Genomic DNA, 72,089 nt, shown 5'->3' with positions numbered 1-72,089 from the left:
GACTTCTTAACTCCGCTGAAATGTCCAACAGTACCGTAGCCGTTTGATTTTGACCCTCTTGTTTCTTTGCTGCTACTTCTTCTTGCTGTTGTTGCTGTTGTTTTTTTCTAACCTCTTCTTGTTGCTGTTGCTGTTGCTGTAGGAGAAAAGCTTGTTCCGCTTCCTTTTGTCGTTGCATAAATTTCTCCAATTCTTCTTTCTGTCTCTGTCTAAAATTCTCCACTTGCGGTAATGAAGAAGGTAACGAAGGTTCCGGAACAAATTCTTGCGAGGTAAGAAAATCCACAAAATCCCAATGTACGTCTTCTGAAAGTAAGTCCGGGTTCCCTTGGGCAGTCTCCCCTGCTGGTGCACCCCAATGGATCGTTTTCTGAGTTTCCGTCATGTTGAATCACTGTCGCATAGATTGACTGCACACAAGCGCTAGCGAATCTATATAGACCAACTGACGTCACAGACTACTCTCTTCGGATTGGATGCGGGCTGACTGAATTTTGTAACGCGTGTTTGGATTGGTGAATGAACTCAATCCGTTTCAATCCTGCCTCTACCTATAAATAAGCGCAGTTCAGTGCATTGATTCACCTGTTCTCGTCGCTTCAAGATGTGGACCGATGTACAATCTTCTACGCTTGTGTCTTCCATGATGTTCCGGACGGACATACCCATGTATGTCCGATCCAAGTGGGCCGTTGTCCACAGGACAAACACCAGCCTGTGGATACGTAGGATCTACGTAGAAAGACAAGGATGCCTGAAAAGAGTGCTGATTTACGGACCAACAGTGAGACGTAGCCTAAGGACAAAAAGAAGACCAATGTGGTACCATTTATGTTAATGAATACATTAACATAAACCCAAAGGCCCTTTTCAGGGCCAGCCATATTTCTCGAAAAGAGATAGCCTTTCCATTGCCTACCCCCTTTTTTTAAATTTAAATTTAAATTTAAATTTAAATTTAAAAAAACTTTTAAAAAAAATCAAAAAAAAAATCCCAAAAGCCCAAACTCTATTCCCCATGTTAATTTCCCTTGTCCCTAGACAGACCCAAACTCTATGTTAAATTCCCATTGTCCCTAAAGTGGCCCAGCGTTTTTCTCCATGTTAAATTTCCATTGTACGTATATTGTCCCACGATTTTTCTCCATGTTAAATCCCCTTGTACGTATATTGACCCACGATTTTTCGCCATGTTAAATTTCCATTGTACGTATATTGTCCCAGGGGTCTCCGTAATGCTAATTCCCATTGTGCGTATAGTATCCCACTTAACTACTTTTATATTTGATGGAGAAACTAGGTTATTTCTCATATGCACATGGACTATTGCGTTTATAGTTGCTTATGTATCATTTTGTAAAATAGAGCGCCCATCCCTGTTGAGGTTACAACACTTTACTTTACTATTTCTAAAGGAATAAAAGCTTGAATTTTTTAAGACGTTTATTGACCTAGGGTTAGTATCATATATTTTTCAGCATCCGCATCAAGTTGAAGTAAATTAGTTGAAACATAAAAAATTTCAAGCTTTTATTCCTGTATGAATAGTAATGTAAATTTTGGTAACCTCAACGGTTTTTCTGTTATTCTTTTATTTGTCGTTTGAAAAAGACTCATTTAGAGTCGAAAGCACTAAGTTTAGTTAGATACTAGTTTTGCACCGTTCGTTGTCAGTTTATAGCATTTATCTCAATCAACCGTCCCTGACACGCGCGACTCCTTATTGGATATAGTGCACTTGACTGGACTGTTATTCGCCATACGATTTTTTGTAATATATATATATATATATATATATATATATATATATATATATATATATATATATATATATATATATATATATATATATATATATATATATATATATATATATCGTCTCTTCCTTGATTCCAATTTAACTCGGTCTCTCCTTGTGGCCTCGACAATGTAAAAGCTGTTTCTTGCCTTCCCTTCCACTTCACCATTTCTGCTGCAGCTAATCGTAGTATATGGTCCACGTGACAATGCGGCCACGTGACACTGTTAGAATCCTGATGACAAGAATGAGGCTGTTGGTTCAATCCTTTCATGCTCACGTGTTAAGCACTTAATATAGGTTCCGTATGGAGACTATCTCAAGAAGACATATGTGATTCTAGATGAAAGACAACAATAAACGTACCGATAAAGTGGTAACTAATGGAACCGGCAGGAAATTTATACAAGATTTAAGGTTCTTCTGATTTCGCAATGAATGTATTTGTAACATATAATTAGGTTTTCATGGGAAGTATTCATGCAAGGAGGAAGTCAAGCGAAGACCTTAAAAAGCAATCGAGTCTGTAAATTGTTATACTTTTCTTTGTAGAAATAAATGCTCGCTCTTTATAAACTAACTTCTAGTAAAGATGTAAACAATTTATTTCAAAGCAATTGAATGTATACAAAGTTCATGTCTGTTGAAACAAATATGAATATGGATTTTAAATTCTAATTTCAAAATGGCAAACAGAAAAATAAGTTTTGGCAAATACTATTGGGCAATAAAAAGAGTTGTTGCGAATAATGAACAGAGTTATAAATAATGAAACATACGTCGAAAATGGATATTATTGTATATGGTAGAAAACGAACATGTATGCTTATTATACTTTGAATCTAATTTGTATATGCGCCTAACATGTTTCACGTATTTTGACACCAACAACTATACATTATTACCCAGAAGCAATATCGTACTTTTTTTTTAAAAAATCCTTTTTTTCTTAAATCGGAGATATTTTTAGTAAAATTGATATATTTAATTTCTTCACCGTACAAATTTCTCGAGCCTGCGATAGAAAATAAAACAATTTTAATATGTGTTGAAAAATGTATCAGTATTAGACTAATTCTTTATATTTCTTTACATTTACCTGTTTGTATTAGACTATATAACCTCGTAATACCATGCTTCACAATGATAACTTTCCTTTTACCTTGTAACTTTTGTCCAATGCTTTGGGAAGTGCGGAGATCTTTCATTGAGCTTCATTCAGTGGAAATGTCAGCACTTGGTATTTATTTTAGTCGTGTATCAAAAGTACTTACATTACACAGCTAAAGAAAAAATGAACCAAATATTGTAATAAATACAGAATGTTATAATGTTATATATTGAGGGACATACGTTACGCAACAATATAAAAGGTACGTCCACATTAGCCAGATGACTGGTTCCAATGTAGTCTGTATTGTCAAGATTTGTTAAACAGGATATAATAGACTAGATCGACTATCATCCGACTATTGTAGCATTTCAACAAGGTTGGAATTAAATATGATTTTACAGAGAAAATATTGAAACATATTGTATTTGAGTACGGTAGAATGATGACGTGCGTGGATTTGTTCCATTGTTCCAGTCCCTTTTTAAAGTACATGTACCTTTTGCTAATGGAGGTCTGTTAATACTAGATACATGAATGGTTTCTCCTATCTAATTTACACGGCTTATACCCATTTCTTTCTTGAATATTAATACAACTGTTTATTTGTCAAGACTGGATGCCCGCGCCTTGACATAAACGGGATTAAATGGATATTTGTCACTACTGTCCTATTGAACGCAAAGAGGCACTACAGTATTGTTTAATCTAACTAAAAGAAAGGTTATATTTGCTAAAGGTGGTGGCTCTCTTTAAGCTAAAAACTTTGGTCTTTTTCTTAATGATTAAACGTGAGAGGTTAAGAAGTAAAAATTTTCAATTTTTGTTAAACTATATTTGCTTTGCCCAAATAAAATACTTGGTTTCCTGCTCAGCCGGTTTCCACAACATGCTGCGCCAAGTGATGAAAATTCGCGCTTTGCACCTCAAATCGCTGTCGGTAACCTCTTGAAATCTATCCTTTCGGATAGGAAATGGGGGAGTGCTATCCAAATGAAAGGAAAGAAAAATGGTTTAAAATACCTGGGTAGAAAGTTCAGCAGGTGGAATGCGTTGAATCAGAAGTATCGTTAGAATTTACATGTAAAATACTAAATATTGCCAGAGAGTCTGCGAGTGCATATTTTCATGGACAAAGTGCCTTTGTTTGCATACACGTTTCAACATTTCAAATTGTATAACAATGGCGTAAAATGACGTGACGCACGGAAATAGAATTATATTTACATCTTTAGTGCATGTTTGGAGGACGATGCATACTTTGATCGGTTTTACATCTATGCGGTCAGTAGAAAATGTTTCGCTTTAAAATTCATGGGATTAGAGGGTCACAGTTATGGACACAATTTCCAGTGCAAAAACGATTAGGCGAATTATGATTAAAACATTATTTCTAAAGACAGAACATGACTTAATGACTTATATTGCTGGGAGTTTTCATCACCATCATCTTCAGAAAAACACGATATCAAATGGAGTGAAAGATGTTGGCAATTTTCATTATGTCTGTCCTCTGTAATTTGTCTTTCACCCGCCGCTTTCACTTGAACGAGCCCTATTTGACTTCCTTGAAATCATGTCAAATATCCAAAACTACAGAAGGATTAGTATATTTATCATACTTAAAACTTTGTATCATGACATGCTGTGCTTTTTGTTTTCAGAAATGTCATATGTTGCAAGCATCATCCTCTTCTCTTGCTGCTCTGCACATTATTATTATTATTGCTACGATTATTTTTACCTTATCAGTAATCTTTTTCTTATTATTCTCCTTCTTTTTCTTCTTATTATGATTAGTATGTATATTTATTTTAATTGTTTGTTTGTTAGTTTTGAACTGTTTTAAACAATTTCATTACATGTTTTTGTATTGTAACATTGTATGCTGGACTTGACCTTGTCTAAAACTGAATTCATTTCTGATTGATCTGATTGACTTTCTTAACTTCATTTTATGTAAACAACTAATACACAGCTAAATTATTCTCTATGTGTATGGGCTTAATATCAGGATTATTATTAATAGAAGAACTAACTGTAAGACTTGTAACACCTAATGACGACATGTAAGTCAGATGGATCGTGACCGAATATATCCAGTGTATTTTACTACACTAGTGGTATAAAATCAATATCTGTTGTCATTTAATAAATATGAACTTAAATGTCCTTGCTAATTTTATTTGAAATGTATGAACTCTTCGAGACCAAGGCTAGTATATGATTGTTATTATCCGACTCGTTTCATTTGAAAGGAACACTCGTATAAGATCCTATTATAAGTAACTTGTGCATGTTTCATATTTTAAATGTTCCGCAACAAAATGGAGATCTGAATTGCCATCTTTTTATGAACAGGTTAAACTTTGCATTGTAATACTGAAGTAGAGCATTATAGATGCAAGAAGCTTTGTTTTCATAATTCTGCTTGTTGGTCGGCTCATATGGATACCTTTAACTAATAGCAAAATTTAATGACATTTCACTTCAATTGTACACAGTCTCATTTCTAATGAAGAAATAAAGCCAATCAGATGTCAACTGAAATTTTTTGAAAATCAAATCCGTTTTGCATGTCGGGTCTACAACACATAAAGACAAATTAACGATCTCGAGGACAGAGAAGAAAATATGTACGTTGTTTCAAATACTGGTTATAGAATAGAAAAAGCCCAGGTCTGTATCGTCGTTGGTTGTAAGAAATATCCAGACCAAGTAGCAAAGCGATCCATAGTTAAAAAATATTGGATATTCATACAAGAAGTATGAATGAGCCGCCAATTTGTATTACATACCAAGACCTGATACACATCTGGATCATTAATTTGAATGATTAATTAAATATAAAGACTCGGTTCAGCCTGCTTAAAACTGGATAAGAATGATCAATATCGACATATTTCTACATTACTGAGGAGGTGAGATGAATGCATAGAAAGATATAATATTAAAATAACAAAGCACAAAAATTGCTATAAAGCCTTCTTTAACATTCAGTCAGAAAAACCTGGGCATTACGAATCCCATAATTAAGGCCATGTGAAAGTTGTCTTAATGAACAGGTGATCTTCATATAGAGTACAGGTAAATATACATCGATTATGTGCAAATGGCATATTTTTTTACTTATCCTTTATGCGAAGGGTTGTCTCTATACTTTTGTACAGATGGTCACTAATCAGGCTTGATTACCTTGAAGGCTTTTCTCTTTAATAAATGAAATTGCTTCGTGAAATCAATGTAAGATAAATTAAAGAAAATATTAGAAATCACAGTGAAAAAATATGTTTTTGGGGTCCCATGTAGCTCTTGGATTGCCTTTTCATAATAGTATACGTGGTTTTGTCAATTGGTTAGTGATCTTCGTACGTACACTTTCGCAGCTAAAAATGGATATGCCGTTCATCCATGCCCCTTAGAATATGTACACTAAGTTCCTAAACTTAAACAGCTGAACGAATTACACGTTTACTGCGAAAGTTTGCGATTAATACCTTTGATTTAAGCAAAGGAGTTTCAAATCAATGGACCATGTTCCAATATCAGGAGCCTCACCGATGGAAGACACAAGAAAATTTTAAAAAGTTGCATCCTTTAAGAACTGATTATTTTTTCCTGTGAATCTCTGTGCTAAAATTCAAGCAACTATGCCGGAGTTTCTTTTGAAGAAAACGTAGATGTACGAAAGGAACATTGTCTCCGCATTTGAACAATAACAATTTTGCACAATGTTAACAAACTGTTGAATTTTACTTTTACATATCCTGGCAGGCTATGATGAAAAATGACAGTTAATATCTGCTCAGTCTGCATCGACCTTCAGAAATGGGGTAAAACCTATTAGAAACTGCTTAAATTATGAATCCGTCTATTGCTGTAGCATTTTGTTTTTAATCCCCTCCCGAAAGGACAAGTTTACAAAGACTTTTCTAGATGTACCTGGTATAATTTTGTTTGTCTCAAAAGCTCTTTTGTCAAAGGAATAATTGGTAGTTTAAAGTTATTATAATGAAAAGGGTTTACAGCTGTATCCATCTTTAGATTACTTATATTTTTAATTGCTTTGTTTGTAATTATCTGAAACGTGCTTGCTTTTTTGACCGCAAAGAAAAGAAACAAAACAAGAAAGAATGATCATTCTTTTAGCATGCCACGTTGGGTGTATTGACCTGAATATGGTATAACGTGTTAGGATTCATCGTAGGTTTCATCGATACCATATTACTGTTATGCAGGGTATTATAGTACTGACTTAGTCACGAAAGAAAAACTTTTTTTTCTTCTTACGAAACATCACAGCTACTAACATCTTACGTCATTGTGTCCTTTATTTCTTCCTCTGCAGGCAAATGTACACTTCTACGAACAATCTGCCAATAAAGGTCATACTTTTGGCCATGAATAGGGTATATTACTACCTATTACTACCAGAGATGCGTGAGTCAGCTGGGGGTTGTGTCCTCACGTGTTTCACGTCTTCCTGCTAACAAAAAAATGAAGCCGGTGTGTTTCTTCATTTTATAATTGTTCGTGTTAATGTTTTAAAACGTTTGGCAGTTAAACCATTTGTCAGCATTTGATTTTCAGGTTTAGAGAGAGAGAGAGATTAGTAAAATCATTGAAATAGTGTGAAAATCAACGATTGTTGTTCTTCTGGCTTGAATTTTAGTGACACACTGAAGATATTTCCAGTGAATTTGCTACATTAGTGTACACAGAGATTAAGTAGTTCTGGTTATCTGCATGATCGATAATGCAAGTAAATATTGGTTCTGTCATATGCTTTTGATTTTACACTTATTTTTTACTTGAGTTGATTGTGTTTATCTAGATTCATACAAAGAACACTTTTAAATGTCATCATTTCATTTAATCTTTTATAGCATTTTCGTTCCTGGGGATATCAGTTGTCTTTGTTGCAAGTTTATCTTGTGCAATTTGTTAACCTTCAGAATAAAAGCTGAAATTATTTACTTCAATCCTAGATATCAGATTACAGCTCGAATTTCAACGTTAATAACTGGAAGGTGAAGTAAGCATTCCTTGGAAAATTTCTCATTTACAAAACTACTGATTTTACTATACATTTTGTATGATATAATTGTACCCATACTATTATCTCGTTAATTGTTAAAGAAAAACGGAGTACCAAAAGTAATTTACATAAACGTAACCATTCCATATGTTAATGCAGACATCACAAATTCAGGAATTTGCAGAATATTTGTGTGTTGAGTTCTGGGTTTTATTTCATCGAAAATTTCTCATTTCAACCAATCTAAACTTAAAAAATTTGATTCATTATTGTTGTTGTGAGTTTAACGCCATTTCGCTGCACGTGATACGCTGCACACGGCGGCATGTTTAACTGGTGGAGGAAGAACCCTGAAAAACACCGGTGAGAACCACCGACCCACGGGAAGATGCTGGCAAGCTTTCTCACATACCTACATCCGTCGAGCCCGAGACTCGAACCCACGCAAATAGAGATGAGATGGCAGTGACTGATGAATGCAGGTGCACTAGTCTAGTTATTTCTTAGTAAGTTGTACATATATTTTAACTTGCTTATGACATTACTTTACTTGCAACTTAAGTATATTGTATATTGGTCAGACTTATTGGGTATGTGCTTCAGTTTCTCAGGTCAAATCAATCATCATTCACCGCAGTTGCTTTTTTCTTGGCTCACTTACAATAAACTGATATAGATGAATATAACGTATCACATGTGACTCTGGGATTCCGTGATTTAAGTCAGAGCTTCAGCTAAAACAAATTTGACCATACGAGACTTACAAATTAAATGAAGAGTATTCAGTCCCTTTTCCACAAAATGGTAAACACAACTTAAATTGTTACTAATAACTGTTGACTGTGTACTTTAAATGCTTTCCTCAACACCGTTTGACCTTTGACAAGATTTCTTTCTTAATAATTATTTTCTTACTTTTAATTTCATTCTTATCTATAACATATATAATTCAGCTTTGTTTCTTTCTCCACTTGACTGAAATTGTTCTTATTTCTATCCACCTTTCCTTTACCAAATTGTTTACATTTCGTTTTATTCATGTTATTTATGTCACTTTAACTTTCCAATTTTACCTACAATTTTCAGCTTTCTCTATAATTTAACCTTGTACGCTTGATACACACACACACACACACACACACACACACATATATATATTATACGGGCATGTATTGCAAATTGTCCAAAGTAGACAGGGGCGCCCACAGTGTTATTTTCGGAGAGGGTAAGGCAAAGTGCCCACTCCCTTTGCCATTATGTGTGGGTACATGAAAGTATCTTCTAGCAGCAATTATTAATAAAGCTGGTTTCACTAAAGGAAGATATTTATTTAGGTGAAAATCTTTGTACCCTATATGATCTTTTGCTATGTACAAAAATATAAAATGTAGAATTCTAATCTTAATTGACTTTGAGAAAGGCCTTTGACTCTTTTGCATGACCTTTCACTGATAAAGTACAGGTCATTTTAAAACGTTGAAAGAGACTCCTAAAATGGGAAAACGCTTTTTACAAACATATTAAAGCATGCATTGTTGTAATTGGACAACGTTCATCGTCGTTTGTTATTAGGAGCGGTTGCAAACAAGGTGATCCATTCTCCCCCTTTATATTTTCTTGCGTGTGCATATACAAGATTAGAAAAAATACAATAATTACAGGACAACAAGAAAGTCATACAGAATACCTTATTTCACAGTATACAGATGACACTGTACTCACTCTTGGTGACTTTGAAATGTCACTGAAATCAGCGCTGGTTCTCGTCAATATTCTACATTTTCAGGCTTTTTCAAAAATATTGAAAACAATGCACTCTGGATTAGAAGTATAACAATTATCAATATTAAATAAAAATGAAAATATCATCTAGACTCATCTGAATTTATCTTGCTATGCATTAAATTTTCCTCCTAGCTAAACAATGCAATGAAATTAAACTATGTAAACAAAAACAGGGAAATTAAAGTTTACTTCTGTAGTGGTCAAACAGATCACTAACGTCTTGTTGGTAAAACTGGTGTTATTAACATGTTGGCATTACCAAAACTTACTCATCGGCTAATGAATTTACCAAATCCTCCCCATAGTGTACTCCAGGAACTGATAGTCTTTTTTTTCCAAATGTTGTGTGGGGCAAGAGACAACAGTAAACGAAAATCAATTATTATAGACATCATGAAGATTGCCTTAAAATGACTGACGTCACTACTTTTTGTTGATTATGTTAATATATCCTGGATCAGAAGCATAATTACTTTGGTGCCGAAATTTAAAAACATTTCATTTCTCTCCCAAACAGAGAAAATTATTTCCTATTTGAAATAGATTTATTTACAAGACCTAATACTGCCAGAAGAAGTTTTTGATAGATATATTTTCAGTTTATGCAAAATTGAATAGAGTTTACAGTTGAAATAAGAAGAACTACTTCAAACACAATTATAGACAAGTTGTAATATCATCATTAGATATTCTAGAGCAATGTGTAAACACGGGAATGAGAAAAGGAATCTACTTTATAAAATACTTTCCAGATTCCGATGGTTGGTAGAAAGGTTTCGTAATGACATTAGATTCTGTGTAAATTTCCTAGAATGACAGGGGCTTTAAAATGCCATAAACATGTACAGAAGTACATTCTGTGTAAATTTCCTAGAATGACAGGGGCTTTAAAATGCCATAAACATGTACAGAAGTACATTCTGTGTAAATTTCCTAGAATGACAGGGGCTTTAAAATGCCATAAACATGTACAGAAGTACATTCTGTGTAAATTTCCTAGAATGACAGGGGCTTTAAAATGCCATAAACATGTACAGAAGTACATTCTGTGTAAATTTCCTAGAATGACAGGGGCTTTAAAATGCCATAAACATGTACAGAAGTACATTCTGTGTAAATTTCCTAGAATGACAGGGGCTTTAAAATGCCATAAAATGTACAGAAGTACATTCGATGTCAGTATCAATCCTAAAATACAATACCCAGATATGCATCCATCTTTTTTTACTTATAATAATGGATAAAGTAAAGGTGTTAAAGAATTTATGAACTGTGAGTTGCAATTTTCAGCCTCAACTGTAATTGTAAAGTATAATATAGAATGTAATAGTTTGAATAAGAATGAATATAATAGAATGAACAGAATACCACTTTCTCCTTGCCTAACAAAATAATTATGTCTTTTACTTAAATGATTTCAAACTTAGATATAACAATAATTTTGGCTACAAATGATTAAAAAAATTGGATAAATTACTCCCAAATAATTTGTGCTGTCATTGTAAAACCTTAAAATAAGCTTTATTATTTCTTTTACCGGAGTGTCCAAAACCATAATCCATATTGACCAGGCTTATATGAATACAAGAAGCCATACAGTAAGATTATGAAAATACTATTAAAAAATAATAGATATAATGTGTATACAACCTTTCCAGTTGTAGTTATCTCCCCCAATCAAGAAACCTCTGATACGTGTATGTTAGCTATATTTTAATATGTTAAATTTAGATCCACTATCATGAATATTTCATATTTACATTGACTCATAAACTGTTAACGGCCGCAGAAGACTGGCAATGTAATGTGTCTGGGGGAAAGGATATACCATGTTTAGTATTCTTAGCCTCCATTAACGAGGACTTTCTGTTCACTAAAAAGAAAACCATGGCATCGTTTTTAGTTTCATTACCATCTTGCTTGTTTCGACAGCTCTGTGAAGTTTCAAGATGAGTATTTCTTCAAACTGTCCTTAATTATTATACGGATTAACTTGGATTTATTGAAGGATGATTGATTGTGACAAAACATACAGTTGTTGCCTAACTCTCAAAGGAATGGGCAGCCAATTATGACGTTAGTGTTATGACAGAATTTACGACATGTAATTGCGACATGGTTGTCTAAATAAAAAATAACAACTCTACACGCTTAAAGAATACAAGGTAAAAAAATAAATCAAATAAATGTATACGAAACTTATGGAAATTATTACGACTTGCCGTATATCGGCTCGACTATCGATTTGTTTCATGTAATACTTGTTATCTTTAAGAAAGAGATATAGCTAGAACATTAACTAGGAACTAGAAGTATAGAATACCATAAGCCAACTGAGTTCTAAATACTTATTTTTGAAACTGCAGGATATAATGTCTATGTGCTAATCTCCGTTTTGCACAGCCTAGGGCTATAAAATGAACAGCACATGTGAATTCTTTCTTTATGTTAGATTGTTATGCCTCTGGGAATTAAAATGCAAAAACAAGAGGTTTTGCAAAAAGTTAAATACTTTGACATTTCATTAGCAATGGTTAGTCCTTATGAACCGTTTCCATTTAAATTGACCATGGAACAAGGAGTCCTCTGGAGTTTTAGTTTACATTAAAATCATTGCCCGTTGAAATAATCGATGCTCATCAAACACACTCCAGTGCCATGATAGCATAAGTATGGTCATAATTAAACAACATATATCAATGTTTAAAGATAGGAAAATGGACTCTAATAATTTACTAATTGCTTATTTTCATGATGATACATTCAAACATCTCTGAAGATCCAAATCACCCGTTGTGGGAACTCGAAATAAAATTTTGACTTGATCGCTGTGACTAATTAAATTGTTGCCAACACATCCCAAGAGGTTTTAAGGTATACATTTTGAATCCAGATATATATAATATTCATTCTAGCTATTTCCCTCGTAGCGATTTTTCCGAAGTGTCAGGGCTAATTCAACATAGGCCATACATGTTACTGTCAATACATTAGAAGAAAATGCGGAGAGACATAAATTAATTATTTTCATTTCGTCGCAAAACCCTGGAAGCTTATATTCTAATCCAGTAATTTTATGGGTCTGGGCAATAGCCCAGAAATCCATAACGCATAAGCTTTGAGTCTTATTGTATACCAGACAAGAGTTGTTTGTTCACGTCTTTCTATTTTGTTTGCGTAATTAGCTTCATAGAATATTCCATCACTTTGTAGTTGCAAAATTTCCCATCTCACTTTTATCATTTGTCAAGTGTTTCTTTTAATCTTGTAATGCCATATTCTCTGGATTTTGGATTTGCAACTGTGGATGCTAGTCTTTTATCTGGAGAATGTATTAAGTCTCAAAAATGGTAATGGCCGTATAAACTCGTATATTTCATGTGGGCTTTTTCCGTATCAATACGCGCCATAACAACCAAATAATCCCCCATTTCTGATTCATTAAATATCCAAACACATTCCCTAGCAATATAAAAATCCACAAAGTAGATATTATTTTATGCTATTTATATTTTAACATATGTGTCTAGAGTGCCATTTCGTGCCCAGAGAACTGTTTCTAACTAATGGAGGTTAATTTTTGTATGGTCTTATTTTCGAGGTCGGCTTGATTTTGAAGTGTTAGAATACCCTGGTAGAGCCCATTTTAAGTTTTTCAGAAAATGGATTTTTGGAAATATCAGGTATTTCCAACTGTGGAATTGTGTCCTTTAAGATCAAACCTTTAACCCCTCCAGCCTTTGTCTTTATAAATTTTAGTTCTGCAGTTGTTGGATAAAACGAACCAGTGAGACCTTTCCCCGACTTATTTATTACCATATTGGTCAGTTCAATTCAGTGAGTATTTATAATCCAAGCAGAAAGGATGTAAAGCAGGCGTTAGTTGCCATTGGTAACACCTGATCTCAAAAAAACCAAATCAGACATTTCTCCAGCTTATTTCTTCGTTCAGTTCAGTCAGTATTATTCATCCAAGCTGACATGATTTGATGTAGGAGTTAGTTGTCATCGATGACCTCATTAAAACTACCTTTTGTAAATAATTATTACTCACAAAACGGAAACCAAAGTAGAATTTAATTTACTTTTATATCAGACGATAAAAACCTTCTAAACAGGAATTTTCCAAATAATAAACAATAACAGTTAAATTGAAAATGTGATATTAGGACTTTGTGGACTCGTAATAAAAGAAAAGAAAAAGAAACGATTAAATTATCTGATAAATGTAATATTTATTTTATTGACTGCAAGACTACAGATAATAGTTAATTTCCTTGACATGCCGGAAATATCTGGTCCCATTTGCTATGCTTTATTAAATTTGTGTTTTATATTAGATATTTGTGGAAAAAATAACGTGTTTATGATTTCATCTCCGCAGGCAGAGTTATTTGGAGTTGCCATTAAAATATCTAATTCTTTCGACAGTGTATTATGTGATAATTACGATACCGGTAACAGAGTTTCAGAAAAGTATTGCTTCGGCGCTCAACAGAATGTTTAAAAGCATAACATTTTGTTTGTTCTGGTGGACCAAAACAGACTGCTAGAGTGCTGAACAGAACTGAGGTTAGAAATAATTTATGATCTTGTGTGATTTAAATCTTGAATGAAAATTGATTTTCGTATTAAAATATTATATGTCATACAATAATGATATAATATAGAGATATTGTATCTGGTGAAATACATTAGGTGTAATCTTTTATCTGAAAAAAGTAGTTGATTGTTTGATATTAGTGTTTGTATTTCACATGCAGGCAATGATTGTCATCTATCAGTAGTAAAGTGTGGCACATGGGGCACGATATAATAAGAAAACAAGGGGAATTCAATAATGCGCCTCCATTTTGAAGTATGGATTTTGGGGTACAAGGAGAATTTCACATTATCCCATAACTTTAACACTTTCGCACGTGAACATATGCTGAACATACACTTTAACTGACCAGTACACCAACATATATACTTACCAACACCCATATATACAGACAAACCTCCACATCTACTGACCAACACCCACACATTCTGACCAAACTACATCTTACTGACCATCAAGCAGTTCGAATATCTTAAGTAGGATGTACAGTAACACCTAGAGTATACGGAAGGAAATCTCACATTTTACCTACATGCATAAAACCCTAAAAGTGGAGTGGAAGTAGGGAAAAAATAGTAATATTAACACACACACACACACACACAGATACACACACACACACACACACACACACACACATGCTGATAAACTTTGACGCAAATCAGGAAGAAAAAGGATGTGGTTTAAAATTTTAGCTGTGAGTACAAACGTCATGCACAGCATACAAAGATGCACACATGAAACCATAGCTGTTTAGAAATGACTGAGTAGTATCTCTGTATCTGAGAGTTCTGGATAAAAGGTCCGTTAGGGGTAGGGATAAAAAGAATGATTAACATTGACCACACCTCTCCTTTTTTCTTAGCCGCTTCTCCTGACCATCGTTCCACCTTCTTACAGAATTTTGAGACAACTTTCTCTCACCACATAGAGTTTTCTGACGCACAGGATCGCTTCTAACCTTTCCTTGATTGACCTTTTGGCTGTGAAGTAGATCAGAATATAGGAGATGGCTGTCTGGCTCTCAGCCCTCATCATCAGTCTGACTTCAGAACGATGACGCCCCTCTATATATACTATAGGATTGAATAGAAACTGATTAGCTGTTTCAACCAATCAGATCGCATTTTACATAATTCAGCCAGACGTGTTGTATACTACCCAATCACTTTCGATATGTGACGATAGTAGTGTCTTTGTTGTTATGCTAAGAAGAAGAAGAAGAAGACACTTTGTCAATTAATTAAAAGAAAAGGATAAGGGAAAGCAAAAGGTGGAGACGAAAACTTTGAGCAGTGAACAGAAGGAAAGGAGTGAAAACAGAACAATGAATCATTTACAGGATACTTCGCGGAGTCAAAACACCTGAGAGGAATGTATGAAGCCACTCTGGTGAACCTCAAGCGAAATGAATCTTCAGAATTCAAGAATTCTAAACCTTCCATGACTACATCGACTACCACTGATACGCCAATACCGTCAGGAAATACCACTGCAGCAGTGGAAAAGGTTTAACGCAGCAGAAATTGTTGTTGTCAAGTCCATATTTCTTTAGTAGAACTCAACAATCCTTTTTAGGATCACATAGGGCCACCTAGTTTTCTCTGCTCCGTTAAGGCAACTGACATCAATACGCAACAGTCAAAATTCAGAGAGACCTGTGTATAAATAGCAATCAGGATATCGACAAATGTGTTCTTTATTAACAATTGTCCTTTTTATTAGGTATCCGCTAAGACACATTTCATGTAGTATTATGAACTTATAAAAGGAGATTCGTCAAAGCGATAGTTGGAAATTCTAGTGTTCTTAATACAGGGATGGTATAAAGGATTTTATGCATGAATATATGTATATATGTATGTATGAATGTATGTATGTATATATGCATGCATGCATGTATGTATGTCTGTATGTATGTATGTATGTATGTATGTATGTATGTATGTATGTATGTATGTATGTATATATGCATGCATGCATGCATGTATGTGTATATGTATGTATGTATGTATGTATGTATGTATGCATGTGTGTGTGTACGTATGTATGTATGTACGTACGTACGCATGCATGCATGAATGTATGTATATATGTATGTATGTATGTATGTATGCATGTGTGTGTGTATGTATGTATGTATGTGTGTGTGTATGTATGTATGTGCGTACGTACGCATGCATGTATGTATGTATGTATGTATGTATGTATGTATACAATTTAAGATCTTTATCAGCTGTACGATCGTCTCGGGACACATGCCAGGCCGATTTTTACTACGTACAGATGGTCTTATGTTACGTGTCTAGGCTCGAATAAACAGCAACACAAGAAAGAGTGAAAACAACAAGCTTTGAAAAATTTAACAAGTTATTTATTTCCCTTGAAAAATACTGTAAAAATGAGAAGAAAAAAAGAACTTACGGTTTTAAGAATCAAATCCAAAATTAATCCAAGAATAATCCACGAATAAAATTATTGAAGTCCTAATAATAAAATGTTCTAATGATTGAACGTTCGAGTCCCGACGAAGAATCCAAGATGGAAGGCGATGACGTATGCTGTATCCTGTACTGTATTGAAGTTTACAGTTCCTTGTAAAAACACAAGAAATAATCCGGTGTTTGAATTAGTGAAATTTCTTTGTTCGCGAATTCAGCATGAACACTCAAAATATTTCCAGAGAAACGAATTAATCTTTTAGAACCCAAATAAACCTTAAAATGTAATTCCCAAAATGTTACAACAAAAGAAACACATTTATGTCCCAGTGTTTAGAAACCAACTAATAGATGACTCTCTAAGCATGACTATTAAAACTAAGTAATGCGCAATTTTTTAACTGTCTAATTGCGAAATAGAGTATCACGTGATCATGTTCACATATAAATAAAATCGCGTAACCCCAGTATGACCTTGATAAAAACCAATCATTTTACTCCGCCTTATTATTGCCACAATAAAAATAAATTTAAAAGCAACTTGTTCGCGTGACTGTTACTAATTTTGAATTATGGTCGGGAACCAGGTCAGACATATGTGTTTACAAAAATGAATAGTCAAGGTAAAACTATTTTCTGGAAAGAGTATCGAGTTTCTAATAAACAGAACTACATTGTTTTGACAATAATAAAATTAAAATATAAAAAGACTTTAAAACTTACAAACAATTACATAAGATATAACTTAAATCAAATATACAAAACACTTTCCCCATAAAGAAAAAGAAAGATTTATATGATAAAGCTTTCTTTTTTCCACAGACTAATTATACACGAGGTTAAAAAGAACTTATATTAAATTTCAAACTGTATACATGAAATAATATATTGTTATACATGGGAAAATGCGTCTGATATTAAATTATCTTTTCCCTTGATGCATGATGTCAATATCATATTCCTGTAACAGCAAACTCTATCTTAGTAGTCTTTGATTTTTACTTTTCATCTTGCGGATGAAAGTAAGGGCGTTGTGGTCACTAAACAATAATTGAAGAAGGAGCAGAACAAAAGCAAACTTCAAAATGTTGGAATGCCAATATCAAAGCCAAAATTTTCTTCTCGATTGTTGAATAGTTTCTTTGGTGCATATTTTATTTCTTAGAAAAATAGCACACGGGATGATCAATACCATTTTCATCTTCTTGAATCAAAATTGCTCCAACCCCAACATCACTTGCATAAATAGAACATTGAAGTGATTGGCTGAAATGTAGAGCTATAAGAACTGGTGCACATTAAAGCATGGCTTTAATTTGTCAAAGACCTCCTGACATTTTTCAGTCCAAAAGATCTTGTTTTTCTTACTCAATAAATTTGTTAGGGGTTCAGCAATTATTGAAAAATTGGAACAAAATTTCCGATAGTATCCAGCCATACCTAAAAATCGCATCAGTTGCCTTTGATTTACAGGCACAGGGGATTCAGAGATAGCCTTGACCTTAGCATCTATAGGTTTAATTTGTCCATGTTCCATAATATGTCTTAGAAAGGTTACACTAGCACGGCAGTTCTCACTTTTAATTAAGTTAATTGTCGAACTTTCATCTGTGAGTCTGTCAAAGAATTTCCGAATTGTTGCTAAATGTTCTTTCAAGGTGTCGTTGTAGATAATGACATCATCGATGTAAGCATCAGAATTGTCTAGACCAGAGGTAATCATATTCATGAGACGTTGAAATGTACTTGGCGACCCTTTCATCCCAAACGGCATTACTTTATATTGGTAAAGTCCATCTGGAGTCACGAATGCCGAGATTTCCTATGCTCTTTCCGTTAGTGGAATGTGCCAAAACCCTTTCAGAAGGTCAACTTTGGTGACGTACTTGGCATTCCCGATCTTTTCAATACAGTCGTCGATTCTTGGTAATGGAAATGGATCTGTTTTTGTCACAGTATTCACCTTCCTATAATCAGTGCACATACAGAAAGTTTTATCGTTCTTTGGAATAAGTATGCATGGTGAACTCTTTTACTGGGCTCTATAAAATCAGTCTCCAGCAAATACTGAATTTCTTTTTTCATGTATTCCTGTTTGAGACGGTTCATCTTGTACGGGTGTTGTTTGATAGGTTTGGAATTTACAATTTTCACGTCATGTAAAATTTTGTTTCTTCTTGTAGGAACATCTGGAAATAAGAGCTCATATTCAAATAATAACTGTTTCAATTCATTTCTTTGATGCTCTTGCAAATATGAAAGTTTCTGGTCCAGATTTTTCATAATTTCTGAATTGCGAAGATTTGTCACTCCAATATCAGTAGAATTCGACGATATTCCTTCACTTAAAATCTTCTCTGAGTGAGATAGGTACAACTAAATTAACTGCGTGCTTATCCTGGCTATCTCTTTCAGAATACTGGTACTCCTATAATTTATAGATCCCAGGAGCACTAATATTATTATTGAACTCATTCATTTTCTTCTTAATCTTGTAATGGCCGTAATATCTAATCTGAAGAAAATTTTAAAGAATGAGCAAGAGAGACAGAAACCCATTATTATCAGACTAAAAAATTCTCGCCATTGAAGTTCTGTCAAACCGTAATTTCACTTTTAACTTGAAATGCTGAATACAAATTCAAGCATAATAGGCTGGAAAGTTCCAGACCTAAAATCTGATCCTTGACCCGATTGGACAGATTTGGGAAGGCCAAATTAAGTAAAAACCTTTATCAAAGTTTTAATATTCCTCAAAGGGAATTGCCTCTGGAAACCTTGTTGACGTACACATAATGGTCAACAGGTATTGGTTACCTGACTTGGACTTAGGTAAGGGACCAACACAATCTACTAAATGGTTCGTCAAAGGCAGGAATATGTTGTAGATGAGTCTTAGGTATTTTCTTATTGGGTTTTCCTATCATTTGACAGGTATGACAAGATCTACAGTATTTACCAACATCACTTTTGAATTTTGGCCAACGTAACTGTGCCAAGCTCTTGTGATAAGTTTTATTAATCCCTAAATGACCAGCCAAAGGTGTTTCATGGGCCAGACTAAGTATTTCCTGTCTGTAAGGTTTTGGAACTACAATTTGATAGTTCACTGACCATTCATCATCACTCAGGAGGTCTCCATTTTCTCATAAGAATTCCATTTGTAATGAAATAACAGACAGGAACTTCAGTGGCTTCAGTTTCACTAATAACCTTTTGAAACAAACAGGAGATCTCAGGATCGTTTTCCTTTTCGACGACAAGTGATTGTCAGTTGTCACCCTTATTAAAAGAAAGAGAATGTGTTGTTAAAAGAGGATCACTTTGATCAGTACCATCTGACTGATCCAAACAAGAAGTGAAAGTGACCTCATAAAAACCTGACCATTACATGTGTCAGTTAAATGAATACTTTCCTTATCAACATCCTTCGCAAGAGCTTACTTTGTCATAGCTCTGGTAACTGCACTTGCTGGAAATAAATCAGGGAATTATTTTTCAATTGGATCGACGTTCTGATCCGAGCAAAGCTTTTCAGTTACAAGTGAATTAATTATAAGCTTGTCTCCAGATAAGTCGTTGCCGAGTAATAAATGAATGCCCTCAACGGGTAAACACACACTGTGCCGACTGTCACGGGTCCTGAGACTAAGTCTGATGACATATTTACACAATGGAGAGGAACATTAACAAAGCCGCACTCTACATCCCGGATAAGAACACTCTCGTTAGAAGAAGACTTCTCAGAAAAGGCAAAGTACCTCACAATAAAAGACTATGAGAAGCTCATGTTTCCCTTAAAATATTAATAGGGATAGAATTGGTTGAATTAACCTACATAACAGAGGGAACATCAGACCTGTTTTCTATAGCTCTAAGCATGCTGGTAGGGGGCATACTGAGAGGTAAAATAAAGACGGGCATGTCCAACAGTAAAATATCTCATGTACAATAGTTATACAATTTTTTATCTAAAAAGATATTATTATAGTGTTTGAACTAAATAATTATATTTGCAATCAGATGCAAAACATAATTTTAACAACAATTTAAATTGAAATATTTTCATATATATATGTACTACTTATTTATGAGAGCCATCATCTTGCAAAACACACCTTTCCATTGCTTGATCTTTTGGGATTGATCACATGTTATCTTAGTACCAAAAATGTACATACGTATCTTTGATGTTAGTTTAAAATCCCTAGATTTTTATGAATCCTTGTAGTTAATCACACCTTAATCTCTCTTATTTCCTAATATTAATTGTTGTTGTCGTTGTTGTTGTTGTAGGGTTTAACGCCATTTTCAGCACAAGATAAGCTATACACGGCGGCCAGTATTAATTGTGGAGGATGAATCCGGGAAAACCCCGGAAACAGCACCAAACAAAGAACAGCTACTGGTAAGCTTTTTCACATACCCACATTGGCCGAGAGTCGAACCCACGCAAACAGAGATGATATGGCAGTGATCCGTGATGGTGAGCGCTTTAGACCACTCAGCCACTCGGGGCCTCATTACTGCTTGCAACTGCATTAACGATAACAATCAATTTCAAGAAGTATATATATTATAATAATAAAAAAATAAATAAAATAAAAAATGTATTCAGAGCCAATTTAGAATTGATTGATTTATTTTATCATAAAAATAAAACACCGCTTCAATTAGAACTTATGAATTTATGATTGCCGTAAACAAGTGAATATTGACCCTTCCAGTTTCACAATTTAGGCATCTCCCAGGATTTAACAACTAATTTCATCAATTAACTTGTTTCTCCCTCTTAAACATCCATTATGATGTAATCTTAGACATAACCATTACCGCATACTTCGTTGGCCTGAAATACAACATTAGATATTCGTGAAAAATTTACTCTTGGAAAAAACATCAAAGCGTATTTTAAAATCTGCTATTTAATCAGGATAGCAAGGGTCTCTATAATTTGTGTCTGCGTATCAGTTTCTTCCACTGGAACATGGTTGGCAAGCTGTAGAGTGTTGAAAATAAATCGGTGGCAAAACAAACATTAGGTCTCACTGGATAGTTTCGTATTTTGACACCTCCCTAGTTTTTAAGGTAGAAGGCATGAACCTAATTATCACTACCCTAAAATTTATAAATTCACACAGAAGCTAAAGCTGTAATGTGGATTAGATTTACTTTGAGTTAGGCTTGGAAATGGTTTGGCTTGTTGGTGACTGCCTGACACAGTTAGACGAGCATTGGAGACCATATGCGTAACTTGGGCTGCAAATGAGCAGCCGACTTGGCTTACGTATTTACGTGTGTCTGTATCAAAGGTAAATATCTAAAAATCTAGATGGTTGAGGGGTGATGACAAGTATGCAAATTTATTATAGTACTAGTTAACTTTATTTATGCATAAGGCACATACTGATTCTTTTAGCTGCCTTGTCATACGAAAATATTGAAAATAGATCTTTGCTGTCAACAATGAATGTAAAATTTAAGGGTTGGATGCAGTTTAGGTTCAGTATAAAAGCCACCAGTTGCATCAGGAATTAACCTGATTACTGCAGTCAAAATCTCACATGTATACTTTCAACAAAAATCATTAGTTAGTTTCTATTTGTATCTTCAGTATAAAATTATTCTCATTTTTCTGCAATAGGTCATTGTCGAATGAAAATTCACCAGATAAATTGTCCAGTGAGACCCTACATGAAATGTTCATTGTAAGCCGTGCTCCAGGGCAAGCATAGTTAAAGGGAAGTAACTCATAGTCCCCCCCCCCTTCTCTCTCTCTCAACAACCGTTTTGCCGTCTTTCTCCAAGATACAAGCATTAACAAGAAGGAAAATCGACACTACTGTTACATGCTAAAACATGCAGACGAAATTTCATGGTAGTGAGTTTAAGTAACACATTTGAATTGGCAGTCTTCACACATACAAATATATATATTTTATTCTAGTTAATGAATTAATTAGCCTGTAACAATTTTCAGTATTTCTAATATTTTAGATTACCAAAAATATAATTTCAATTTTATAAAAGAAAATCGGTTTTACACACATAACTTCAATCCATCTTCGCGCTGTATATCCAATAGGGATATAATGATCAGCAAAAAATAGCGAGGTTTGCAGAGAAATAATATATAGAGGATATCAAATGGGTAACGATTTAATATTGAATTTATGTAGCGAGTTGAATAATGTCCAGCTTTTGCAAGCCTTGGTGAGCAAAAGCTGGACATTTTTCAACGAGCTTCGTAAATTTAATATTAAATCGTTACCCATTTGAGATTCTTTTTAAAAATCAAAGGAAAAGCTTCCATCGGAATAAACAGAACATTTTATAACGACAAAATCATTTTTCAGTTTTAGTTCTTATTGTTGTTATTGTCTTGTAGTTTTACGCCATGTTTTTCATTATGATATTATTATACATGGCATAACAAACCCCTGTGGGGGTAACATATCCATATTCAGACAGCGGAGGTAATTTTTCCCCAATTTCTTTTCGCGAGTCGAGTTCAAAAATGGCCGCCAAAAATGTTCATTCAAAACCAAACATTCAAGAAGGCGGGGTTAAAAGCGTTTTCCCACTATCTCAACCTATCAGTAAAGAGGATACAGCACAATAATTTCATTACCTTATTTGGACCAATCAGAATCACATAAAGTGATATTTTAACATGTAGTAATATCAAAAATATGAAACTGCACATACTATAGAAAACTATACATACTATGCGATAATTTCTGATAAATGTAGTAGTTTACTATTACTTTTGTTTTAAAGAGAAGTACTGACATTTTTTATTTGTGTACTGATATTTTTTACCCGGGCAGGTGAAGTGGATTTTAACTCAAAGGGCCTCATATAGAATTGACATTGTCTAGTCATTATCGAGATAAATCTATATATTCTACCGTTAATGAGCAGTCTTTGTCCAGTGGCTTTTGTGATTTTGAGTACAGTATTCACTGTAGTGATTTCACACCAGGGACACAATGAAGAGTCAAATCTCATTTTAACGAAGCAGTTTTATTGTTCTAAGATATGTTTACCAAGTTATCCCCAATGATTCTGATGGATTTTCTAAAATTATCTTGTTGTTGTTGTAAGGTTTAACGCCATTTTTTAAGTTAAGATAGGATATACATGGCGGCCAGTATAACTGGTGGAGGAAGAACCCTGGAAAATCCCGGGAGGAACCACCGACCCACGAGAAGCCTCTAGCAAGTTTTCTCAGGTACAAACGTTAGCCGAGCCTGAGATTCGAACCCACGCAGACAGAGATGAGATGGCAGTGATCCGGAACGGTGAGCGCTTTAGACCACTCGGCCACCTAAAATTATGAGAAGCATTTCAAAATGTATGTACTTCAGAATATGGAAGCCTTTTTATACGACATCTATTTACAACCCTAATTTAGCAGTGAATTGACAATGATATAGACGATGTTATTCCATATCATGTGCGTCGCCATTGGCAACATATTTGAATGAGTTAATTGAAACAGATGACAGCCTGATTGCGATATGGCTGTAGCGTTTATCAGCCCTCCATCATTTTGCATTAATTAAATTAATGCATCCCTGATTGACTGAAACATAACTTTCGATGGTACATATTAGAAATACAAATGATAACAGTTAACATTAACAGAAAATAAAATAATTTTTCACTGCTTCCTTAAATAAAAATAAAAAATGATTTGGGAACGGTTCAAAGAGAAAAAAATACATTTCTCAAAAAAGTTAATGACATTTGAGATGAAGTCACAGAAGCAGTTCAAAACAATTACATTTTAAGTTGGTTTGGGTCGATTAGGTCTTTGAATACTCGGTGGGGTGGGGCCGTGTTGTGGGACGGATTTGAATATTCTGGAATGGGGGTGTTGGAGGCCGGCTTTGAATCGGTAGGGTTTTGGATGTTTGGCAATGTGTATGAGTGTATTTTTACTGGTTGACAACGGTACTTTTAACACAGTATTGACTATATCATGCCGAGGAAATGTATAACCGTGTGCAGTCCCAAGGAAACATTGAGGTAACCGACCCGGTCTGGCCTTGGCCGATATTGAACACCTGGATTACAAATTCGATTATGTACCAACATAATTACCTCAGCTGTCTGTTTTGTGTGGGAGGGAGAGGCATTTATATTTTCGTCAATACTTAATGGAACCATGCTTTAAAAACTGTTTTAACAAATAGAAGATTGTTTGCATATTAGCTGAAGAAAAACCTCCTTTGTAACGCCACTGTGAATACATGTTTATTGTAATGAAAATAATGCATTCACATCTAAACTTAAATGTCAGGATACAGATGACGTTCGATTAGCATTATATATGTAATTCTCAAAGTAAACACTGCAGTTAAATAATGTATTATTGGTACCGAATTTTCTTTATTCCAAGTATATTTGAACTCTTAATATATATTCCTTATATAAATATAAATGTTGTTGTTGTTGTTGTAGGGTTTAACGCCATTTTTCAGCACACGATAGGCTATACATGGCGGCCAGTATTAATGGTGGAGGAAGAACCCGGGAAAACCCCGGAAAGAACCACCGACCCACGAGAAGCTACTGGCAAGCTTTCTCACATACTCACGTTGGCTGAATCCGAGACTCGAACCCACGCAGACAGAGGTGAGATGGTAGTGATCCGTAACGGACAGCGCTTTAGACCACTCGGCCACTTGGGGCCCCAAATATAAATGTAATTGTTCACGTGAATGAAATATTGTATTCTTAAATTATTACACTTATAGGAAACATTAAGGACGACTCAGATTAAATGAAGTATGACCACTGCCTCTCTTAAGGTGTTCATCTTTAATCGTGTCGTATAATTTATTGTGGTTTTGTTTGTTGTCCTTGATGTTCATACAATCAATGGGCCACTACTTTGGGGTAATTTTAGACCCACGAGCGTTGTTCAAATTGGGACCATGACTATAAAACACGCTAGATAAACATAATCATATCTACTTAATAAGCAACACAAACGAGCTCAATAATGAGCAGATTTGAGTTCTTTCAATTGGAGTTATGTCCCCTAGTCAACATGACCTGTACAATTTGCTGGCATATCCACTCTAGCACCACTTGCAGTTGCATCCTTCTGTGTGTAATCTTGACAAATATTTTTGGATCTGTTCTGTGACGTGTCACATTTATGAAATACTTTCCAGAGCTAGTGTATTGTTCATAATTGTAGCAACGGATCATCTATATTCTTAAGGGCTAGCGTACAATAAGCTTGACTTGTACCGCTCCATTTCTTCCAAGTTTGATTTGTTGGTTGCTCATTGATTGTTTTAATTACCTGATTGTCCTGTAGACTGGATAATTATTCCCATCTAGAATAATTTTAAAATAGCGTTTGAACAAGCTGTTTCTAAACTTATTATTTGTTTGTTTGTTATGAGCCAATTTGGGTGCAAGTTTGAAACCGGGTAGAAACTGTCCATTTTTTACAGGTACAGAGTGTGCTAGGGGTGGGGTGGGGGAATAGCTTTCAAAAACTATTCTTGTTCTTACTTGTAGAACAATAACTAATTATATCCATTTTAGTATATGCAAAAAAGTAACTAACTTTGGTAAAAGAAAAAGTATATTCCCTGTTCGAAAAATATATCAGCCACAAAATGGTCAGTTCTTAATTTATCGATGATTTGTAACTCTTGTCATGTTTATAATCGCAATGCCGTACAGGTTACTTTGTTAAAAGACATTAACGAAAATCTTTGATCATTTTCCCCAAATAACTGTTTAGAGAATGAATAATAAATATGTGTGTGCGTGTTTAGATTGTTATCTTAGTTTGAACAATTTTAGTCATACCGCTACGATGTTTGGATTATGGCAGCTTATAGTGATGTCTAGCACTGTGGCATCATGCCGAAGATATGTGGCATCATGTCGTATCCAGTTACATTATCCATTTTTATGTCTTTGGTATGACTCGGTGGGGAAGGAACCTCCCGCTAGGAAATTTTAAAAATACAGTATAGAATATATATTTTTGAGGTTTATAATTTTAGCCTAATCCATACTCAGTCAAAGAAATTTAATTAAATTAAAAAAGTGAAATCCAGGCCAACACACATGCACAACATCGGTGTAAACTAAATCCGTAAATGTGCTTGTCACAACACAAGACCAGTCGTCTTACGGTCTCGAAAATTTTTGTGTGCATCATTTGTTTCTTTGACTGAACAAACAAATTCCAGCAATTTATAACAGTGATATTTCAGGAGGACGGGTTGAATGATGACTGCGTTTGCCAGAAGGTGGCTTCCTATGGCTGCAAATGAACCAACTGCCTGAGCCGCCAGACCAGGAGAGGGTCATTGATCGCAATGATAACTACAGCGCTCACGTGAGGTAAAATTACCAGATTACCTGCAGGTAATGCCAGAATGCATGTGCACACCATACCACTGCAGATTACATAGTATAAGCAGCTTAAGAGCGGGTATTAGCACGAGTTGAATATGACAATGAAGCTGCCTTGCGCGCAAAAGACTTGCGGTTAATAGTCCGCTACATGGCCCAAAGTACTAGACGAACACCTCGAAGATTTGATAGAGTCTTTTCGGGTTGGCAGCACGTCATTCGAGCAAGTTCACAATGCTACCGCCATCCGTCAACGCTAGCTAAAAGGATGATACCATGCAGGTTGTTACTTTTAAAGAGATAATCAAAGAGCCTGATAACAAGATTTGTAACTCATATTAACGTACTGTCAAAAGAACGATCAAAACGACAAAATAAACACCCACAAAAACAACACAAGTGAGAAAATACTAAAGAAGATAAACGAGGACGGTTCGATCCGCCGGGCCATTTAAGAGTATGCCATCCCAGAACCACCCTGACGGTGGCAGCGAACTAAATAAATCCAGCATTTAACGACTTCTTTCTAACAGCCATTGAGACTGCCAGTGGACGTGACCTCGTGATTGTGTTGGCGTCTCTTCTAGTCCTTTATATAGGTGGCACTTCATCCATTACCGATCTTTCGGCCAACACTATCTATTTGCTTTTATTCGACGGTGAGACCCCACCAAAAGAAGACCGTAAGCCTACAAACGGTGTACCCAGGCCGGCGTCTAACATTCGCACCCCCTTTGCCTTCTACTTGCCTTGTTAACTATTACATCCCAAACTGTGTTTGACGCAGTCCGACCAGGAGGGTAACCCGCACGACTGTCACGACTACAATCTGTTATTTGCTTTCTCTATCTGAGACCGTCTTCCGCTTTAAGTATTTTGGAGATTAGCATTTAAATTCCAGTCTTTATTCCCAGTGGAAACCACAGCAAGTAATTAGAGCCACTCAACTCATTGTATGAACTCGAGTCAAAGGCAGGCGCTGACCGGTTTTTCGTATACACTGTGATATCATTCAATCAGGTAGGTCAACACCTCACCAGGGCCGACGTCCTCTGCCGATAAGACTAACATTTCTCACGATATCGGTGCTGTCAAGACAGCTTAGTAAGTTAGGCAATGAAAGAGCTTTCAGCATTCAATGTCGCCGACGGTAAAAAGGTAGCGGATGCATTATTTAATCGCCTCATGAAGATGGTTGTGTCCGTGGCAGAGACAATACCGACGGAAATATACCGATTGTAAACCAGGTTTCACGCCAGAAAGTCGAGGATCTGATTCGTTTTTCCGCTCCAAACATGACCAAGCGAACAATGCCGCCTAAAACGGATGATGATCCCACCGCCCTGGTTTAACCTGTCACTGGAAACACTTGGCCATATGTGCAGGCCGAGCCATTTCATTGAGAAGATGACCGTGAGGAAGCAGATCTTTTTGCAGAGGCATTTTTCGAAGAATTACAAGACCCCCTTCGATTTGATGGTCCCCGAATCTCCATGACCACATTATCTGCAAGCATACGCGTATGAAGCACCCGATTCCAAACAAAAGGGTATAATGGAATTGCAGGTATAGTCACCATTTTACTATGATGAAGGTCAGATACGATGCGGAAGATACCATACGAATGTATTTAGGGGAAACATCTGCAACATCAACAAAGGGTATGCGTTGCGGCAGACACAGGAGTACGCGAATGTAACATTTTTTGCACCAAACCACTAAACCCAGATTTCGACTTCTGTAAGAATACGCGTTCAGGCACAAAGCACAACATCATTTTGACCTGTAAAGTGACAGCGATTACGCCATCTTCCGCGAAAATTACGCTGATGTTGTAAAGGGCATGCTCTCATAGGTTGCCCTATGGTTATCTACTGTAACGCTTTTGCTTGTTTCAGCGTCCAACTTGATGAATGTTATGCAAGGGATGGAGTTGGTCGGGGCATGATCACCTTCTTTTTCCAGGGCGCAACAACATATACCATCAAAGCTCAGTCACCAAGTAATTTTCACGGCAAATCAGTGCCAACACCGTTTCCTACTAGGAATTGCCTAGTTAAAAGAGTACAAACCTGATTGTATTTGACAATCTTGATGTCACTATAACGAGCCTAATAAGTGACGGCCGATGAGATCCTATTAAGCCACATCAGAATGTCTACTCCGTCCTCCAGATACGCGAGAAGGACATTACCGGTATATACACAGTTTACTACATCAACCTGAAACAATATCGACTTGGACAAACAGTTTATTGTGAATATTTACATTAAGACCATTGTTGCGAAGGGCACGGCTGTCAGCTACGAAGCTATCGCCACCATCCTTTGGAACAAAACGGTGATACTCTTGAGCGTTGGTTGGCGATAGAAGATCCTTCGGTTGTCCCGGTAGAAAACACAATTCAAACGAGTAATGCAAACAGTGTAAGCGCATGAAAAATATTTTTAACTAACGCAAGTACGATACACACATTGCAAATTATTGCTACGGTTTTTTTTCAATTTCCGTGACACTTGTTGTTTATGTGGTATGTGAACAAGTCATATGCGGTAACTGTTGTGTGACCGTTCTGTGTTTAGGACAAAACAGTGTAAGATAAGATTTGTAGCGACAAGCTCACTAAAACCACCGTTTTGAGGAACCATCAGACCCACGCTGTGGTTCATTATGGGTTGCACGAGCTCGATGCACCAAAGGTACACGTCAATATTTGTAATGCTATAATGTTACGAAAAACGTGCGGTAACGCGCCAACAGGAAATCAAGATGACCCTGAGCTCTCCTCGAATCCCCCTAGTGCTAAAATGAACCCGATACCTTTTTACGATGTTCGTTACAACGAATCTTTCTCTTTTCTTTATATGGAACTGATGTGTGTAGGTAAGATAAATCCCGGGGATTTACGTAGTAGAGACTATACATGAACAAACTTTTAGATACATAAGATGAAACCGGTCACTTCATAGGCGCAGAGAAATTATGTGTTTTGTCTTAGGTACTTAAAAGATGAGATATTTACATAGAGATTAAAATTCCATAATCTCGATAGTTTCTAAATATAAACTCAAGTTCAAAGTCCATCAGTTGTGATACTCTGTATACTCATTCTGACTACCTTGCTATTTCTACATAACAAATAAAATCTTAGTTTTTATTTCGAGCAGTAATTTGCAGAAAATAACATTCTTTTGCATAGTATCTGAAGTTTCAGTTTTCAGTTGGAACAAGTGTTTCGACTAAAGAAAATTGGATAATAACCTTTGGACTAAACCAATAACAGAGAATGTTAAACGTTTCTAAAGCCAGTATTAACTGGTTTCTAAAGCACCCCAAGCTTAAGCTAACAGTTTGGGTGATTTTTATGCCCTGCTGTGCTTTATTTCATCAGGAAGCTTGAAAGCAAGATCAGATTCCTCATATTTATAAAATACATCAAGCAGATGGACAGATTACAGATGCAAGAAAAGAAACAGAATTTAAGAAATCTGACAGAGCTATGAATTTAACTGTATTCTGAGTAAAGTTAAATATTTGTTTTATATTTTTAATTTTGGAATATGTTAGTATTTTATGCTTAAAATGCTTGGAAAGCATTTTCTGAAAGATTTTGTTTGCTATTTTCTCACCCCCACCTGTGAAGAATGTATCTGCAAAAGGAAACGTTAAAACATTGTTTATCTTTTTTTCTTCTCTTATTTGTTCAGAATACAGTTTCGATGTATATCCAAAGATTACATGGAATGACATCGGCATGACATTGGAAGATCACGAGAAGTGTGAAGGTGAAATATTTTTCAAATCTATGATAATTATGTGCTTTTCAATATTTTAAATCCAGAACAAAACAATTAAATGTCTGAAAGTTTTACAATCTTGGCAAGGAATCGGTCAGGAACCCTCTTTGGTTTGCCATTAGTTTTGATTGAACGAGGTATTTGTGAAGAAAGACGAAATATGTAAACAAAATGAAGATCACTGAAGCTGCTGTTTTTTTTAAAAAAGTTCACTGATCTCAATAGTGGTGATAACCCTGGCTAGTGATACACAAATTGTTTTCTTTTGTCAGCAATCCAGTATGGATTATGTGAATGTTGAATAAGAACGTGTAATTTCGCAAAAATGTAATTATCAGTGGTTAAATTTTGAGTTTTCAAATTGTTTATATTATATAGTAACATTCACCTAAATTTGGACCATCGAGTCTGCAATCTCCGTAGAGATTTGAGTGATATTGCAATTACGCAACAGCTCACACCATATCATCTATAGTACAGTACAATTCACCATGAGCTGTCTTGAGTTAAAGATTGATTGACAGATGGGTGTGACCGGCGGTATGTTAAAGATTTATTGACAGATCGGTGGAACCGGCAATCCATCAACTGAATATAAGGTGCTGAATCGCACTGGTACTACCATCTCCAGCATGCGTTGCAGAAGTAATGAAGGAAGTAATTGTAAGAATCTTAAGGAAACTTAAGCTTGTTTTTCCAAAAATCAATATCCGTATTTTACAATGATGAATAGATTGCTTGAAGTATGGTAATACTACGCGCTATCTAACGCAAGCAGGGGATCCCTTTAAGAACAATTTTAAGAAACTATGATATATTACTAGGATATACATTTCTCGAGGCGTTACGGACACAATTATAACTTGGAGAACCAGACAACAATAATGGTATCAAATGCTGTTAAAAAGTGGACACATGTCTAATTAGCACAGTAAACAGTCTTGAAAGCAGCAACACTTTCAGAGTTTAGAGTGATGACTCAGTTGACATAGTGCCTTGTGAGTGTTTGGGAGAATCGATTCATTGCGCAATATGAATGACAACAGGTGGTTGAGGACTTCCTACTGGAAGTTAAACTATCATTGTAGAAGTTTCGTATCGCTTATTAAATAAGAACAGTATTCCCTGAGAAAAGATCTTCCCATTAATAGTCTGAATGATTCTTACTTTAAATGAATTACAGACGCAGTTAATAGAATACTATTACATTTTATCTATATTATCTGTTTCCATCGTTTATGGTGAGTTCCGTACTCATCGACTCATTGATTACCTTCCAACACACGAACATTCAAACATGTAAATAGAAGTAAAACAACAGAAAGAAAATCATGGCAGATATACAGATTTGTGTAAAAGGAGTCACATTCGTGAAGTAATTGTTACTGTATCAATATTTATTCAACAACAGCAAAATATTACTACATAAATCATGTATTGAATAATTTCCAAGATAAGAAGACGAACATGTTACTTGCCGGACAACAAATACATACATGCACATTTCACATTTCTATTCTAATCTCGTATTTATTATGGCATCATAGTATTTTTAAAATCTGTTTCCACTGTCAACCAGGTTCCTGGTATTTGTCCAGTGGAGACATTTTCTCGAACGTTGGATCTGAGAGATCGAAAGAATCACAAAGAATCAGATGAGCTATACAAAGAACATTATCTTCTCAACTTTCAGTTTGGTGAAGTTCAGCCATCTAGAGTTAAAGTTAATAGACGGAATATACTTTTGTCATGCAAGCATTATATTGCTGTCATGTTCTTTGTTCCAATTTTTGAAGTATTCATTATTTGTATTATCGTCCTCTCTCGACGTTGCTATGTACTCAACTGCCGCAAGTTCTGAAACTTTTGCCTGTTAAATTCAGCAATATCTTTATACTTTTCACATCAAAGATACATCTTTAATATCCATTATTTACAGTTTCAATTTTTTAAAACCTATGTTGACTTTTTACTATTAATTTTTTTACTTTCGTTACTTTCAACATATCCTTAACACAAGTTTAAGTCTGTATAAAGATAACTTTAAAGATATTTCACTTCTCCTACGTTGGGAGAACTTGAAAATAAGATCCGAAATGCAAAACGAAATTCGTCTAAATTAAGAAGAAAATTACTTGACAGACAGTGAAGAATAATTTGCAAGTAACCTAAAAATTAGTTAAGCGTTTATATTACAATTGTGTGACAAGTTAACGGAAGACAGCAACAGTTATAAAGGTTACTTCTCTAAAACAAAAGGGTTCACGTAGAGATAACCTGGTATAATACTTCGGAGATGGTCACATCATTTCAAAAGAGGTCAGGCGGAACCATAGTTTTCTGAAAGTCGTGTTGACAGTTAAATTAAATCGAGCTGAGAGACATTTGTTACTGTATAGGTATTGGAATACTTGTTATAGTTGCTGTGTTGAAAAACAAAGTGTCGGTTTGCTTCAAGATTTGTTGAACATGTCAAAGAACAACCATATAAAGTAGCTAATGTACTATATGAAGAAGAAATTCTTTGTTTGAAAATTATAATAACTTGGAATAAGTTACAGAATCAGGAAACATCCACGTTTCACAAAAAGTCAAATCTGTTCAAAGTCTTATTTCGGAGTGTAAGCAAGTTGATACTATTATTTGATTCATTTTAATATGTTTTAAATTATAATTGTAAACAAATATATTACTGACTTAACCAGTCTTAAATATTTCAGTGGAATTTTTCACTATATACACCGTCTGCATGATCAAAGCCCCATAAATATGATGCTTAATTCAACACTGGAACATCATAAATACTTAAATGTTTTAAACATTCATTCTAATTTAAATAACATTTTTTTCCTTCAATTTACAAATAAGTATATTCATTGCCTTGAGCGCTTTATTGAGGTTTAGAGAATTTTTCATAGCTCGAGAAAACAAGACTAAGGCAATTACAATTTTTCAAGATATCACATATTACTCCAGGCTGTATTCTATACTTGATTTTGCCATATGGGTACCTTTTCTAAAGACCATTACTTTTGTTTTATCAAGATTAATAGTTAGATTCCTTTTATGACAATATTCGTGTACATTATCCATGAGCTCTTTTATGTCCTCAATGTTTTCTGGAAGGAACACTAAATCGTCTGCAAACAGCGACAAAAATAAATTTAGCTCGTATAACTCTATACAGATATTGCCCGTTTATTTTATTGATATTTCCAAATCTTCGATAAATAACGAAAATAGTATCAATGATAACACTTCATCTTGCATCAAACCTACACCATACTAAAGGCACTATCAATAACAGATGTGATTTTTTATACATCTAACTATACTGTACATAGAACGAAGAATATTTAGAATTTTGCCATTTACACCTTCTCTAAGAACATTCAAGCACACTATTTCTGAACACAGTATAAAATGCTTTTTCAAAATCCACATAAACTGAATAAAACCTTTAACCTTGACTTGAGTACCTTTTGATCAAAAAATGTATAACAGTAGCGTAAGTAGTTCACTATTAGGTGTCATTGGTATGGGGCCCAGTTCTGTTTTGCATTTCGGTTTGCAGAAATACGTTTAACTTCCATGTATCACTTGCAGCAATTACCTTTCTTCCTTTATTTTTTAATGATACATATAGCATCAAGTTTTGTTTGGTTCTAGCTGATGTTATGACTTTGTTGACTTAAACTCCGTAACAGAAAAAGCAAAGCCAGCAAGCTCGGTAACGTTCAAAAATAATTTCTTTCCTTAGAAAGCAAAGCGAAAATTTCAAAGAAACAGTATATTTTGAATTAAATCCCAAATAATCCCAAAAGTTCTATCACACATCCAAAAGTATGGAGTATTCCGAATGAATGTACCAATGACATTGAATGTGATGATGTTGCAGCAGTCTTGATGTATCACAATGATATAATCCAAAATGTCTCTGAAGGAATTCACAACGAACACAAAATGCTGCTTGTGTGCAATCAGTCAATGAGCCCTTTGTAATTTCAATGAATAATTTAAATAAATGATTCCTCTCCAATTTTATCTGTACACAACTAGAAATGATTCCACAGAATTGTATTTACATCACCACGTGACCCACGTCTTAATAGCATTTTTTCAAGCAAAAAAAACCCCTCAATCATCTGAATTGAAATTATACCAAACTGTAAACAAGGTCAAGACTTCAGTTTAAATTCAAATCAACATCATGACACAAATCAGGTAGACAATACATTTTCCAGGGATAACAAATGTCCTGAACTCAAATCCAAGTAAACATATATTTAAATAAGAACATTAGTCTCTTAGGAGCAAACACCTACACTAATTACGAGCAAAAGTCTCTCTCTGTCTCTCTTTTGGTTGGTATGTCAAATCATCAGTTTACACCCTGTCTCTATCTCTCTCTCTCTCTCTGAGCATCGTCGCAGGTTACGGGCGGAAGTCCGTAAAATATACAAATAACAAGCATAGCGGATTTTCGTCTGTGTCATGCGAAGATGTCTTTGGACCTACGTCACTAAAACGTTTCCAGTAGTCAATCTTAACTCAAGTGCAAAAATATAAGTAGGGTCATTTGTATGTGATATAAATTTAAAAAATATATCTATATACCTTGTGTCATTGATACAAGACCAGTATTCACACACACACACACACAATATATATATATATATATATATATATATATATATATATATATATATATATATATATATATATATATATATATATATATATATATATATATATATATATATATATATATATATATATATATCAAAAGATTTAGTCTTTTCGGGAATAAAATTTGTCCCTTTATGATTTTATGTATGCGTGGTCAAAAGCGATAATGTTTACGTTATTATCATCTTTCTACCTTCGAGTTTCAAGATTCACGTGTCTTGATCAATCTTACAAAATATGCAGTTCAATTTGTATGTAAAACTGACAACATATGGCATGTATGACAACCAATTAATAGGTGGAACTTAACAAATGCTCTATTAAATCTGTGATAGTTACTTTCTAAAAAACCAAACCGGTATTGTAATATGATTATACTCATCAATTAGACTGATTTAAAAAGGCCACTGAATTTACGTTGAACTTAAAAATAAAGACGTGTTCTGTATTAGCTTTCACGAAGCATCATTTTCTGGTCTAACATCCCACAGAAAAGTGTAGCTTTAAGTTAAAAACGTAGAGAGATCTTACAACAAATTATGACATCATACCAGTGTTTGATTTTCATTAATTATATACCTGCAGATGTGTGGCACACAAACTAAATGGCATTGCTTGAAATAAGAAATAACATATGTTATCTTGATAACCCACGTATTGACGTCAAAGAGAACAAAAGCGTTTTCTAGAAATCTTCTTAACATGTAAACAATGTTTATTCAGCGGGTTGTTATAGGTATTTTGAATCCAATGTTGATCAATTTCAATAAATCGTGTAAATTACTCGTTTGATATAGAATGAAAGTTACCTACAGGATTGGTCTGTAAATTAATGGCACGACATTGAATTATAGTTTGTTTCGAGATGAGCAACGTACTTGAAGCGATGAAAGACTAAATGTATAACCAATTTACAGTAATTAACAGTGACCAATATTATTTGCCAGAAAACAGTAAAATCAAAAGAAAGTTTAGCAAATACATCCTTTTCCATTCATATTTTCTGTTATTATATTATAAGTATGATGCATAGCGTGCGACATGGCTTCTATTTTCCCCCTTTGGAGTGCCTCTTTCAATATGTTCTCCATAACAATACTAGATATTAGATAAAGGATATAGTAAGTATTCCAATTTGAGAAGGAAAGTTCCAGAAGACAAAATCAGTGTGGTCAGTACCTGCCATTTCACATACTACCCATATTTGTCTAGATGAAAATGATTTTCTATTTAGAGCAACAATATTTGTCTAAATGAAATGATTTTCAAATTAGAGAAATAAGTGGTACCAAAAATGTGGTCAGACCTAGCCTGGCGTCCTTGTGTCAGTATGCCAACAGAAATTAAATAAGTTTTATTTTATTTACCTATATGTGGAAATAGTGACGTTGCTGGAACGGATCGTGTTCATTTGTGCATGGTGTTTGAAACCAGCTAACGCTTGTCGATAGTCATCATGAGTTACTATCTTTTGTAACAATATTGTTTTTCATTCCTTTGGCTCTTTTTATTTTACCTCGCTTCCTGCAAATTTAATCAGATGCATTTTACTTCTGAGTCCTACAAACTCAAATATAGATGCTGCTTTTGTTTCATCTTTGAACGTGCATGGACCTGGTTACAGGAGTATACTCAGAAAAGTCAAATAGTGTTTTGCAGCAAACATCTCCGTGTAAATATCCTATGCTGTTATTTCAATGCATAAATCTATCTGTCTGTGTGAAAATGAAGTTTAGTCTGGACGCCATATTTTGATTTTATAAAACCATAATGAAACCATAGTTCAAGCACTGTGAACTCCAGTATAATGGCGTGTTGAGTTTTAATACTGTTTTGTTACTGTGGATCGCAACCACGTGTCTTAAATAATTCAACAATAATTTCTGATGTTTTCCATTGTCTTGCCAAAGTCACTGCTGTTCTTTATCTTGACATTTGTTTATAAAATGGTCTTACTGCTGCTATTCCCTTAATATCTGATTCTAACCAACATAACCGTTACGCTGGCTTAGCATGGATTAATCCATGGTAATGTTTTCTAGTGCAAGCGAACAAACAATGTGAATGTTATGAAGCTCAGAAGGATACTCGAGGATATCACCTGTGTCATCGTTGTTCGACGGATACTCGAGGTCAACTTCGAGAATGTATCCTTGTGTCAGCATTGCTCGAAGGATACTCGAAGTCAGCTTCGAGATTATATGATGTGTCATCGTTGCACTTTAGCAACCTTTCTGTGAAATGTTCTGGATTTATCCACTTGAAATCACCAACAGATCAACGTTGGCTCATTGCCTATGTATACTGATTATTGGTGTTAAGGTAGACAATATATGTTTATTCATTTTAGGATCATATTTACTTGTTGTTGGCAAATGAGCGAACAGAGACACCGAACGAAATACTCTTTACAAGAAACTAAAACATGTCCACGTCGGTTAGCAACTCTAATTTCACTTCGCACATTTTTAACGCTGCATTCCAGGAGAGTAACAGGCTATATCAATAAAACGCAGGATCCAGTACGTAATATTTCATGCAAGGGTCCCTAGCAGTTTCAAAGACATCTGCAGTATATCAGTTTTCATGTAGAGATCATAATACTATCTCATATAGGCAATACCAAATGCGCTCCATGTATTGCATGCATTGTCATATTCAACATCAGAACCATTTAGTTGGCTGTGTCATGCTTCTGGTGGCAGGCGTGTTTTGTCAAGCATAACCCAATCAGATCTTGATGCCTCTTTGTGTGATATAATAAAGAATCTTGTCAAATTCTGCCTCGGCATATTTAAACGACGTTGTATTTTTGACAAGTTCATCTAGTTATCGGTTCATTAATTGTCTATCTTCAATAAAATGCGCTCACCGAGAAAAAACTCATATGTTTCTATGTTGTTTGAAGGTTGTTTTTTTCTCTTGATCTTTCAAAATTGTTTCACAATGAATCACACTTTAGTTGTTGTTGTTGTTGTTGTTGTGGGGTTTAACGCCATTTTTCAGCACGATAGGCTATACATGGCGGCCAGTATTAATGGTGGAGGAAGAACCCGGAAAACCCGGAAAGAACCACCGACCCACGAGAAGTTACTGGCAAGCTTTCTCACATGCCCACATTGGCTGAATCTTAGACTCGAACCGCCGCAGACAGAGGTGAGATGGCAGTGATCCGTAACGAAGAGCGCTTTAGACCACTCGGCCACTCGGGGCCCCCACACTTTAGTAGGTTGTTGAATATAACGTGAATAAAATCACGCGACGTATGATTTAAGTTGCAAGCATTGTGAGCCGCTACACGATATTTTCACATCCTATGGTAATGATCTCTGACAGGATCACAGCCAAGATGTTGTCCGCCGATCCAATAGTCGTCTGCCTGCTTCAAGTTTCCATTGTTTGCTTGGTAAAATCATTGGCACATGTTTTGGTTGGCTAAAATATACAAACTTCGTCAAACACAATTTGCGCCTCGATATAATATTATCGGTTCGCTGTACTTAGCATGGATACAAACCGCTTTATATGTGTAGCCAAACGGAACACGCTCCTGGTGCGCTCGTGCGAAAGAAGTCTCAGGATTGCTGTTGGCGCCTTCAGTAGGACTGAACGCTTCAAGGTCCGCATATATGATGAATGGCGCCAATGTTAAATGTGCAAAGCTGCTAAACGCTATTGTATTTTCATCATGCTCTGACATCGTGTTCGCACCACGTCTACCATTTCTTGGCCATTCTGCTCAAGAAGATTAGCGCGTGAAGAGCCAGGTATACATTTTCAGCAGTGGAATAGTTGGTGTTGATGCTTGCTTTACTTTTCGTGCATGAGCTTACTAACGTTTTCGAGCCGTCAGAAGTGTCTATCGTCGTTGTCGTCTATGACATAAAATAAGTCAAGATTTAGTTCGCTGTTCATCAATGACAGATGCAGTAGATACTATTGCACGTTATCAACGCCAAAAAACATTGACAAATATGCTGACGTTTTAATTAAAAACTGAGGTATGTCTTGCATGAAAATATGAAAACTTAGTCCGGTAAAATCAAACCTGTCTTCATATACGATATAATTGATAACCCTATTTGGATTTTTTTATGAGGCTCTTAGTTGGTTATTTTTATTGATGCAAACGGTCTACTGAGGACCAAAAATAGTACCTGACCAGAACCATCTGGTTGAAACTTGTCAAAGATGTCAGTAAACGCTTTTTAAACACTTTGAATGACAGAGAGGGTACAACACTTCAAACAAAATGTTCTTCTGTTTCAGTGTCATTAAGTTCTATGAACAGCGTGCTAATAGATTTCAAATACTTATTGCCTTTGTACACACGAAACTCCTTTCTTAAAATATTTCGTATGCTCCGCTAAGACAATCTGGCAAGCTCAACTAGCGATAGTAACTAGGCAAAGTCTCAAATAAAACTTTATTTATTTCAGATAAAAGCTTGGACACGCTGGCGATATGTTTTAGTGTAGTGTGGTCATTGTATATATAACGTTTCATATATTTCATTGCTTGTTCGCGTGTTTCGTTTTACTAATCTGTTACCCGCCAAAGGGTCACACAAGTTAGACTACGCATAAGAAGCAGATCCGTTCTTGATTTGTAAGTGTGACGTCAACGCCACTGGCAACAACTCTGCGCCGTAGAAATTTTGCTCTAGTGTCAGTTAGTGATAGTGTTTACTTAATTTGTCCGGGATTCTGCTGTGTGCTTCATACTAAAGGCGACCACAAGTAAATGCTTTCATTCATTGCGACACTATGTATTTATTTTCCTTGTTAGGGGGCAATATAATTTTTTTACCCAGGGCGAAGCCCTAATAGAACGTGACATGCATAGAACGAAGAGATCTTCATATCCCACTAAAATAGCAATAAATTGTTCGTTATGCAGAATTAAGCGATTGATTGCAACACGATTACATGTATGAATCAAGATAGTTTGTTCCCTGACATTCCTGTGCGCGAATCAGTATTACTGTTACTTTTTATGATGTATTTTATAATTTACTGGTATCAATGGACGTCTTATTTTTTTCTAACTGTTATCTTCTTCATTTTGATCATTTTTAAATCATGAACAGTGTTGATATGTTGTATGATAATCCATGGGGTTTGAAATTCAAGAAACAATGTATAAATCATTAATGGTTCTATAAGTTTAGAGAATTTTTAATTCGTACTCTACGGAGATTTGAATCCAGATCCTCGGCTAAACGGCATCCATCGCCTTGCCTACGCACACTAGCCCATATTCCCCCACGACTAAGCACACATCAACAAACGATGTTACTCAGTTGGTGTTATATGCACTCGTGTGTAGCAGACACACTCGCATGACGACCTAGTAATTAATTCTCATGTATCTACACAGACATTCAGGATTCCTATGAAGGAAATCAAGGTATATTGAATTAATTATAGAGAATTATAAATATACACCAGACAGAACGGAAAGTGCTATCCCTGGATTCCTATAGAAGAATGTTTGATAATAGTAGGCAGAATTAATATTTTAGTACAAATAATACTATCATGCAGGTTAGAGAATATCTTAAAAGGTAATTAAATATACTTCAACGGTTGAGTCGGCTGGAATACATCCGTAATTAACAGATCCAGACGACCTCCTGAAGATTACATACATTGCAAATTGATGTACCAGGCTGACATAAGCACCTTAGATGCTTTTGCTGATGTAAACGGTAGGAGCGAAAAAGCAGAAAGATGAAATTTTGTTTTTCTTATAAAAGTTAAAAGTTATTCAAAAAAATATTGACAGACTTTGAAAATATCCCTTGAAATGTTATTCGTTATTAAAATGTATTTACTCAAAAAGTAAGTACGCACATTAGAATTGCATACAGTGGAAATAAAGTATACACCAAACGTCTACTTAATTAGGAGTATTAATGTATCTACAACAACCGTCAATAGTGCTATATTTTAATGTATCAATAAACAACTGTCAATAGTGCTATATTTTAATGTCTCAACAACAACCGTCAATAGTGCTATATTTTAAAATATCAACAAGAACCGTCAATATTGCTATATCTTAATGTATCAACAACAACCGTCAATAGTGCTATATTTTAATGCATCAACAACAACCGTCAATAGTGCCATATTTTAATGCATCAACAACGACCGTCAATAGTGCTATATGTTAATATGCATAATATGTATAGTCATGATTGAAAATTATTGCCATATATTTTGAATCTCTGGGAAAAAAGACTATGCACAAGTACAACAAGTTAAACATGTGAAACTAGATGTACATGGCAGTATTACATGAATAACATACGTGTTCGTCCATGAGCATACATGGAAAGAACGATTTTAATAAATTTCAAAGACTTATAATCTTCTGATAATTTGGGTTCACCTCATTGAAACGTTCTAGAATCACTACCATATTGTTTAATTTTAACTTTATTTTCTTTTCAAAAAAAAAGTATTTCTGTGAAGTAGGAAATTAAACTCCTCTCCTAATAAAGACCATGCAAAGAGTTCACACAAGTCTTTGGTCAAGGAGGATATTATGCTATTAGCCAGATTCAGTTCACAACCATTGCACACTACTGTTCAAATATCTGTCAACAGTGTTCTGTATTTTTCAGGTAGGCAGGTGATGCTCATTCCGTATTTAAACTTTTGTTTGAAATATTTTTATATGAGAGTTCCAGATCTGGTAAAAATTATACTTTTTCTCTCAGCGGCTATGACAATTCATAACCGGTTATGTGTAAAATTATCTTGGGATTTTACATGACAGTCCTACGGATATCAGATATTCGATTAACACTATTTACCCAGTGAACATCAGTATCACACGCCATTTTAATGATGCAACATTAAGTGTATATACTAATTGGCTGTTTACTTTCAGAGATAAATATCGGTCATCGGTCTGTTTATTCAGTTATCATATGTCAAAAGTCACCAGAAGTTACATCCGGATTTATGAGGAATATGGCAAAGTCTGGATGGTGATCTCCTTCAGGATGTAGGTCACGACGGCGCATTTATATGCCAGCGCGTTGGCATGGATTAAACCAGTTTTGACCCTCGAATTAGCATCGCCCATGACTGCTGTATTAAGATTACACAAACCCCCAGTGTACAATGATTAATTTGTCTTCATGAATCCCTGTATTAAATTTTTCCATGTCACTTTGTCTTGAAACCTTCCAGTGAAAATAAAGCCGTTGAGACAATGTGCTAAATCATATTTTTTTTTCTCAGTACATTAACGTTACCATAAATAAAAGAATTAATCACTACACATGGAATCAACTTGCGAACAATTTTTGTAAGAATCTTTGTCGGAGTTAAATTTACCGATCTTCTACACATGCGTTTTAAAACAAAAAGGTTGTATTTATCTACACGAGACTTCATATAAATCGTTGTAGCAGATCCTATCGGGGATATCTGAGATAAACCTTTGAACTTTCTGGGAGAAATATCATGTTAACTTCTCCGATGGTTCAATACCCTGATATGTTAATTTTAACCAGCGTTCTGGTGTAATATTAAGGATCATTCTCGTTGCATTTAATCCAGTTGAATATATCAATAAATACATTTAGTTTTAACATAGAACTATTCCATATGATCTTTACTTTCCATTGGCATGGATACGTTATTACAGGTTGAATATTACCATTCCCTTAGAGAAAAGAGATAAAAAAAACTACAGTGTAAAAAGTTGAGCCATTCATGATATATATAAAAAATTCTGTGTATTTGTTTGTCTAACCTCTTATCGCACAAGTAGCAGAAACTCACGAATTAGAGCTATTTCAACAGATGCAGCTAAAGGCACAAAATCCATCCGAAACAAAGCAATCAGTACACATTTATTTATTAGGCATGTTTCGACATTTTCTATTCCTCCTTGCTGTGTGTAATCGTCTCTTTCAGAGAGGTATGTCTTCTAATAAAATAATATATAAATGTTATAAATGTAGTACCTACTGCAGTTAGACACAATCCCACTTGAATGGTATAAATACAGCAAAGGATCTAAGTCTATTGCTGCAATGTAATTATCTTTAATTTTAATATTTAAAGTCTCTAATTTATTAATATGGATAAAGCTGCTAATAAAAGATGATTCAGTGTAAATCACAGTATCTGAAACGGATTTAGCAGCTCTAGCATTGTCAAAGATTTCATGTAATTGCCAGACTTGGTTTTCATCCATCTCATGGCCACCTGTTTATTATTTATCTCTGTGTAGATTTCCTTCTCAACCATGTCCAAGTCCCGTTGCTACTCTCCTTCTGCACCATTAGATTCCCTTCTATTTTTTGTCTTTAATAAATTGTCATTCTTTCTGCTGCTGGATTTCGTCCATGTTTTGTGACTGTGCTTTGTCTTAGCATCAGTTATCATGTCACGTTAACGTATGTGAGGTCTTTTCTTCACGGAACATGTCCCTGGACATAATGTATCCGTGAGCCTTCGACAAACCTTTTGTCATGAAGAAGTGCCAAAGCAGTCTTCGATGTTGTTACTGACTGACTTGGATGCACCAAAGGCGCACGTTGCACAATTTATGGCATTTAAAAAAACTTAATAAAACAGTACACGGGTAAGCACAGCATTTATTGCTAAATAAATGGTACTTGTCTGGTGGTGATGACTTTGACCCTAAGTTTTAGACAAGTTTTTCTAATGTAGATAATGATGTTATTGAGGATATCGAACCCATTCGTCGCTAGTACATGAAAATGATAATATTAATGTAAATACCAAACCTGTTATCGCTACTACGTGGCGACGATGATAGTATTGTATGTACTGAACCAATACTAGATAACACGGTAAAGCTTGTTAATGATTTCCTATATGTCGTTCCAATTTGAAATTCTATAGTTTTGAATCAAATTATTGACTTATACCATGAATAAATTTATAAAAGACTTCACATGACTATATAAGAGGACAACTTGGAAAAGGAAAACACGAACCTAGAATACAACACAATTTGTATAACACAAGATGGTTAAACAGTTAAAATCTCGAGAAAGGTCTATATTGGAGCAATGTTAGTACACAGCACCATGACAGGTCAGATTCAAAGGACTTGTTAGTTATGATTATGTTAAAACAATTAGGAAACGATGGAGTGTCCACTCTTACTTGGACAGTACGTACATAAATAATTAAATCTGCTGTTGAACAAAGTCAACAAATACAAGGTCAGGAGGACACTGAGATGCAAACTTGTGCAAGCAATTGGACTTACCCACACTGGCCAAGCCCGAGACTCGAACCCAAGCGGACAAAGGTGAGAAAACAGCAATCATTGAACGCTTTAGAGCACAAGACCATCCGGGGCCCCTTATTTAAAAGTAATCAAAAACATCGAGAGCATGCTTGGCAAATTGTCGTTATGTATCATCAACAAACCAACAGGACGAACCGTTTACAACAGGATGTGTTATTTTCAACAGTAATCAACTTTTTTTAAAACCCTTTCAGACCTATGAAGGATTTGAGATTAATACATTTTTTTGGCATTCCTGTAGTTGATTGTTACAGAACTACTTCATATAATTAAACACCATGTGTTGTTTGAAGTCCAAATAAATTGTCCATCTGCATTACATCGTCCTTGTAAATTTACGACATATTTAACTTGTATATATATATATATATATATATATATATATATATATATATATATATATATATATATATATATATATATATATATATATATATATATATATATATATATATATATATATATACCCACGATGCCTATATAAATTGTTCTTTCTTCACAATTATAGCTAGTTTGCTATTACGATTGATGATTCTTATTTGAATGGTATCTTTTTTTAATGTAATATTTAAATCTACTTTGTTTATGAAACATCGTCGAATATCTTGTATGATGTTTCAATTGAACAACTTAAGAATTTATCCTTGAAGAAACATAAACATATAGGGATGTTAACATCAGGATTAAGAATGGTTTAAAGAAAATATGTGTTGTTGTCGTAGGGATTAACGCCATTTTCAGCACAAGATAGGCTATACATAGCGGCCAGTATAAATGGTGGAGGAAGAACAAGGGAATATCCCAGAAAGAACCACCGACCCACGAGAAGTTACTGGCAGGCTTTCTCACAGACCCACAGTGGCCGAGCTCGAGACTCGAACCCACGCAGACAGAAGTGATATGGCAATAATCCGTAACGGTGAGCGCTTTAGACCACTCGGCCACTCGGCCACCCTTTGAAGAGAGTAAAGGAAAGCTGGTTAGAGGACAGCTATAAGTATGTGGAGAAAAGCCTGAACCAGAATAACGCTAAAAAGGCAACTAGCTGGTGAAAGGCCAAACAACATAGAAACCGGGTAGATCTACCACGATTCAGGAAAAGACTGGTATGAGTCCTACAGAAGATAATGAGAGTCTTCACAGGTGCACGATATATTGTTCATAGTTTTACAACCAGGAGACTTATGGAGACCAGGCTGTTCTGAACTTTCCACTGACCACAGCAGAGGTTGACCAGTCGATTATCAGGGAAGAAGTAGAGGCTGCAGTAAAGAAAGGTAATTCAGCTAATGTAGACAACATACCAGCAAAACGTGTTCAAGCAGGAGGATACATAGATTTCTTCACAACAATCTATAACATAATCTGGCGAAGAGGAAAATTGCCCTTTCTGAGGAACCAGTCCCTGATCATCATTCTTTCTAAGAAAGGGAATCTGCAGCAGTGCCACAAATGCCGACCAATCAGCATTATCAGTCACCTAAGCAAGTTTATGTTTAAGATCATCCTCAACAGACTGGAACCCCAAACTCAGCACATCATGCTGAAGAACTGACAGGTTTTCGAGCAGGAAGTAGCACTATAGAACAGATCTTCAGTCACAGAATCCTCTGTGAAAAATATATGCAGCATCAAAAGGACATCTATCATGTCTTCACTGACTTCCAGAATGTTTCCGACAAGATATGGCATTCAGCTTTATGGACCACCATGCAGATATATGAATTAAGCGCAAAACTAACCATCGCCATAGTAAACCTATATAACAAGGCGACTAGGGCAGTTTTCATCAGTGGCAACATAGTAAATTGGTTTGGAATTGCAATTGTAGTCAGAGAGTGGTACTTTCTATCACCCACTCTCTTCAACATCTATCTGCAGAGGATGATGTCTGATCCTTGGAAAACCACGAGGGCGGTGTCTGTTTTGAAGACAGAACAATCACCAACCTGCGCTTTGCTGATGATAGCAATTGCTTAGCAGTATATGAACAAGAACTGAAAACTTTAGACGTCAAGAGTGAAGGGAGAGAAGCTCTGCTCATTGACAAGCTTCAAGTAACTAGGTGCTGTCACCTCTGATTAAAGTTGTTTCCAGAATTGCTCAGGCAACTGCACTGGCTAGGATGAAGCCTGATTGGAAGGACAGCAACACCAGGCTTGGGTCCAAAATCAATCTTATTCTCTCCTTCGTCATGTCCATATTCACGAATGCATGTTAAACATGGACCCTGACAGCAGAAGTAGGGAGATGAATCAATCCTTCAGAGACGAGATGCTATCGAAGGATCCTGAAAATCTCATATTTAGATTACGTCCTTAATAAGGAGGTGCGCATTAGAATTCAAGGTGCAACATGATCATATGAAGCTTTCCTCACCACCGTAAACAAACGCAGCCTAAGATGGCATAGTGGCGTTTCATACTGATCTTGCTTGTCAAAGACAATCATACAGAACACAGTGACAGGAAAGATAAAATGAGTCAGACAGAATAAGGAAGAAGAGATGGGAAGATAACATCAAACAATTACAGGCATAGACTTTGGAGAGAGATTGTCACAAATTTGTGAGCGGCGCCCCTGCAAACAGCCATGGTTTTTACTGATCCATATTTTAAGCCATTCTAAATTTATACAAATGGTCTTAATCCGCCGTTAAAGTTTGACTGGTAGCTGCATAGAACACATTACAACAATTTTATCCATAAAAGAAGCCCATTTGACTAACGTTGATTGAAAACATCATGTCATACACGCCTTCCGACATTGGGTGAATTAGGCTTATGTACAGCCAAATATGGAGGCAGATACAAAATACAGAAAAACTTCGAAAACAATTGTTTTCGAAAGAGATGTAATTAACAGATTTTGAACCATTTTTGCTGAAATCATCCTATTGACCTAGATTCGTGGCCAACTACTCTTGCATCAACCATTCAGCAAATGTCAAACAGGTGAGCCATCTCATGCCCACATGGGCCTTTTGTTTTGGGTAAGGCTAGATTCATTAGTTAAAAATTAAAAATGAAAAAGCCATCGTCTAGTGAATATAGTGCAAGTGTCATGGCTACAGTAAGCATTTGACAAATCAGACTTTAAAATCTTGATTCAAGAAGGAAAATTTCATCAATCTAAATCGAAACCGTTTTAATTTTTGAATGTTTATTGCTCACTCAACTTGTATTTTTCTGATTTATTAAATGTTGGCCGGTTCACTTTGTTAATGCTCATTAAAACATGCCACCCAATACAACCGCCTAGTTCGTCTACATGGCCTAACCGATCCTGGATACAAAGAGTGAATTTTCATGTGGTTTCATGGGAAAGAGTGAAACTGGACATGTTGCTGTTCTTCTTTACTTCAAATAATGATCCTAAACGTCCTTTATGTTTCATCAGTTTGTTTCGTTTAATGCGTTCTGCAGAAGGCTGTTGCAGAAAGTCGCAAAAGAGAAAATAAATAACATTTCTACACGTGCGTCATTTAAAGTTATTGACTGATGCTGCACACGCCTTCTGTAATTGATGGGTGTTGCCTGATGCTGCACACGCCTTCTGTAATTGATGCGTGTTGCCTCCAACTAATGATATTTTAGTATTCCCTCGCCTTCTCTTCCTGTACTTGTAATGCAAATTACAAGGTGATAATATAAAATTAACGATTTTCTGTTAATTCCGAGTTGTTTTTTGGTCTCCTTCCATTTTAACGATGTTCAAAATGTTAAGATAGGTTTCTAAAAATCCAAGATAATTATTTGTTCAAAATTTAATTATGAACTTGCAGATTAATATGGGATTTTCTGGGAAAGCAGTGAAATTAAGATTTTGTATACACAGATCTTTATTAAGACAACGGAAAGGAAATCCTTTTAGTTTCAAGTTATTAAAAAAAAACAGAAAAATAAAAAGATACACAAGAGCGTCTGGTATCGATCGCCAGGATTCCAATAAGAAAGCCACCAGTTTGTTATTTATTTTTTTATTTTTTATAACTGGCTAATTTCATAAGAGTTATATGTTGTCTGATTAAGTTATAACAATGGGAATTATAGTATTCCCAGTTGTTTTGCTCCCTAAAAACGAAAAGCATCACGGAATGCACAAAACTTCATTTCATTCATAAATTTATTATTTCTAACCTGGTTGTCGCCAAGAGGTCCTTAGTACGGTGAGCTTATTAGCGTTTCAACCTAAAAGGAAGCTCTCAATGTAAACAAGTAGACAGACTGCTTACTGTCCTTTTCTGGTTACTAGAATATTCTAATTCAGTCAGAAAGAAAACAAAACGTAAACTAAGATGGTATGGTCACGTCCCACAGACAATCCTGCAGGGCACAGTGAGAGGAAAGAGAAAACAAGGCAGACAGAAAGAGATGGAAAGATAGCATCAAAGGGTAGACAGGGATGAACTTTGCAAAGTCCCAAAGAGCAGTGGAGAACAGAGCAAAATGGAGAGAGATTGTCGCAAAAGTCGTCATTAATTCCCCTATTACCAGCAATATTAGGGAAGAAATGATAAAATGAAGAAACAAATTTTACGTTCCTTTTATGGTTAAAGGGTTTGAAAATATACGATGTTATTTGCCTATTATATTCATGTCTCAAAATCATTCCCTAACATATCTTCGTATATTTGTATCATATTCGTACATTTGTATCATATTCGTACATTTGTATCATATTCGTACATTTGTATCATATCATGCACTGTTATCCAGCGGTAAAGAAAGAATTAAAGCTCTCTGATGACTGGCTTGAAAACACATTACAATCAATAAGGAATAAAAGCAAAATTAATTTAATCGCTCTGTTATTCGTGAAGATAAGTTTTTGAAAACATAATACGTTTGATAGATCCTTCGTGTGACAGGTGAAAGAATCAAATAATGACACTGATATAATTTCGTCCTCTGTAACAAGTATTATGTAAAAATTTAATTCGATACACCATATTCTCTTTAAACGTAACCTTGATGAGGACCTAACAAATTCCTAAAAAGTATGGAACAATAAAGCAAATTTATCTTAAGACTGTTTATTTTAATATGTGAAAACGATTATTTTAATATGTGAAAGCGATTATTTTAATATGTGAAAACGATTATTTTAATATGTGAAAGCGATTATTTTAATATGTGAAAGCGATTATTTTAATATGTGAAAGCGATTATTTTAATACGTGAAAACGATTATTTTAATATGTGAAAACGATTATTTTAATGTTCCTTCGCATATGCATTGCATTACCATGTCAAATAATTTCTTGTAGTTGACTGAACAATTACCGTAAGGAAAATGGTGACTGAACCCACTCCAGATACATGCACTTCGGCTAAAACTTTGTAACATTGTTTTTAGCCATTTCGGAGCTAACTCGTAAATTTAAAATTGTTTCCATTGTCAGAAAACGTACTTTAAAAAAACTCCCTTAACAGTTTGAATACCCAAATGTCTGAACGAGACGAAAACGTATCAGAGGTTACTGAAAATAGCTAATTTGATGTGACCAACTGTAATTTGCTTTCAAGACAAGAAGATACTGGGATACAATAATTAGTTGGAAGCAACAACTGTCAGGAACAAAACGCTCACATACCCTCTGTTAATTACTGCAAATAAAGCACACATTGGCATGTTATTAATGTATATGCGATCAAATAAGTATTATGTATCTGAATATACGTAAACAATAACGTCATTCATTGTCACGGATATATGTACTAGTTTAGTTCATCTGTCTCGAACTGCATGCTGGGCAACCACGTATTCACCAACATTTACATTTAGCAAAAGCCGGGACAAAGTAGGTTGACATTTTAATATCCGCTAAGCACTGGCGTCTTCGTACAGTGCACTCCACGAATGTTTAATTAACAAAAGGTCTGTAATTTTGCATGTGTCCATAGTCAATCAAATACATAAACAGAAGTCTTAAACATTCACTTATACCATCGAGGTTTCTGCGGTTAATTATTTTGCAGAAACTTGATTATTTATCGGTTTCTCGTAGGTTTTCTTGTTTTGCATCAGCCGTTTTCTCAAATTCAATGACCTTTTGAAGTTACAGCTGCTTACTTTAAACGTAAACAGTATTAAAATACGCAAATCATTCAACAAAAGATATCATCTACTCTGTTATGTCCAAACTTACAAAAACTTCGTCCTATATTTTTTACGAAACAAATAATTCGCGATTTTTGACTAAAAAGACACCTACCAATTTCAAGATTTTTCCAAGAACATAATTAAATTGGTCTAGCAGCATTTGACATATCTTGCCCTTAAATTCGAAATATTTTGTTGTCAATAACAGTAAATCGACTGAAGCTGTTGAAATGGATAATGGAAGCAACAAAAATCCATTTATAATCCAATGGGAACATCTCAAAATATTTAGTACTCTTTTTTATTCCCCACCAGTAGACTGGTTTTCCGGCTGTAAAATAATTAGTAGTCCGATATCTTTACAGGGAACCAGATTACATTTGGCTCAGACAATCGAAAGGCACAATATTATTTCTCGCTGAAAATGCAGTTTTACAAAGATTGAAAGCTGAAATACATTCTGCAAAAGCCATGTTTGCACACAAGTCTCCTTCAAATGGGTTTGATGGTGTCTTGAATGGGTTTAATAGTTTTTTTTATATATATTATGGTCCATTAGAATTGTTTCAGAAATCAATACCTCTGATATCTAATAAGAATAATACACCTACTGTATACCATTGATACTAAGTTTACTATTGAAAGCATCTTAGCCTAGATGTTTCTTTTTATGTCCAATGTGCAAATTTGTTGAATGATTAATGATGAATGTTCAGGCTGTATTATAACAGACTTTATCACTGACACTTTTTTGTAAGATTACCGGTACAAGCAAAATGTCGCCCAAAACATGTGCAAAAAGGTTCGAACGATGATCATACCATTTCTTTTCTAAGCAGAAGTAGTGTTCGTACTACAGACCTCTCTGATGATGAAGTCTGATCCGGTCAAATTAATTTCCAGAAGAAAGCAATCAGTAAGGTTTCACTGCTAAAATAGGACAGCTTTATCAAATTTAATACCCCAATAACCTAATCTTTTACATACATATTACTTACACTTGACAATTATCAATATATAAAAGCCAAATAGAACAAATATGAACCGATATGTCAACGTGTATTCCTTAAGTAGCTAAATATTACACAAATACATATTTCACTGGGAATCCTTCATCAGCCATCTAGAAAAGGTTTTTAAGTAAACAGTCTTTTCTTTTGGGAGTCATATGGATTGTGGAAATGTTAAATAAATTGGTAATTTGTCTTCATGCCATATAATCTTACGTAATGGTTAATCACAGGCGACTAAACCCAGTAATTTGAAGACGTCCAAAATGGCTATATCTACATATGTTTTGCTATCATATTGTTACACCCAAGGGAGGATCCATTTTACGAAACTAATACTTGCTATCATAAAGTCTCGTGAATACTGTACATTATTGCGTCTGTTCCTAAAAATTGGCTAATTGTTCGGGTTATAAATATTTCCCCAACACCGACTCCCATAATCAAACAATCATTAAAATCTAACAAAAATGGAGACGTAAATACAAATAACACACACCGCAGGTTTATTACAGTTTGATATTATACAGCTTAATCTACACTAAAAAGTCTGCTCAGCATCCAGATTAGAATGCAAAACAATAGCGTCCCTATAATTAACAATAGCGTCCCTTTAATTTAACAATAGCATCCCTGTAATTTAACAATAGCATCCCTGTAATTTAACAATAGCGTCCCTGTAATTTAACAATAGCGTCCCTGTAATTAACAATAGCGTCCCTTTAATTTAACAATAGCATCCCTGTAACTTAACAATAGCGTCCCTGTAACTTAACAAAAGGAAAAAAAATCGGTCGCTATCATTCAGCCAGAAATGTAAAGTATCAATACATTGTGTAAAGGGAGACATCAAAGTTACATATGTGTCGATAGATTTTTTTGGGGCAAAACCTTGGCTCAGGGGCTATCACTTAATGTAAGGGCTCGATCATAAATTTCAATTTCGTTAAGGATATTCAATTTTACACAGTCTGGGAAATGGTTTAGCAACGCAATGATTTTTTTTCTCGAACGACTGAACGATGAATTAGATGTGACGGTTCAAGATTTAATATTGACTAAGACCGCCAATGTCTATATTCTGAGTTATTGACCTCTGCACATTTTAACCAGACTGTTCCATTTTCTAATTATAAGACGCGTCTTCTCTGTCGTATCAATGGCTCGGCAGACAATTCATATTCATTCGAATGAAAAATTTCCGTGAGGTATTTCCATCGAAAACAGTTGTCCATAATGACTGTATCTGCAACCATTAAAACAGAACAAAGTTCAACAACTGTATAGAATGACTGATGACTGTCTGGAACCCTAAAAAATTAACATGGGCAACAACTGTGTATAATGACTGTGTATGCAACCGTTAAAAAGGAACAAAGGTCAATAATTGTGTCTAATCACTGTTTGCAGTCCTTAAAAAGCAACGAATAGACAACATCATAAGCTTGATGTGGGTAGGTAAACCATTATTTATATCAATGTCAATATAACTCTATGATCATGCAATAAACAGACAGCTAAATATAAATCTGGACTTGCGTTTCTACATTAATGTTGACCTATGAATGGAAAACAACGCGTGCATCTGGACTTGGGTTTCTAGATTAATGTTGACCTATAAAAGAAGAACAACGTTTTATCTGGACTTGCAGTTTCTCGTGCATGTACTAAGATTTTCAACTAGGCATCATTTCTTCGTTCTCATTTTTATTTGTATAGCAAAGTCGCAATGGTTCAGTGCTCTGCTCACTACCAGAATGATGCGGATTCAAATCTTGCCCAGATAGGGCCGAATTGGCCGCCGTGATATGTCTCTGGGAAGGGCAAAACTCTCGCCATTATATAGCCTTTAATGTGTCCCTGTTGCACCAAGATTAACTTCGTGCTTTGAACGAACTCAATTCAATGCAACAAAATAAAAGACAGTTTCAAAGTCAGTTGTTCTGGCTCCCTTCAGTTTTGAATCAAAGATCGTTCCCAGTTTGTCAAATTGAAATATAATATGAAATGAATATAGGTGTCACTTTTAAGGTAAATTCCGAAGTCAAAGAGGATAATAGCTTGTCATTCTTCAATCTCGGATTCAGTGTTAAATCATTTCCTCGTAGAAGCATGCCATTGACCCTTTTTCTAGGGGAGAAACCATCTTGGCGCACCCATTAGTTGAATTGCATTGATTCGTATTGTTGCTTCTATGCCGTTTAATGATTTAATTATAAACTGATAGCTATATTTATACAGCGACTTAATTTGTATCTGATAGTTGTTATAGTTGTTATCAACACAGATTTTGTTTTTTATTGAGAATAGGTCTTTCCGAACAAGCTTTTTATATACCTAATTCTTATATGGAGCTTTTCAAAGTCAAAGCCTTAGCAAGATCCAAGTTGTGTTTATAAGAACTACGTAAAAATATGCTGATGGTAAAACGTGATCACCAGATGTTGGCAAATAAATCAGCCCCAATCCTGTATTGATCCTAACTGAAGTATTCGGGGTTGATCTCGCCTATTCTTTAAAACGCGTAATTGCGTGCAGACACTCTTGTCTGCATACATCGGTGTATGTTTTTAGACACTTACCGGTATATCTCGCGGCCTTGAGTTACGGTCAGCTTAAGTGTATTTTTCAGCAATATGTACAGGATATGTCCAGACTATGTTTGACAATCTGCGAATGCACATGGACTAAAACAATCTTAACTAATGTGGCCATTTCAAATTTCGTGTTTATGTTGGACAACTCTTAATGGGTCTTGCCTTGGAATGTCAAACTGTTGCGCTCTTTCTCGAGACATTTCAAGACGATGCGAAGCTGTAACAAAACAACTACATGAGGGAAGGTTTTTATAGGTAGTGCTCACTCACACACTTGTGGATTATCCAACATATCATGTCACAAAATTACCACCAAACAGAAACTTCTTCTATACTACATAGGACCAGTATGGCTGAGCCACTATGACATACCACTGAGCCACTATGACATACCACTGAGCCACTATGACATACCAAGAAACAGATTCATTTAATACCTTCATCCCTCCCCAGTTGAAACAGGACGAGTTAATACCAATCAAAAACTCATGGTTATTGCAAACTATTTGATCCAAACCCAGCACCTGATCACGTATAAACTGAAACAACACGAGATATCCACAAATAGTCTTAGTTTCTTTTCCAGAAATTTAACACCTTCCATCAATTTAAACATCCGCTAGCCCAAAGCTTGGGAAAGGCTAACAATTCGGCTCGTGCAAGTTCAAGGTTACAATGAACTTGCCCGCGGGCAAGTTAAACACTTTAGGAGATAGACAGAGTAGGAGAGAAAGAAAGAGGACTAGTTCAGTTCGTAGTGCTTTGAATTCTGAAAGTTGTATAATCAGCTAAATTGCCTCAGCATCTTTATTTTGTGTATATAGATACAGCATTCTGCTATTACGTAAGTGTCCCCAGTTCTTTTAAACTTTATGTAAGTGTCCCCAGTTCCTTAACTTTACGCAAGTGTCCTCAGTTCCTTAAAACTTTACGTAAGTGTCCTCAGTTCCTTTAAACTTTCGTTCATTTATTTCACACTATACGCAGTCAAAACTTTCTATTTCTTTGTCACTGTTAAGGTCGGTCTATCAGTATCTCACGCAGAAAATTATGTGTGTGTGTGTGTGTGTGTGTGTGAGAGATTTGGATTTTTTAACGTAGCTTTAAAACAAATTCAGTGTGGCAGTTTATAGTGATGTCTAGCACCGGGGCATCATGCCGCAGACATGTAGCATGATGTCCCACCCAGTCACATTATCCGGACACCAGGCCGACCAGTCTTAACACTAGCCTCTTAATGCTGAGTGCCAAGCGAGGCAGCTGTTAGTACCATTTTTGTAAGTCTTTGGAATGACTCTAACCCACGACGTCCCGCATCCGAGGCGGACGTTCTAACCACTAGGCCACCGGAACGGTTCACGCAGAAAGATAATGTTAACTGTTTGAAATGTATTTAACTGTCGTTTAATTAAACAATAAGGTATTGGGCATACGTTGTCTAACATTGATCATTTCCCAAAACATGTAAACGTGACCCAAAAATGACAAATTTTACAAAAATTCAAGTACATCCGAAAAGAAGGTAAAAATGTTCATTAAATTGTTTGCATATTTTTATTATTTTACCACAGGGAACATTCATGACCTTTAAAATTAAAGGAGTGTCAACTTTAAATATTTTGCCTTTACTCATTGAATTTAATAATTTAAAAAAATAATATACGTACTTACACTTGGTACAACAGTATTTATATTTCTAAGTGATATATGCCTTTATGTTCATTAATTACTAATGTATATTCTTGCCATATGTTGAGTCAACAAGGATTTTCCTGACAGTGTATTCTCCCTTCTTGTACTTTGGATACAGTATTTTATATCTGGCTCTCACATCCTTAGTACATGCTTGCTCTCTTTGGCTGTTTTCATTAAAATGCAATGCAGCTAGATAAAGCCTATTTCAAAGTAAATAAAGATGCAAAATACAGTATATAATTCTATCGGAATACAGATAATTTATTTTCATAGATACTTTATTTGCAAACATTCCAAAACACTAAAAACTGTTATACAATTTTACATTGTAGGATATCAAAAGATCAGATCTTGATACCTATGATTTAATTTGAATATGAATATACTGGACTATAAATAAAACACTGTAAACCTGAATCAGTATTTTTTTGTGCGCAATAATTTAAGATTTACCTTGAAAGCATTCCATGATAGGAGAAACCAATCATCTTTGGTGCAAAATAATTTATCACAGAGTTGTATCCCTCCAATGCTGAAGCTTGTTGTCCAGATGACAGCATTGGTACATATTTTCTCATTTGTCTGCTGTCACAATGTCTTCAAGCTTGTCAACTACTTTAGCTCCATCCTATAGGTTATAAAATATAAAATATAAATCAAAGCTTGGTTTTATGCTATCTTGCATGAAAATTAAAGTGTGCACTAAAGAAAATGTATCTAAATTCAATAAATTACTAGACCAATACAGTTAAATCAAAGTCACATGACATGTGCTCCATAAGATGCTTATGCATACCAAAAATCATTGATCAATAAGAAATAAATCTACTAACTGAAAAACTTGATGGACTTAAATGATTGTTGCCAAGATACGGCTGAAAAATTGTTGAACATGACAACACCACCACTGAAAAAAAATCATAACACAATATTGTAAAATTTCTACCACATTTTGTGTTATTCAGATTTTTATTCATTGCGGATGGGAATAAACCTCGTCATGTTTGTAAATATCTATATGTGATCTGATTCACACATTTGTCCGACAATGAAAACTATATGTAGGCCTTCTAAATCTACCAGCAGAAAGATTTTTCTATTCACATGGTCAAATAAAGTTGAAGGCAACATGAAAATTGTGACTATTTATCCACTGTTTATATCTCAGTTCTTGATTGATTAGATATTTAATGCATTTGTTTTGAAAACTATGAAAAAACGTTCTACAGGGTAGAAATGGAAATGTTGCAGTGACTGATCTGTTGAATATCATATATATATAATATGGTACATGTCATTAAAAACTCACCCTTGCAACTTCTCTCTTTAAATAGCCCCTTCTTACTTTCTTTGGTGGTGACACTTAACAAATTACTTCCTCTGATGGTGGCAACACTTCAAGCCTACACAGTTGATGCTTTGGTGTTGAAGTTCCTGATACATTTGCAGTTACCTTGGCTTGGTTGTCAGTTTCCTTCACTTAGTGGAATGACGGAGCAGCAGCATCATTGAGTTTGACTTTCTTTGGTGCCCTACCCATATGCTCAACATCAAATCTATACCTAAATGGGAAGCATTCTGGTGTGAAATGAAAGGAGTAGAGGGCAGAAAACTCAGTCGGACCATCCCAGTCTGCTCTTTTGATTGTTACAAAATCTGTCCACCTGCGACGAAGTGTTTGGTCTTTCGAAAAGGAATGCATGGAAAACCCATCAGCATTAGAATTCCAACAATTTGCTGTAACACATCTGACCCCGCTGCCCTTGCTTGTACCTCCACGATCTCCTCTTGGCATGACTGTGATGATAAAACTTTTCAAACTAGCTAATATGGAACGGAACAAGTGCTTTGTTTATGTTTCGATAGAGACGGAAGTAATGTGTGTGTTCAAAATATGACGTCAGGCGATCTACACACTCCGGAAATTACCGAGCGATAATATTGGTCCGATGAGTATTATTTTCGAAAACACACCTGAGCGTATTTCTCAGTTATTATGGCGAATTTTTTCATCGTTTTTTTATACCGCTTCCAGACTTGATTTTCTATTCAAATAATATTGAATTGTATTTACTTTATCTACACTGGTATGGCACTTTAAGGACACGAACCATTTCAAAGGTAAAGATAATACACATATATGTATTTAGTTATCGTCGTTGTAGGGTTTAACGCCATTTTTCAGCACACGATAGGTGGCCAATATTAATGGTGGAGGAAGAACCCGGAAAATACCCAGAAAGAACCACCGACCCTCGAGAAGCTAATGGCAAGCTTTCTCACATACCCACATTGGCCGAATCCGAGACTCGAACCCACGCAGACACAGGTGAGATGGCAGTGATCCGTAACAGAGAGCGTTTTAGACCATTCGGCCACTCGGGGCCCCTATGTATTTAGTTAATTAAACAAGCAATTCATGAGGGAAGAAAACGTTGTAATTAACGTGTGTGTGTTAAAAGACCGAGCGAAAGATCTCCTTATATTTAAATAAATGGCAAAGGAACAGTGCTCAGGATCTTCATACTCCATATATATATATACCTCCCCTACTTTCTTAAAAAATGCACGAGGTGAGATCAATTAAAATATAAATTCTTTTAAAAGAAAAGTTCGACGACAAGAAATATACAGTACACTGTAACTGTATGGTTTTAAAATGTAATAGGAAATTAATTGAAGCTCAGACCACCAGAATGGTCCCATAAGAGACAATGGTTTGAGTCTTAGCACATTGTTTCCATTTGACCACGTGCTATGCTTGCGATGGTATCTATACCAAGGGTCTCAAACTAAAAGCACCCTGAGGGCCTTACGAGGACATTTTCGATGACCTAAGGGCCGCGCCACTTTTGTCATCCCCCATGACACATTGTGACGCTAAATCATTTTGCGGGCCAAGAGGATACGTCTTGGCAGGCCGCGTGTTTGAGACTACTGATCTATACCGTTGCCGTTACTTATATGTGACAAACAAGACTTTGGTGAAAGCTTACCTGTGTAGTAATATTCATATCTGACAATATGTAATGGTGAGCGATGTTAATAGATTGTCCCAGATATGACGCAGATTGTAGTGGTCCCTGTACCTGTTAACATCGCTCACCATTAGCAGCAGAGAAGATAAACAGACCACTTGCTGGAAGGTCCATTTTTGAAATATAAAGTTTTCTACGAAAAATGATAATAAACCGTCAATAACGTCAAACCGAAGCTTCTAACAAAAACCGAGAGTTTCTCTAATTGGGTTATTTTATTTTGTTACTCTATTTTTGTCGTTTGTGTTTTACAAAATTTGTGTGTGTTTTTGTTTACACACCGTGACACTTATTTGATGTCGCACCCTCTCTTCTGATATAAATGTGTGAGCATTTAAATCATTATTATATCAGCAATCGAATCTTATACTTCTAGATTAGCTCGAGAAAGATTAGAGGCAATTAGAAAATATATTCCTGTTCGTGAATCTGTCAGACGAAAGCGGCAAGAACGTCAATAATCACAAGCTGAATTTGCAGAGGTTCAGAACAATTATTTAAGCTGTTATAAAGGTTACTGAAAGAGTTGTAGAAGCTACTGAAGGTCTTCTTCCCACGTTAAAACAAATGGCTAAGCCAACTGAAAAGATAACAAGAAAAACTAAACAAACTAAAACGATTTTAAAGATCTTCCGGGTGAAATAGCTGCTGCTCAACCACCTGGTAGAGAAGAAGAAATACTTGAAGGTATTGGTGAAATAATGAAAGATCTTGCACCAAAACCAGAATCAGCAAAAGAAATAGTTGAAATGATTGATAAACATAAATTTACCCCAGACGACATTGCTAAAATAAAAGAGACTAAATAATTATATAAAATTCCTGTGGACGGTTATACAGAACGAGAAAAATGTTTAAAACCCGATACTTTAAAGGTGTATCCTTTGATAAATGGCGTAAATGGATATTTCATATACACAATGGAAACGTTCAAGCACGAGGTGATAATTCTGATGGATATTTACAACTCTTAAGCAACAACAAAAAATTCAACAACAATCTTCTTAACCACACATTGTAAAACTACAACCTAAACCACAATCTTTTAAATCACAAATTTCCCAACTATAATCTCTACAAATAATTGATATTAAGATTAAATTTACGACTAGTGGTTTAGACAGTATCGTGAAATCAAGAGGCAGTAAATATTGCTGCCCATGGATACCATAAAACAGAAAAATATGCAAAGCGATTGTGTTGATTCTTGGAAAGAAGATGATTGGGTTAAAGATAGATATTCCATATTTGATAATAAACTTGCTGAAGATAACACGTATTTTAATATATTTAAAGATGATGTAAAACGAGGAAAAGGAAGAAGATCCTGGAAGTGGTTTTGTTACTCAAGGAAGGGACCTTATTACTTGTCTAACAGCGTTCTTTCTGATGTTGAACGATTAGAAATTCTGATTGGAGTATAACGTGCTGGAAATAATTCTCCAGAAATCTGTTGTGGATATTCACTATCGAGCTCGAGTAAACGCATTATCCGCTGGTGGTAATTCCAGAGCAATTGCTTTTATACTCAGTGATAAAGGAATGTTACTTGAAGGTACTGGTGGGCGAATGAGAGCTATTGACGCTCCAGTTGAAAACATGTAATTAGAGTGCTTTGCATTTATCAAAGTATAAATGTCGTATCATCATGTTTGTGTCCGTCTGACTCATGGTCAGATTAAAAATATTCCCAATAAAATTATCAAAAATATTGTGGATTAAAAATTTCAACAAAAAAAGCAAAATAAGTTGAAGATAGTCAAAAATTTTCAATGACTGAACGTCAGCTTAAACACTTTACTAAAGCTAAACAATACAAAATGGAATTAAATTTACTCTCTTTACTGGTGAAGTTAAAGACTCAATTAAAACAGGCGGCATATTTCCACTTCTAGCATCTATACCAACTTTACTAGCCGCTGCAGTCCCAGCTGTTGCAAAAAGAGCTGTACTTTGTACTGCTAGAGCTGCTGGTGGATTACCAGCAACAAAGTACTAGGACAAGGAATACAAATTTCTAAGGAAAAAGGAAGGAGTCTAAGATCACCAGGAACCCTCATTGGTACGGAAAAGGTCTGATACTTTAAGGGACACTTCGTTGATACTTCCTATGTCCAATCTTGATTTACACTGTGCTGCTAAAAAAAATTATATATAAAAAATTTCAGAGGTGTTCTTATGCAGTACCAATTACCAAAACAATCAAACAATATTGAAACCGGTATCATTAATCTCGATAATTGTTCTGGTCCAGGTACTCCTTGGGTTGCATACGCGATACGCGATTGATCCCACGTGGAATTATTTATGTCGATTTTTATGGGTTGGCGCCATCAAAAAAATGTTTAAAATATGCGAGCACGATGCATAATATTCCAATTTGATATTCAACATTACCAACACGGTCAAAAAGTAATCCGCCAATATGCGGCCGTGAAGTAATTGCTGTACTCTACGCTATGTCATCATCAACAATACTACCTCTTAAAGTCGTGCACGAGTATACAAGTAGGCGGTTCGTCGTTTTAAACAGATCTTAAAGGATAATGGTAGATATTTACTGAAGATCTTCTTCTAAACAAAAACGAAAATCTGACGGAATAACTAATGAGAATGTAAGTAAACAGATTAGTGATGAAATATCTGAATTATTAAATCTTGCAAATGTAGATCCAAACGAAGTGGTTCTATTTCAAGATAAGCAAGGACAATTAAAAACAAGCAATCTTTCATTGAACGATATTATCATAAAAATTAATGGAGTAACTGAAAATAGCGTAGCTGTTTTTGACGGTAATGAAAAAAATTAAGCTTGGTGTTATTATGTCAACGAAATCAATTAATAATCTTGGTCGAGTACTTAACACTGGGGATACAATGACTGGTACTCTCAATATGTCTAATAATAAAATTACTGGTCTTGGAGAACCAGAATCAGACAATGACACTGTAACGAAGAAATACATCAATAATAAGAACCTTCCAATGATGAACTCGTTAGTTTCACTTAATAATGAAATAACCTCATTTAGAACTGATTATGCTAATAATGTACAATCGTTTATGAGTTTTCGTAGAAACATAAATAGATTTATTAATGAATTTTTTTAAAAGTCCACCAGCCATCGATAGTAAACTTTTGACATAAAAAATTACCGACAGTACAGTTTATAGTCTGGACAAGCATTATGGTCACTACTTAATAAATCTATCAAACATCGCGCTGAAGTTACCGGTATATACAGGCTTTCAGTACTTGGTGTTACAACATTTACAATATCTACCACAATTTCATGGCGGTATCCATTGACTCTCTCAGGTGGATCTCCTGGATATATGTTAGTGATGTTGGAGAAAAACGACGAGGAAACATTTGTAGTGGAACCCAAAGAAAAAAGAAACTCAGCTTGATTTATTATTGGTGTCTTGAATTAGTAGCTAAATTCCCACCTACTTAAAATGTAATGAGCATTCCAATCAACGTTCAGATACAGTCAAGCACGTGAATGGCAAACAAAACTAAAATATATCGTTGACGAATATACAGTAAAAGTATAAAAAAATATCGTAGACGTGTATTTGTTCTTGAAATAATTGTGTATTCGGCGTCTGATGTTTTATTGCTGGAACCGGGTATTCCTGTTAACAATAACAATGACATCACCAGCAGTTGTAACAATTTGTGTTTCAGCTGCAACAACAATTGCTGGCCCTCTTAATATTATTGCAAAAAAATATGTACATACAGACATGCAAAATTGAATGAGAATATAATAAAATTACATACAGCGACTCTAGCATACTTCAAATTATCCTCGTTAATATCAGCAAGCCTTAGTGATGGAACAATATCAGATTTTGCCTTCACGGAGATGATTAAAATTTACAAGGAAGTAATGACTGTGATAAAATCCACGCCTGATTTAGAAAATCAGGATTTAGAAACTAATAATAATAATAATAATAATAATAATGTCAACTCCGAGCGAGCTACTTCAGCCAATTGTTATTAATACAACTCCTCAAAACCAACGATGATATCAGTAAGCTAAGTTAAGCCTGAAATTAGCGTTAACTTTCCAACTGCAATTCCTGCGAAAGAAATGGCGCTAACCCAATTACGAGTATGTCACATCTAGCCAAATATCAGATCAAAATCATTTGGCGGATTACCAGCAAAACATTCACTGGTATTTACAAATAAATAAAAACCAGATGGAACTCCCGATTGGCAAGTTGTCAGTATTCCCACAGGCAGTCATCAGATCGAATAAATCAACGATGAAATTCAGCGCAGAATTAAAAATACAACAGAGATAATCAAAAATAGCTATCACTGTTCATGAACCAACTTTATCAGCTACGTTATAAATAGATTCGCTAAATTATATACAGACATGCAAAATTGAATGAGAATATAATAAAATTACATACAGCGACTCTAGCATACTTCTAATTATCCTCGTTAATATCATCGATTAGATCGGTGTTAGGTTGGCCTGAAATTCCATCTGTTTATCAAGGACCGCCAGAACCAAAGTTAGATGGCTTTTTTTTACAAATGAGAAAAAGTTTATGACAACGTCAAACTATCGAACTGAACGTCCAGGGCTGCTTATAGGAAAAACAAGAGGAGATGATTCTCTTGTAAAATATTTTACTACATCTGAGAGTAAAAAAGCTTCCTAAATTGCCAAGAACAATATATAATGTTAATTCTGAAAATCCTTTTCCTCATATCGGCAGATTTGTAAAAAGATTTTTCTGATGATATTAGACCTGATCATGCATTTAGGCTTGGTAATTTACGCAATTTTATTTCTAGTATCATACTATATTATAGTGACGATGCAAAACAACAGATTATTAACTGGCGTATTGTTGAAGAAATAATGTTTGATGATGATCTGGGAAAATTCGAAGACCGTTCATACAGACTAAAACAAACATTTCTCGATCATTATAAAATAGCTGCAGTAGATCTGGTAAAATTTATTATACCAGAATTTAGGACAGACAAACTGCAAAAATTAGTCAACGAGCTTATCAATGAAAACTTTCCTAATATTGCTGAGTCATGGAGAAAAATAGCCCCACCAGCAAATATTTTCAGACATAACAATAATCCGTACGGCGAAGGTCGTCATATTTCACCAGGAGTTATTAATCTAACTTCAACAATTGCAGTCAATCTTGTATGTGATGCAACCGATGGAAGTTATCAAGTTCATTTTGAAAAATTCAGTCAGGCACAGCAAGGTTATATTTCGTATGCATTTACACCTCAAGTAACTCCTGGATATTTGATCGTACAAGAACCCATTAATCCGCTTTATATGTGATGTCATAATCCGCTATTATCAAGAATACATTTTAAACTTACTGACCAATCCGGACACTTTCTTGATTTGAGATAAAAAATTCTGAGTATAAACTTATATGTAAGATCATAGAACTTTCACGTTCGTGATTGATTTTCAATCAGGAGAAATGAAATAGTGCCTGTCGTGAACAAATCCCTGTTGACTTTAAAACGAACACTATAAATACTCGAACACTTTTGGTCTATCTCACACATTGTCAGCAAGACGTCCCTTCAGTCTTATCTTCTCATCGAACTGATTCGTGCCTTGAACGGCATCAATCGCGAAAAAAAATTCACAGATACGTGCTCATGTCAAAGAAGCCAGTCTCAACTAAGTCTTCAGATGGTTTACGGTGACAGAACGTCAATTACTTCAAGGCATCATTCACATCCCACATCAACCATATGCTTTTTTGACAGAAACAAAGTAGTCTTGACGCAACTGGCAGATCTCCTCATCGACACTCAAACTAAAAAGCAAATCATTTTGAAAAAAACTAAATTATGTTGAAACCTGGAGGTAGCGGTTCTCTATAAGTTGTCATGATTCGCTCACTCTTAACATGGGATTATACTGCCCCAGCATTGACTCCTAACAAACAAGCCTGTCCCCGTTCCAAACGTACCCAGAATAAAAAGAGCATGGTGTCAAGACCAGATCACATCCACAGGAAAAGAAAGGTCCCAAGTAAAGCCCCCAGAAAATAGCTTTTCTCCGCAAGAGAGGCACTACGGTCCGGAGGCAACCTTACATTCCCAAGCCACGACCTGCAACAACGGAGATTGCGTCTCCAGTAGTCACATATTCTTTCACTTCATCGTCACTAGTGATGCCTCTTTTGTCGCCCGTCTTTACCCATTTGATGAACAAATGGAAACCCGTGTCTCCAGGAACTTCTCCTTCGGCGGTGCCACCTCCTTCTCTTTAGCTGCAAAGGCAGCTGCTAACAAAGTACCTAACCTCCCCCAATAAAAGTCCAAGAGAGGTCTGGCATGTTACAGTTTTACTTCATTTATCCAAGCAAGAACTGACCCGATTTAGTCCGTTGAGAACCCCTCAGCGACGAGTGTTGTCTATCATAAAGTTCATACGACGTAGCGACAATCAGTGGCGACGCATTCTACTACAAAAATGACACGTGTCACACGATGGGTATGTCCTTTTGTGCTCCTGAACGCATAAAGATGTCACCTAAAAGATGTTCACACCACCAATATCGTCGTTTGTGTGTGCTCCGGAACACTCCAGAAGCCATCCCTCTTCTAACCTAAAAGAGAAAGAAAAGAAAAGGACTTCCTCCTCGTTTAGCCAAACATTCGGACGTGTTGTCCATCCTTTCAAAACCCCTCCACCAGTGCGAAAAGAACTCATTCAAACCGTCTCCAAAGACATAATTTATACTGTGCTCAAATGTTGTCTGAATGTCTTTAAAGGAACGATACCTTAGTCTCAGCATAAGAAAGAATGCTTAGACAAGCATCGACACGTTCTTCGTCAAATAGTGAAAAAGATAATACCCATTTGTCAAAAGAAAAGATGTTTGTGGAACGCGGAGGATTTGCAGCGCGGAGTATTGGGAACAATGATTACAGGACTCAAGACGGGAGTTGTTTCACAAAGTGGTCGAAGATACAAATGGATCAAGAAGATAATATTAACCTCTTGGGTGAATAGATCTCAGGCGTGTACTTTGGAAGCTGATGGAAGGACGAAAATTGACTTTGTCCCTTACAAACAATGCATGTAATTATATCGTTGGCAAGAACAACAGACCCCTCATTTACCTCCAAATCCTCATGTGACCAAAATGTCCCAGTTACAACACAAATTTCAATCAATAATGGATTCCACCAATTTGTCAGAAAAAGAAAACTCGCAACGGAACGGTCATGTGTTACAACGACTTCAACTTTTTCACCAGAAAGCTATAGACGAAACAGCTCCACCGACTCTGAAAGATTTCAAGGCCTTGATTAAACTTCCATTGCCACCAGCATCCCCAGTAAGACAAACCCAACACCAGAGGAAGAAGAGGTACGAGACGTCTTTAAAAAAAGCACTGTGTGTGGCTCCCATCCCTAGTAAGATTGCAGCGTCTTTGTTGACCCCTTCCCTATTCCCCAACGAGAAGAACTCAAAGCTTAGGTTAAAAAGATGATGTCCAATCCTCCTTCGACAGAAGTGGAAAAAAAAGAAGGGAAAGCAGAGGTGAAACAAGAAAGCAAGACAAAGCGATTCCATTGCCACCACCACTACCATCGATATCTATTCCCGTGGCACGTCAGACACGTAAAGCCGTTTCAACACCATCTCACCCTATCCATAGCATCTGTGAAAAGTGAGTGACTTATATTGAAGAGAGAGTTCTAACAGAGAATTTGTTAGCCAGCATTTTCTAGGATCCAGCCCATCCTGCGGGTTCCGGAGGAGTTCAAACATTGTATCGTGCTGCCAAAACAAGACTAAAAAGTGACCATTTACCTCAAGCAAGCACAACGATGGTTAGAATAAAAAGCCACGTACACCTTACACGAACCCATTCGATGAAAATTTCCAGACGTCTCATCCGAGTGGAGGGTATCGATTATCAAAGGCAAGTCGATTTAGCCGATGTCTCTCGTTTGGCAATCAACAAATGTGGCTACAAATAATTGTTTTGTGTCGTCGACGTCTTTTCCAAAATTGCCTGGGTCGTTTCTTTCACTTCCAAATCGAGCACTGAGTTAGTGCGAGCTTTAAAACTGGTGTTGAAACAAAGCGTTTGTCACCCTCTTCGATGGCAAACCGACAAAGGCACCAAATTTCTGAACCAAACTTTCCAAAAAGAATTGAATAAACAAGACATTCATATTTTCAGCACAGAGAATCCCGAACCCAAAGGCAGCATCGTGGAAAGTTTTCAACGCACTTTGAAAGAACGCATGTGAAAATATTTTACCTTACAACACACTCTCAAATACATCGACGTCTTACCACGCCAGGCCAAAGCGTACAATCTAACCATCGGAGCATCGGATGCGCCACAGAAGCAGTGACTCCCGACAACGAAATCATCGTCCTTGAGTGCCTGTTTCTGGTACATCCCCGACTACTGCTGTCCCCATGAAAGGGGATTGGGTGAGCATCTGCAAAACGAAACGCACTTTCGACAAAACGTTGCTTACCCAAATGGACCAACGAATTGTTTCGCGTCACTGGACGAGTGCGCGGCCGCCGTTTTCGTGCCGTCTATACATTGGAAGACATGAACGGGGAATGTTAAAAGAAACGTTTTATTTGCCTGAGTTACAAAAAGTGATCAAAAAAGAAGACAAAGTGTACGACATCGAAAGCATTCTCGTTCAAAGTACCCGTAAGGTGGAAAAACATCTTGTCAAAGAAGTCAAAATACTTTGGAAACAATATCACCCCAGCTTTTATTCTTGGATCCAATCTTTGCAAGTAATCGACAATAAAAAGAAGTGATCATCATGCCCTTCAACGTAACCTTGACAACAACAACTGTGACCACTCCTTCACCGAGTTATTTTCTGCAAGATCTACAAAAGGAACCTCCGTTCGTGAGATGTGGAGAACGTGTCCCTAAAACGCAAATCCTCTTTTTCTCTCAAACCTTTGTGGTGCAGTGTGTCATCGGTGCTGCTATTGCCAACGTGAGTTTGTAACAAGGAGACAAACAATTGTGGAACATTTTACTGAGCAGTTTCATCGGTTACGTTCTACCCAATCCTTCCCTGAAATATTCTAACGGTAACAACGGGAGACTTGCGTACAATACCAGTCGCCATCACAATAGTCACCACCACTACCACAACAACAATAACCCTCTTTTGGACACTCCTTCGACTTTTAGTGACCCCTCTGATAGCAGAACTGTGGAATTATGAATAACCAATATTATTTAACATTACCCAGTGACACTTCCATGGATGTGTTTCTCCACAATACTTTGTGCTGTTTCACGGCCTAATTACCTCAGGCCATCCAACTGGATCACGAAGGTCATTGGGAAGTGGCTTTGGTCGATATAATTCATCCCACACAAATCAAAAACATCACTGAAAATCAAAACACTTTCGACGTCGAAATCTTGAACTATCAAATGCAACAATTCATGGATGAAATCAGGTTTCCATGTATAAAAAAATTCAGCAAACAATCCATTAATTACCATCTATACTGCACAAATTCGGTCAGGCTATTAATTAACGGTCAACGTTTGCTTCCAGGTTCGAGGAACTGTTTGGCAAAGCCCTAGACAAAGCCAAACGAAGTGTCAACATCGAGTACCATAAAGTGGCTCGTCACCTACTGATGAAATTCAAGGTGGCCAAGTTGTCCATCAGTTTTAATCGTAGTCTATTTTGAATATTGGTCGGAGACACAAACATGGGTCGAATTTCAACCCGAAGGTCAACAGCAATATGGAATTTTAACAAGTATTTTCTATCCCTTGTAGAACTGAACGAAGGACTGAATTCTTTTTTTGTGTATCCCGATGTAGTGGAATACAATGTGGTAGGACAGACAGCTGCACCGTTATTGAGAGTCATTTCTTTTCAAAGTAGATTCTGTCATAACGTTCACCGCGAATTTGTACATCTTCACTATTTGCCCATTAGTGAGTAGTATTTTGAGACTGTCAACTTTGGCATAAAAGGAGGTCTGGGACAAAATATTCCATTCCCCAAAGGGAAAATCGCGATGAAACTCCTTTTTCGGAAAAGATTCTCTAACGACTTGCAAGTCAGGTATCATGTGTACCGAGGAGTCGCTCGATAGCGAGGACATGGTTTAGGAGATATGCTGAAATCTGCCTTTCGTTCGGTGGCCCCGTTTTAAAATCGCTGGTGACGCGAGGATTGCACGCCTTGAAAGATGCCGTTTTGACGCAAAGCAAAGAATTTCTCCAAAATGTCATCATCGACAAACAAAACCCCAAAGAAGCGTTCTTGAGAGTAGGTAAAATGTGTTGCTTCAAACTGGAAAAGTCATTTTGGGCCGACGAGAAACTCCTATAAATGCACTGAATGCTGGCAAGCCAGGCACTCCTTCCTCCCTCACGTCCCTCACGCCACAGCAAGGACAAGACAGAAGGAGACGACGAAGACACCTCTCCAGAAGACTTCACACATATAGAGCCACAAAGACAAAAAAAAAGAAGAACTGTAAGAGAATGAGACGTTTTTGATTATTAAACAGAACAAATGATGCAACAAGAGTCTTGCGAATGTTCCAAGTCCGAAGTGCCATACCACCTACCAAGATGACGATGCAAGAATTACAATGGGTAGAATTTCATCCCATCTCCTCTGTAAAGGACTCAGGATCAGCCCCATCGAATTTGAAACCAAGGGACAGCCCGAAGATTACATCGATCAGAATAGAAGTTACTTGTACTTGAAAGTCAAAGTAACCGACACGGACGGTAGAGAACTAGAGGCCGATGAGGTAGTAACCCCCGTAAATTTCATGCATTCCTTGTTCAGCTCAGTGGATTTGTACTTGAATAACACACGCTGATCAGCAGTAACATGGATACATACCATTATAGAGCGTACCTAGAAAATCTCTTGACGTATGAAAAAGAAACCAAAGTGAATCATCTGGATGCCTGTGTGGTATGGAAGCCTGACACGCCAGGCCCGTTCAAAAGCCTAGATGCCCACAATGTGGGGTTTAAAGCTCGTCAAAGCAAAATTGCTCTAAGCAGTAGTTTAGAACTGATGGATCGCTTGCACTTGGACATGTGGTTGCAAGACAAGTATTTACCGAACCAAGTGGATATCCGTCTAATATTGAACAGAAGCAAATTGATGAATGCAGCTGATGCCACTTATAAAACCGTCGCGTGGAAGTTTTACCAAAAGTGGGGAACGACATCACTCACACCTTAAGCAGAAAGACCGCCAAGTATCCGATACGACGCGTGGAAGTGTAAAAACCTTCGCCATTCCCGCTGGACAGCGACCCATGATCGAAGATCATCTGTTCCAAGGACAGTTACCCAAGCGTTTAATCATTAGTATCGTCGAGAATTCAGCCTTCAGCGGAGCCTACGATGAAAATCATTTCCCGTTTCAGCAATTCGACGTGTCCAAGATCGATGTCAATTGAAATGGCAAGACCTTGTGTACCAGACCTTTCGAACCTAACTTCGAACAGAAGAATTACTTGAGGTCATACTTGTCCCAAGCGATGCCACGGGACATTTAGGGTCCAACACCAGTCACGGCATTTCGTACCTGGGAACTTTATTACTTTGTGAAATACAGTTCTTACACCGCTTCTTGAAATCCTGTCGTGTGTGTTAAAGATGAACCTTCCTCATCACAAACCTAAAGACCATCAAGCTTATGTTATCAACACGGACGACAGTCATCTCCCAGGAATTCATTGGGTAGCCGTCTACTTTCCCGAAGATTGTCATATGGAGTATTTTGATTCGTATGGATTACCGCGTTTCGGAGACGAAATCATCAACTTTATAAGAAGAAATGCCCAGACGACTTGCTTCAATAATGTGAAATTACAAGGCACAGATTACTTAGTGTGTGGACAATATGGTGTGTATTTTCTTCATCGGGCTGTCTTGGATATCCTTTAGAACATTTCGGGAATTATTTTATTCGTGACTTTCCTAGAAAAGATGATACAGTTGACAGATGGTTTTGTGACGATTGTGTATGTCAAAGAAGACAAATAGGAAAGGAACAGATGAGAACTTACAATTACAAATTGATGAAAGAAGTAGAAAACGAGAAGAGGAAACAAGAGGAGGAAATGGAGGAGGAGGACAAAGATGAGAAAAAGAAGGCGAAAAATGTCCTTGAAAAGATGAGGTGCTGGTGGAAAAGAAGAAGGGAAGAGAGAAAATAGAAGAAAGTTGAGTGGCCCTTGTCAGGGTCAGTCACGTCTGGAAAATATATCTATTCTCTCTTGCCTAAATTATTTTAGTCGATTGTATAGTTGTATGTAGATACATCTATGTTTGTGTGATAGATATATGTCTCTATACATGTGTCTAACCAGTTCCCCAAGTCTATGTCTCTATTGCGTTTGTCCCTACCTTGAGTAGCGCGTATTCAAGTCATCCACTTGTAACACTGTTCTTCACTGCTCCGCCCGACTGAGGTCAGTCACTTGCAACATTGTTGTCATTTTTTATCCAGTGTCCAGTACCATGACGTAACCCCTACCCAGTTTTTTTAATGTTATAGTCCATTGTCCGTATATCGCCCCAATATTTTACTTACGGCGTCATAGAAATAACAGGTCCTACAGTCATCGCGGATAATCACTAGACAGTGAT

The sequence above is a fragment of the Sinohyriopsis cumingii genome, chromosome 1, assembly GCF_028554795.1.
Source record: "Sinohyriopsis cumingii isolate HCF-2022 chromosome 1, ASM2855479v2, whole genome shotgun sequence".
In the NCBI taxonomy this organism is placed as follows: Eukaryota; Metazoa; Mollusca; class Bivalvia; order Unionida; family Unionidae; genus Sinohyriopsis; species Sinohyriopsis cumingii.
The sequence above is the reverse complement of the archived record's forward strand: the minus strand, read 5'-3'. Positions refer to the sequence as shown.